Raw genomic sequence first — 72,089 nt, 5'->3', positions numbered from 1 at the left:
CTGACAATTTCCGATATCTTTTCGGATACCACACAGACCAAATCTGCATGAAAGTTTTAATTTGGACTGACCATGAAAATGGACTCAAAATGTATTTTTGGGATACAATAGGGGTCAATTTTGTAATTTACACTATTTTGAAAAATTAACACTATATCAATGAAAAATTACTTTGAATCTAAATAATATTGTTATAATTTGATAAAATTTTCATTATACAATGAAGTAGAATGGTATAATAAATAAAAGGATAAAGGAATTTATATTGTTTTTTTTATATATTTAACTTTTTTTGTTATTTAAAAATAAGAAATTCCAAAAAAAATTGTTTGAATTCAGATTTGTGAAGGGTCTTCCGTTTATGCAAGTGCAATAGCAAATAAGCTAATTGAGGTGGTGGATAGACACTATGCAAGTATCGCATCAACTACTGGTTATTAGGTAAGAAAATCCACAACGTACAACGAACAATGCACGACGTACAACCTTTAATACATAATGTACAATCGTAAAGTACTTCTCTTCTGAAGTATACAACAAGTTCTGGGGTACTATATACATAAGGTATCGTACAACTAACTAACTATGAAGGTACAACATGTTATGCATAATGTACGACCCACTAAAAAGTGTTTTAAGTTTCTTGAATTGGGCATACAAAGTATGCAAGTTTTTGTACCTGTGGATTTGTTTACTTTGTATATAATTGACACAATCTCAATTTTATTAAAGCTGCATATGAATATGTATTTGTTTGGGTATTTTTGCTTATAACCTGATATTATAAATATTTTGATTACATTTCTTGAATAAAATTTTAATAATAATAGTAGAAGTTTTACGATTATAATCTTAACTACTATAAAATTTATGAATATACAAGAATAGCACTAAATTGTTCAAGAGTAACTGAATAATAAGTGTACTTGTAATTTTCTTCATTAAGTTTTTTTTTTTTTTAAATTATGTATTAATAGGTTTTGTTAATATGACATTATTTTTATTGCAGTGACAAAAAATGATCTTGGCGTTGAGGAGGAGAGTTCTGGAATAGCATAAGTGGACGGAAGTTTTAGACGATTTGGGATTTTAGATTAATTAGTTAACACAACACATTACAAGCAGCTTTTTACTAATTAATTATTAGAAATATATAATTATTTGACGTTCAAAAAAAAAAAAAAAAAAAAATATATATATATATATATATATATATATATATATATATATATATATATATATATATATATTAGAAATAAAGGTAGGGGCAGTTTGGACAACAACCAAGTTTTTATTATTTGGATCATATTATGATATTTGCTTATTAATTTTAATAGGTAATGTCATGACAACAAAAGATATATAATTTAATATTTTGAATACCTATCTTTTAATTATTGTATTTAATAGGTAATTTATTTTTTTAACGTTTTTATAACACCTATAGTTTATTTCGATCGCGTAACTCTATCATATTGTATACTACTATGGAGGAAATGTCAAAGTCAAACAAACCGGAATGAATAAATTCAACTATATTGAATGGCCCAATGGAACACAGGTACAGTTTGATACCCGTTTATTAGTTAAAATCTACTATATTAAATACAATTATACGATAAGGAACTTAAAAAAGACAACTACTAAACAAGTTTTTTTTTTTTTAAACGGCAAACCAAACTATTTACCAAGGTTGTTAAGATCAGAATTTTATATATGATTGTTTTCGGGTTTGCACGATCGGAATACTAAGATCTCACCGAAATGTTGTAGGGAAATTTAGGGTTTGTGGTGGAGATCTGGATACCAACTTGGATCGTGATATCACTTTCCGAACTGATATTTCTATTATATGTCTGCGTTATAAGAAATTCAGCCTATGATAATCCAAGTGGACACTTACGATTCTAGACACAGAGATCGTAAGCCAATTTGCTAAAGGATTCTGTGAAAGTATGATGAAAAACGAGAGCTTAAAATCGTAACCATCTTCTGAAGAGGAAGAATTGTTTATATATTAAACGAGATTAGGGTTGGGCCGTCATTAGTTGCTTTGGAAGCAAGTCATGATAATCCAGATTTAATGAGGATTTTGGGTTACCAAAACTAACGAGTTTCGTTAGTTTTACCATAATCACCCTCAAGAAATTTAATTTTCCACTGTGTTCCTATATGTAAAATTCAGTGAAATTTGGATAAGAAGACAGGGTCAATCAGTAAATAGGTTAAAAAAATTGAAATATGGATTAAACTGTCAATTTTCTAAGAGTGGTAGGATTGGATCGGATCCCGATCCTACGATCCCATGTACGATCTTACATATAAAGCGATCCTATTATGATCTGTAGCGGTTTTCATAAGTAGGATCTTAAGATCTTACGATTATATGATCATGATCGGGATCTCGACAACCTTGATTCATATATATATATATATATATATATATATATATATATATATATATATATATATATATATCAGTGTTCTAAAAGGCGTGCTATGGGGCGCGCCAAAGGCGTGAGGCGTGGCTTCGCCGTTACGAAAAGCCTCATAACGTTGTTGTTAGACGTGACACGTGGCAAGACGTGATATGATGTGCCATGGCGCGTTATGGCGTGTTATGACGCGTGTTTTTCGTTTGATACACGTTTTTTTGCTCTTTGTTATGTCTCTTCTAATTGGGGATACAACTCTTGTGTTTTTGTTAAATTTTTGTTATTAGTTATTAATATAACACTTCTAAAAAGTAGTTATATTTATATAAATTTATATTTATATGTTAATATAATTATAAATAACAAAATCGTCGCCTTACATCATGTCTTGAAAAACGTCATGGTTCGTCATGGCTCGTTAAACTTGAGGTTTGACTTTGTCGTCACGACACGCCTTACGCCATTTAGAACATTGGATCATATATATATACAAAAAAAAACAACATAAAACATATATAAGTTGCATGTAAGAGTTTCATTTAAAGATTATATATATATTTTTATAGCATATAACATATGTGAACATACGCTATATGCGTTAGAAAAAAATGTATTTTGTGAAAAAATTTCAATGAATCTCTTAATCGTTAAGAAATGAGTGGAATGATGTGTTTTTGTTTTTGAAAAATGTTGTTTAGAAAAAAGTTATCATTTTAAATGGGTCCTTAGTATTTTTAAGTTTGCTCTCTCTTTCTCTCTCTCTCTATATATATATATATATATATATATATATATATATATATATATATATATATATATATATATATATACAAATTTTTAATGTACTAAAACGTTAAAAGTCTTAGAATTTTAGAAATATACAACCTCTTAAAGCATACATGAGAGGGGATCAACATGGTATTTACTAAGAAGATAAAATGTTCACAGCCATTAATATTCTTAATCCAATGGCTCCATCATGGTCATTAAAGAAAAACTTAAAAGAAAGATGTATGGCGTCATTATACCTTGTTTGAATTAATAAATTGAATTCCTCCCTCTCTTTATCTATCTCAAGAATCTCTATAAAAACCCTAACGACGGGCCACATTCGTATAACGCCCGTAGATCCGGGCTAGTCAATTTAGAGATAATAGGGGTCGAAAACGACTTTTCGATAAAAGATTATTTAGAATAAATAATCTTAACCAAGTTGTAGAATATGTCTCACGGGTTCCGTACATATAAAGAACGCCGAATTCCGAGTTATAACGAACAAGTTATGGTCTGTCGAAGTTTTTCGGCAAAACCGGCACGGCACAGGGAGACGTAAATAGTGAATTTACGATAGAGAACTTTTTAGCCCTACTGATCTAAACAAAAGTTGTAGTATATGTTAAACCGAGAACATCCATAAAAAGAACGCCCAAATCTGACTTCGTATGAGGAAGTTACGATTTTTCTAAGATTCGGCTTAGCAGTGCACGACCCGAAACTCGAATTTTAGTTCGAGCGGTTTTTGGCTTACGCGACCTAAATGAGAGTTGAAGATCTCATTAGTAGGAACTCAACAGTAAAAAGATAGACGAAAACGGAGTCTGTATGACGGAGTTACGAATTCTCCGCGGTCATTTAACAGTCTAATCTCCTCCTACTGTTAAATTTAAGATCGGTCAAGAATTAGCCGACGGAGTCAAAAGGAAAGTTGTAGATCTTGTTTTTACCTACGCGTGGATATAAAGAACGTCGAAAATGGAGCTCGTATGCGAAAGTTACGAGGTTTAGAAGTCGGCATGGTGCTGCTGCAAAAGGGGTGACGTGGCACAATGTAGGCCACCCACGTTCTGCCACCAGAATGGTGACACCTAGCCTGGACTCGACGAGTAGAAGTACCAAATCATCGAGTAGAGTTGTTTCACAGCCTATAAATAGAGGTGTCGGGTTCAACACTTCTCTCACACCTTCAACCTTCACTTTCTCTCTCTAAATTCTCTCTCTAACTCCCCAAAACACCCAAAGAAGCCTAGGCAACCTTTCTAGCTCTAGAAGGAAGCCTCGGAGAGCCTGGAGTCTCCGATAAAAAGAGTTTTTCGGTTCGAAACTCTGCCCGTGTAGAGCCCGGTTTTCAAGCAAACTTCCCGGTTTCGTCAAAGAAGATTATTTTTAGAAGCGAAGTGATGTCCGAATCACTCCGTATCAGGTGAGTGCATAGTCCCTTTCATCTTACACATAGATATAAAGTATTTTATATAAATTATGTGCTATGTGTATATATATGTCATCTGTTTACCTGAGATGTTTACTGGATGAAAGATCTATACTTCTTTCTTTTAGATCTGAAACTTTTTCCTTCAGATCTACACTTTCTCATCTCTGATCTAAACTGTATAATTTAAGATCTATGTTGGATGAAAGATCTGAACTTCTTTCCTTCAGATCTGAACTTTTTCTTCAGATCTAGACCGTATATATATTTTATGCTTCGAAAGTTATGCTGGATGAAAGATGTAAACATTATTTGTCAGATCTAGACTGTATAAATATTTTATGCTTTGAAAGTTATGTTGGATGAAGGATGTAAACATTGTTTTTCAGATATGGACTATATATGTATTTTATGCTTTAAAATTTATGTTGGATAAAAGATGTAAAACTTTATTTTACAGATCTGGACCATGTATGTATTTATATCTACATAATATGTTGGGGTAAAACATGGGTAGATGAAATATGAGTTGGATGACAAGTTGAGAGGTGATATAGACCATGAGGTAAGGCTGAGAGGTGGACGATGTGAGAAGCCTTGTTCCCAAATGTTGGCCCCGTCATCTAGCAGAGTATGGATGACAACCACGGACTATTCTAGTCAGTCCAGTGGAACACTAGCAGGCTCGCAACCTGTAGGTGTTGTGAACGATTTGTTCACCCGGTGTACTCTAAACCATGGCGATCATGCAGACTTGGTGCCAAAACCCTGGCGACTATGCAGACTTAGTGCCTGTTGTATAAAACCTTGGTGACTATGCGGACTTAGTGCCTGTTGTATAAATCCTAGCGACTATGCAGACTTAGTGCCTAAACCCCGGTGATGATAGACTTCGTGTTGATTCCTTAGGATGATCCTTAGGAATGAATGAACAAGAGATAGCTGATTCTTAGGGTAGATCCTTAAGAGTAAATAAGATAATGGGGATGGGTAGTTGGGTTAATTGTTTGATGATTAAACCTAATAATTATATTATTGTGGGTTGAAAACCCTATGTACTCACCAGGTTTCCCAACCTGGCCCACTCAGTTTGTTTGTATCACAGGTGTCGATATGAAGTTACTTTACACTGAGAGATTTAAAAGAGATGTAGATCACTAATGTAAATGAATGTAAGTTCTGTTTATACTTATCTTTCTATATTGACGATGACATCCCAAATGTTTTAAAATGAATAAAAATACATTTCTTCGGAAATGCTTTGATAACGTATTTATCATGTTTTTCTGGGAACAAATTCCGCAAGATTTTTATTAAAAGAAGTACTCTGATTTTTATAAAGCATAAACAAAATTGGTCTTTTCTGACCGTGAAAATGGGGATGTCACAATTCATCACTGTCGCCCCTATAGAAACCAAAATCTCAAATCAAAACCCACCACCACTATCAAGGTCTCTTTGTTTTTTCGATATATGAGTTTGTTAAGGCATAAAAGCTTGATTTGACATGCGGAAATAATAAGAACACAATCAAAACGATGATTTGGGTGCTACAAGATATTGTCACACCCCCGAACCAGACGGCGGAAACGTCCGAGGGCTCGTGTGACTTAAATTGAAATATCATCACAATGAATATACATGAAACATAACATAAACTTCACCATGCATTAATACATTACAACCGCCATTGTTCACATCAAGTACATTGTTTACATTACATAATCCCTAAACATAAATTGTTTATCGATTGACATAACACAAAAGACGTTTAGAAACACGCTTGATAATTCTTCATTCTAACGGTTGCCTGAGAACACAAGTTATTTTGAAAACGGTCAACTTATATAATGTTTGTGAGTTCATAAGCAGGTTTGATGTGAAAATGTTTTGTATTGTTTGTAAAACCCAGAAAATCCGATATTTTCTGTAACATAAATTGTTTACAAAAAAATGTGATGATCCATAAGTATACGTGTATATGATTTCAAAACATGTAAAAGTGAAATGCCTTTCATAATAGTTCCTTGTATCATAGTTGTTGTAAGTAGAAGTGAATAATGTTGTTCCCCGGAAAACCCGATGTTTTCCGATATAAAAGGTATGATAGTTCTGTATTATTGTATAATTTCTTTGCATCGTCACAGCGTATGAATATGATTTCCCATGATTACTTAGATGATAATGGATCTCTATGTGAGTCGTTATAACCATGCATAATAATGACTAATTTGCCTGTCTTGGCATTTTATCGAATGTCGGTCTTGAATTAAGATTTTGTCACCCTAGACTGGCCGAGTCTAACTGTAGCGAACAACTCAGGTGTGGGGGAGTCACCCCCGTATAGATCTATACACAAACTCTCGCTCTCCCTCCAGGAGACTCTGATTATAACTACAGACTACGACCGACACTTATTGGTGTCACCCGTTATTTCTCACTAAATCCAAATGAAATTGAATAACATTGTTTTACAACCCGATTTATGTATACTTTAATATAAGGTAAGCCTAACAGACAAAGAAAATAGGACAACGGAGGCCCACTAACTTGGTATGTTATTAAAGGCTGTCGAGTATGCTACGGACACGTTATAGCCCATTAAGCATATGATGAAAGTTTAGGACCATATTAGCAATGCAAATGGACCACTAAGGCCCAATAGCATATTAAAGATGATAAAGGCCCATTGGGTATGCAATTGGGTCACCGGAAGCCCAATAAACATGTGTGAATATATTGGGCCCAATAATCATGATATTGGGCCACAAGGACCCAATAGCACGAACAGAAGATTTTTGAGTCCAATCATTGAATCATTTATAATTTATCGATTTTAAGTTCGTAGTGTAGATATTTGTTGTAACTAAATGTTTATTCGAAGTGTTAAAATACTTTGACGTTTGATTTATAACGGAGCTTTGGTTACACACACACACACACACATATATATATATATATATATATATATATATATATATATATATATTTAAAAACCATGCGTTATAAACTTGATATTTTTAATCCAATAATTTAATATTTGCCTATTCGGCCCAAAAACATTTAGTTTGACCATTTCAACCCCTTTATCTATAAAAATGGCACTTTTAGTCCCTTTTTATGAAAATTGACATTTTTGGCCCTTAAATCATTTTTCTTTACATTTTCGACGCAAAATTTATTTAAATAATAATTCCAGCCCAAAACTTGTTGTATTTGCCATTTCCAGCCCTTATTTGTAAAAAGTTTACATTTTTGGCTCAAATTCCGTAAGTTTTACAATTTTGACCCCAAAATCAAAAACTTTGCATTTTTAGTCAAAATTTTGCATCAAAGTCATTTTCAGCCCCTAAAATAGTTTATTCACGTTTTAGACTCATATTTTGATAAGTTTACCACTTCAGCCCCCAAAACTCCCCTTTTTCGCAACTTTGGGGCCAAAAACCTGTGAGGCCCAAATGTAAGCCCAATAAACTATAATTTATGTTTTTGACCCCTAGAAAAGTGTTATTTTCATAAAAGTCATATTTTTATGTAAATAATACTATTTTATCCTTGTAAAACCGAAAATATCATATTTTACCCAAATCTTTGTTATTTTTGCAAAAATGACACTTTTAAGGATTTTTGACTTTGTTTTTACTTCTTAAGCCTAAAGACTCTTAGATCTTTGAAGTATGTTGTTTATTATGTTATTTGTTTATGTATCCTTCACACTTTAGCCATAGATTTCAAGATTTAGCAAATAAAATCATATTTCCACAACATAAACTAAAGAAATCACATATAACAAGCATACACACATAGATCAACACATAGTACTTGTATTCTCCCCCAAAAACAAGTAAAAACCGAAAGCAAGGGTGTATGAGTGAAGAACCTTCTTTGAATGCTTGTAATTCTCGAAATTTTGAGGGATGAATGAAGGTGTTCTTGAGAGAATTTGGAAGTGTTTGAAATGAATTATGTGTGTGGGTGTGTTGATGCTCTCGGACGAAGACAATAAGAAAAGAGAGAAGAAGAGATAGGTGTGAGTTGATAGGTGCATGGGGAAGTGTAAGTCTTGCATGGATACATGATGGACAATATGTAGGTGGCACCTCCTAAGTCCACCCTTATCACTATTCTCTTTTTCCTTTTTTTTTTATGTTGGGCCAAGTTAGGCCTAATAAAAGAAACATGGATTAATTTGGCCCACCTCTAGCCTTGGTTCGAAATCATGAGGTTCATAGAGGAGGTTTTCGGCCCATTGGGCTTCTTTGGATGGTTCACGGCCCATTTAGCATAATAGAATAGGTTTGTGGCCCATTAGGGCTAATTAGATTAGTCATGGCCCAATAAGGCTTATTGGAGTAGTTTATTCCATTTTAGGCCCAATATGGCCCAAAATGTTAAATCTCATGAAGGTGGGTTGAATTAGAGCCCAACTAAGAGTTCTAAGCCCAAAATAGTCAAATTGGAAGCTTATTGGCCCATTAGGCCCAATAAGAAAATCCTAGTCTATATTGGACTTAAACCGGGATTTTTAGTGTTTCCAATCTTTTGTTGACTATTTGAAGTGTTTGTATAGGGTGTTTGATGGAACTTTGGTGTTATTGAATGAAGATCATGCATGTTTTCAAATTTTTGGTTACAAATGTTATCATTATTATTGTTACAAAAGCATAGAATTCCTAGTTGTGACATCATCCCCCCGTTAGAGGGAATTTCGTCCCGAAATTCTCTTTGAAGCTAGGTTTGAGAATGCGAGAATAAGTGAGGGTACTTTTGCTTCATCTGGTCTTCGCGTTCCCATGTGAATTTCGGTCCGCGCTTTGCGTTCCATCGAACCTTCACAATCGGAATGCGACTTTGCTTAGTACGCTTCACTTCCCTGTCCATGATTTCAACTGGTTCCTCGATGAACAGGAGATTCTCGTTGATTTCGATTTCTTCCAATGGGATGACAATAGTTTCATCGGACAAGCACTTTTTTAGATTGGAAACATGGAACACGGGGTGTACGCTGCTGAGCTCAACAGGTAGCTGCAGCCTATAGGCCACTGGACCGATTCAGGCAAGAATCTCGAATGGCCCAATGTATCGTGGGTTTAACTTTCCCCGTTTCCCGAAACAAATCACCCCTTTCCAGGGAGAGACCTTTAACAAAACCCGATCCCCGACCTGAAATTCCAAGGGCTTTCGCCGTTTATCAGCATAGCTCTTCTGTCGGTCTCGTGATGCTTGAAGTCGAGCTCTTATTTGAACTATCTTCTCTGTCGTTTCACGTATGATTTTTGGCCCTGTTAAAGCATTGTTTGGTGTCTGTCCTCTTGCTAGCTGAGTGTCACCCACCTCAGCCTAACACAACAGTGATCTACATTTACGCCCATATAATGCTTCAAAAGGAGCAACTTTGATGCTTGTGTGATAACTGTTGTTGTACGAAAACTCAATTTAAGGCAAGTGGATATCCCACGACCTTCCAAAGTCTATCACACATGCTTGAAGCATATCTTCAAGCGTTTGAATGGTTTGCTCACTTTGACCATCCGTCTGTGGATGGTAAGCAGTGCTCATATCGAGTTGTGTTCCCATAGCCTTTTGAAGTGTTTGCCAAAAGCGTGAAGTGAATCTACTATCTCGATCTGAGATGATAGATATTGGTACTCCAGGGAGTCTCACAATTTCCTTGATGTAGATTCTCGTCAATCGTTCCATCTTGTATGATTCCTTTATTGGCAGAAAATGGACGGATTTTGTCAACCTATCGACTATCACCCATATAGCATTCAATCCTTCAGTTGACTTGGGTAATTTGGTCACAAAGTCCATGGTAAATTTTTCCCATTTCCACTCGGGTATTACCGGCTGTTGTAATAGTCCCGAGGGCTTTTGATATTCTACCTTCACTTTAGCGCAAGTGAGGCACTTGCTAACGTAAGTGGCAATTTCTGCTTTCATGTTAGGCCACCAATAATATTGCTTGATATCCAGGTACATTTTATCTGAACCCGGATGGATGGAGTATCGTGTCTTATGAGCCTCATTCATGACTACTTCTCTGAATCCCCCAAGTTGAGGGACCCAAATTCGGTTCATGAAATAATATGTTCCATCCTCCTTGACTTCGAAGTTCTTTTCCATTCCACGTAATGCTTCGCTTGTTCTGTTTTTTGTCTTCATGGCATCAAACTGAGCTTCTTTGATTTGTGAGAATAGATGGGATTGAATGGTTATTGAAAGAGTTTTCGCACGACGATTTGAGTATTCTTTCCGACTCAAGGCATCGGCTACCACGTTAGCGTTGCCTGGGTGGTACTTGATTTCGCACTCATAATCGTTTAGCAGCTCAACCCATCTTCGCTGCCTCACGTTTAACTCTTTTTGATTTAAAATGTGTTGGAGGCTCTTGTGGTCGGTGAAAATGGTGCACTTCGTACCATAAAGGTAGTGCCTCCAAATCTTCAAAGCAAAGACCACAGCTCCCAATTCGAGATCATGGATGGTATAATTCACCTCATGTGTTTTTAGTTGTCGGGATGCATAAGCTATCACCTTCCCACGCTGCATGAGTACACAACCTAAGCCCTGATTCGAAGCATCGCAGTAAACTACAAAGTCCTCAGTTCCCTCGGGTAATGATAGTACAGGTGCACTACAGAGAGCTCGTTTCAGAGTTCGGAAGGCAACCTCCTGCTTTTCTGTCCATTCAAATGGTACACCCTTTTGTGTAAGCATGGTAAGAGGCTTGGCTGTTCTGGAGAAGTTCTAGATGAATCTTCTATAATAGCCTGCGAGACCCAGAAATTGACGAATTTTTGTGGGTGTCGTTGGGACTGCCCATCCTTTAATAGCTTTGATCTTAGAAGGGTCCACATGTATCCCTTCTTGGCTGACAACATGACCCAAAAAGTTTACGCTACGGAGCCAGAACTCACACTTAGAGAGTTTTGCGTATAACTTTTCGGCTCGCAGGGTTTCCAAGATTTGTCGGAGATGTTAACCATGTTCCTCTTCGCTTCGGGAATAGACCAGGATATCGTCGATGAAAACGATGACAAAGTTGTCGAGGAATGGTCTGCAAACTCGATTCATCAGGTCCATACATGCGGCAGGGGCATTTGTTAGACCGAAGGGTATTATAACAAATTCATAATGTCCATAGCGAGTTCGGAAAGCGGTCTTGGGGATATCCTCCTCCCGGACCTTGAGTTGATGGTAGCCGGATCGCAGATCTATCTTAGAGAAGTAATTTGCTCCTTGAAGCTGGTCGAATAGATCGTCGATTATTGGAAATGGGTAGCGATTCTTGATAGTGAGCTTAATCAGCTCTCTATAATCGATGCACATCCTAAAGGATCCGTCCTTCTTCTTAACAAAAAGGACCGGAGCTCCCCAAGGTGAGAAGCTGGGTCGGATGAATCCTTTGTTCAAGAGTTCGCTGAGTTGGCTTGACAATTCTTGCATCTCCGCAGGAGCCAACCTATAGGGCGATTTGGCGATGGGAGTAGCTCCTGGCACAAGGTCGATTCGGAACTCGACTTGTCTTTCTGGGGGTATCCCCGGAAGATCTTCAAGAAAGATGTCAGGGAAATCGCAAGCCACTGGGATGTCTCGAATATTAATCTCTTCCTTGGATTTATCCACGATGTGAGCCAGAAACGCAAAGTCCTTCTTTTGTAGACACTTTTGTGCCTTAATACATGAGATAAGACGAAGGTTCGTACTGGGTTTGTCTCTGTATATGATTAGGGTTTCGTTGTTAGGGAGATGAAGGCGAACGGCCTTCTCGCGACACATAATTTCGGTATGATGGGGGCTCAACCAATCCATGCCGATAATCACATCAAAACTCCTAATAGTTACAGGCATCAAGTTTATTTGAAATGCGTGGTGATTTAAGGTTAGGGTACATCCTACGTATATTTCCCCAGTTGATTCTGTTTTCCCATTAACCATTTCCACCGTAATGGTTTCATTAAGCTTTTGGGGTTGTTGTTTTAGCAAATGTTTGAATTTATTACTCACAAAACTCCGCTCGGCCCCGGTATCAAACAGGATGCATGCATATGTGTTGTTAAGGAGAAACGTACCAGTGACAACAGTGGGATCCTGAATCGCTTCTCCTTGGACCATGGTCAGCACTCTCCCTGCTCCTCCATTCCCTTGGTTGTTGACATTGGGGCAGTTTCGACAGAAATGTCCAGTCCTTCCACATACATAACAAGTGTGGCTAGCCCCAGCGTTGTTGTCGTTGTTGTTGGTGGTGTTGTTGTGGTTGTTGTTGCGGTTGTTGTTGTTGTTTCCCTGTTGCTGGTTCTGGGGAGGATAGGTCCTACAGTATTTTGCCGTGTGACCCTTTCGTTTGCAACTGGTACAATGCATCTCCCTGCATTCACCATTGTGATGGAGATTGCACTTGTTGCACTTTGGGAGATTTCCGGAATACTGCTTAGGGGCACTTGGGGTGGATGAGGCTGGAGCATGTGGGGTGGAGAGAACTTGGGTGGTTGCAACATGAAATGTCACTGTTTGTTGTTTCTTTGACGACTCGGTGCCTTGTCGTCTCTTCCGCTTGTTATTCTTTCCCTTCTTTTTATCACTCTCCTTCTTGCTTTCAGTTTCCCCTGCTTTCTTGCCCTTCTTGTTGTTGTGGTCGTACAACTTTTTGGCCAACCTCTTGGCACTGTCAAAGGTTTCAAGAATTGCGGCTATCACGTTTCCTTGAATTGGGGAGGTTAATCCCCAGATGAATCGTTCGATTTTCTTCCCTTCCGAAGTAATCATGCCAGGGCACAACAGAGACAGTTCACTAAACCTTGATATGTAAGCATCGACGTCGGAGTTTCGGACGTTGAGATTCCATAACTCTTGCTCCATTTTCTGAACTTCGTCACGTGGGCAGTATTCAGCCATTAGCATTTCCTTCAATTCCGTCCATGGCATGGAATTAGCCACCGGAAGAGTCATAGCCTCCACATGTTCATTCCACCAGGTGAGAGCTTGATCAACAAATGTACATGCTGCAAACTTCACCTTGACTTCTTCAGGGCATCCGCATATCTCGAACACCGATTCCACCTTTTCAATCCATCTCTTCAGGGTTATCACTCCCCCTGTGCCATTAAAGGTTCGTGGTTTGGCGTTGGTGAAATCTTTGTAAGAGCATGTCTTGGTAGGTCCTTGGTTCATCCCGTTGTTTGAACTTTCGGCCCCCTGTCTGTTGCCTCCACCATTGTTCCCATTGTTGATCTGCGCCAGTGCTGCTGTGACTGCAGCAGATACAGCTGCTTGAAATGCAACTGAGTTGATTTCTGGTGGCGTCGGTGGTTGATTGTTTCCACGGTTTGGTCTTTGCGGCATCTTGCTGTTATGGAACAAAAAGATGTTGAGTACGTATTGTATTTAAGTTGGGAATTCCGTGAATCGAATGTGCATCTAAGTGATTTCATATATTTACACCAAACAATAAGAATATAAAACACATAGCAAATAACAATATCACGATAAAACCATAATATTTTCCACTAATAATATCCGTACTTTGATACATGAAAATTTTCCCGAAAGGGCATACATAAGGGTACAAAGTTCGACAGCATAACGACTCTATGAGTAGTGTAATCACTTAAACATGGAGTCGGTAGTACATAACATGGTAAGTATGAGAGAACATAGCACTAGTAGGGGGTCTATTGATTCTAAACACACCAGGAGGTGTCTAACGGTGGTAGGGAAGTCATATCCCAAAATGTTGTGCCAATAACTGATCCATCTCGGTCATTTCCCCGATGACCTCATCCCTTTCCTGCTCAACTTGTACGACTCGTGCCTCCATGGAAAATAGCTGTTGCCGAAGTGTGGCAGCCTCTGCTTCCGGAGAACGATCCTCACCCACGGGATTTCCTTGTGGGGCGGGGTGGTCCTGGTGTGTCTCGTAAGTAGGTGGTTTGACGGGGGCTTCGTCTGTGTCTCTTTCCTCCCCCATGTCGTCATCGGTCCCCTCAAACTCGTAGTCCGTATCTGTGTACTCGTCGGGCCCAATGCCGGGTGCTGCCCCTTGTCCTTCCTCGGGGTCGTCTTCAATCATTCCGTGGGCCACCAGGGCCTAGTGAAACTGAATGCTTTGATGCTCCTCCTCCATGGTGACTGTGATGAGGAACACGTAAGGAGGGTATATAAATAAACTATTATTATTCCTAAGATATTTTAGTTGTTATAAAAATTGGTTTGATGTTCTCCTCTTGGTTAACAAAGGCCCATTGGGTATGTAATTGGGTCACCGGAAGCCCAATAAACATGTGTGAATATATTGGCCCCAATAATCATGATATTGGGCCACAAGGACCCAATAGCACGAACAGAAGATTTTTGAGCCCAATCATTGAATCATTTATAGTTTATCGATTTTAAGTTCGTAGTGTAGGTATTTGTTGTAACTAAATGTTTATTCGAAGTGTTAAAATACTTTGACGTTTGATTTATAACGGAGCTTTGGTTATACACACACACACACACACACACACACATATATATATATATATATATATATATATATATATATATATATATATATATATATATATATATATAAAAATCATGCGTTATAAACTTAATATTTTTAACCCAATAATTTAATATTTGCCTATTCGGCCCAAAAACATTTAGTTTGACCATTTCAGCCCCTTTATCTATAAAAATGGCACTTTTAGTCCCTTTTTATGAAAATTGACATTTTTGGTCCTTAAATCATTTTTCATGACATTTTCGACCCAAACTTTATTTAAATAATAATTTCAGCCCAAAACTTATTGTATTTGCCATTTCCAGCCCTTATTTGTAAAAAGTTTACATTTTTGGCTCAAATTCCGTAAGTTTTACAATTTTGACCCCAAAATCAAAAACTTTGCATTTTTAGTCAAATTTTTGCATCAAAGTCATTTTCAGCCCCTAAAACAGTTTATTCACGTTTTAGACTCATATTTTGATAAGTTTACCACTTCAGCCCCCAAAACTCCCCTTTTTCGCAACTTTGGGCCCAAAAACCCGCGAGGCCCAAAATGTAAGCCCAATAAACTACAATTTACGTTTTTGACCCCTAGAAAAGTGTTATTTTCATAAAAGTCAGATTTTTATGTAAATAATACTATTTTATCCTTGTAAAACCGAAAATATCATATTTTACCCAAATCGTTGTTATTTTTGCAGAAATGACACTTTTAAGGATTTTTGACTTTGTTTTTACTTCTTAAGCCTAAAGACTCTTAGATCTTTGAAGTATGTTGTTTATTATGTTATTTGTTTATGTATCCTTCACACTTTAGCCATAGATTTTAAGATTTAGCAAATAAAATCATATTTTCACAACATAAACTAAAGAAATCACATATGACAAACATACACATATAGATCAACACATAGTACTTGTATTCTCCCCCAAAAACAAGTAAAAACCGAAAACAAGGGGGTATGAACTCACCTTCCTTAGTTGCTCACGGTTTTGAAGAAGAAATGGAAGAAATTGATCAGATTCTCGGCACTAGCAAACTTCTTGATAGGACTTTGGCTTAGATGGATTCTAAGGAGTAGATCACGAATTTTTGTATGAGTTAGGAAGGGATTTTTGATGAATTCAAGAAGCTAATTCATGGATCTAAACAACAACTTACCAAAGATTTATGATATGAGTGAAGAACCTTCTTGGAATGCTTGTAATTCTCGAAATTTTGAGGGATGAATGAAGGTGTTCTTGAGAGAATTTGGAAGTGTTTGAAATGAATTATGTGTGTGGGTGTGTTGATGCTCTCGGCCGAAGACAATAAGAAGAGAGGGAAGAAGAGAGAGGTGTGAGTTGATAGGTGCATGGGGAAGTGTAAGTCTTGCATGGATACATGATGGACAATATGGAGGTGGCACCTCCTAAGTCCACCCTTATCACCATTCCCTTTTTCCTTTTTTTTTATGTTGGGCCGAGTTGGGCCTAATAAAAGAAACATGGATTAATTTGGCCCACCTCTAGCCTTGGTTCGAAATCATGAGGTTCATAGAGGAGATTTTCGGCCTATTGGGCTTCTTTGGATGGTTCACGGCCCATTTAGCATAATAGAATAGGTTTGTGGCCCATTAGGGCTAATTAGATTAGTCATGGCCCAATAAGGCTTATTGCAGTAGTTTATTCCATTTTAGGCCCAATATGGCCTAAAATGTTAAATTTCATGAAGCTGGGTTGAATTAGAGCCCAATTAAGAGTTCTAAGCCCAAAATAGTCAAATTGGAAGCTTATTGGCCCATTAGGCCCAATAAGAAAATCCTAGTCCATATTGGACTTAAATCGGGATTTTTAGGGTTTCCAATCTTTTGTTGACTATTTGAAGTGTTTGTATAGGGTGTTTGATGGAACTTTGGTGTTATTGAATGAACATCATACATGTTTTCAAATTTATGGTTACAAATGTTATCATTGTTATTGTTACAAAAGCATAGAATTCCTAGTTGTGATAGATATATTCGATCATAGTGAGGAGTTACATAAAGGAACTAGATATAATCTAAATATTAACTCAAGTCACAACTCTCAATAAACTATATCTCTCAAGCACACTCTACAAATGATAAGACATTCACTATATATAGAGGTGAAAGTACAAGTCTCTTTCTTACTCAAGTCATAAGGCATAAAACCTACATGTTTAAATGGTCTTCCAAGTCTTTTCTTTGTCATCCTCTATGAAGAACTTTGCATCCAACATTCTTCCCTTAATGTTTGGAATGGATAACGAGATTCTAAATCTTGAAAAGCAACTAGCGAATAAGAAGTCCATTTGTGACATCATAATAAGAAGCAATCATGGAGAAATCCAAAAACACCAATCTTCCACGGTCGTTAAGCAACGATGGGCTCTAGGATATGTAACAATATAGAAAAATCTCCAAAAGAAATAATCAACCCGAGCTATCGAAAGTAATCCTAAAAATATGCCTTTGTAGTGAAAACCCTCAAAAATACCCACTTCGGATCAAGCATTTTGAATCACTCCTATGCTCCTCTAATAATTTTAAGAACTCCCCCTCAACATCACATCAGTCCTCAAAATAATCATGAAGAACATTCGTTAAAGGCATGAACATCTAAAAACGCCATGTAACAAATCAAGATCTAAATTTTCAATAAAACTTGATCAAGAAGAACCAAAATCGAATTAATAATGTGTGTAGTCAATCGCAAAAAATAAACTCCAATATGCTCATGGAGAAACCAAAAACACCCGACTTCAGTAATTATTTTTCAAGCTTCACTAAAAATCACCATGTTGAAAAGTTACAATCTTTTTTCGAATGTCCATAACAATTTCTCTCTCTCCTTTTACAATGAAAATATTATTGGATTAGGTGTCTAAGACCATAACTATATTTGGTATGTACTTGACCCGATTGTAGCATGGTCCTTTTGGGTTGCCTTCACCAAAGCAACTTGACTGGATGAATAATGGAGAAAGAGGTTTTTATGGTTTATTAATATATTATATGAATAATATATTAAAAGAGAGATCATATTGATTAATTAATATTGGTCAAGAATTAATTTAGAATTAATTTTATGGTCAAAAGAGATTAATTAAATCAAGGGGACTGATACTGTAATTATAAGATAGTTACAAAGTTGGTCTTAGGATCCATAAGGAAGCAATGGGCGAATTCTATATGGGTGTACACATAGAAATCGTCCAAGGGGCCTTCTGGAAGGATCCTTTGGGCTGCTTAAGGATTAAGCAACTAGATTAGGATTTTGAATGAAACCATAACTGCTCAACTATATAAAGGACCCCTTGGCACCACAATTTCGGCTACCACAACCCTAGAAGGATTCCTAGAGTCGAAAATAGCCTCTCCTTTCTCTCTCTATTATTCTCCAATTGTTTTGGTGTTTGTGATCTATTAGAGGCATCGCACTTGAGGTGTTAGGTTCTCAAAAGCGCAAGGTTATCAAGCTACAATCAAAGGTAACATTCTAACTTGTTTATTAGATATGTTTATCGATTTTTTGTATGCTAGGGTTAGGTTTTACAAGCTTTGGATGATTATTGCATGTACAAATAGAAAAACTAGATCCAAAGCTTTAGGGTTTGCATATGCACCATAGGATTGTTGTTTTGCTCATAACCCAACAGTGGTATCAAAGCCTAGGTTGTTTTTCTATTGTATTTGATGCATTGCTAATTTGTTCAAAGCTGAAAAGTTGAAAATTTGTGCCTCTGCATGATGAACTCGTCGAGTCACCTGATGAACTGGATGAGTCAGTGCTACTCAACGAGTCGAGTCAGTGACTCGGCAAGTCGGGTCGTCAGTTGGCAGATTTTTCGGGATTTTGACCAAAACTGAATTGGGATAATTACCAAAAACCTTTTTGAGTGATAAAATTCGATTGTTTCAATATGGTAGTGATTATCCTAATTCAATTGAAAGATAATTGTCAATAAATAAGATAATTACTTGTTTATAAGATAAAATTAATTATTTGTATTTTTGATTTGAATTATCTTGCCTTGATATAGATTAGGTCAAATTATGTGATAAAGATTAATAATATGATTATTTAATTAATTTTGAAATTTGATCTAAAAGATGTTTTGAAAAGTTTCAAAACTTTCCCTCCAGTTTTGGGATTTAAATTTTTAATTAAAAGGTTTAATTTGAAACATTTAAATTCTAAACCCTAGAATTTTACAACTTTAAAATTCAACCCTTATATTATTATAATATTATAAGAATAATTATATATATATATATATATATATATATATATTAATGTATAAGATGAGCTAGTCTTACCGTTAGCAGGCCTCATTCACGAAACCGATCTATAAGGGGGTATAAGGTTACTGCCTATAAAATGGTGGTTTAATGGGTGTCCACTCTCACCCACCGCTTCCTTGATTGGTGGAGGGTCGTTAGCCGAACAGGTAGGATAGGGCAACTAATTCCTCATTAATAAATATAATGATTTTAATAAAGTAACTAAATGTTTTTACAAATTCCCAATCTTAGTTACTTTAGGTAAAATGTGAAATGATGTTATTCCATGAAATTACACTTTGCACCTTGCCAAGTCGTTAGTAGAGCGTGTGTGGTTAACCGACACACTAATTTGGGACTAGCAAAGGTGGAAAAGGGTAGCTAGATGTTTATCATAGATCAATGGAGCGTGTGTGGCTAACCGACACATTGATTAGGTGGTAAATGACATCGATAGTACCAAGTACATTTGCATGGTTATTCACACATTGTTTATGATCCTTGGTATCCCAGTCACAAACTTGAAGGGCATATCGAGATTTAAATATGCCATTGAAAAGTTCAATGAATCTCAAAAGAAACTACGAATTTCAATTCATTTAAAACTTAATTTTCTTTTTCGTTTTTCATGGTGGACTTTGGTAAATCGTCATTTACCTACCTTAAAATTATTTGCAATTAGATTACGACATCCCTCTTCTGAATTGTAAATAATTGTGTTGGGTCCTAGCCCTAATTTCTCATTTGGGTGTTTAATTGGGGATTCTTATCTAATCAAAACTTTGTCTCTTTTCTATTCATATGTCTACTCTAAACAACAACGCTTCTGGCTCAACCCCTTCCGGCTCATTCTCACTCATGAACTTGTGTGGGAGGGTGATATTTGATGGGTCCAACTTTAATGATTGGATCCGCAACATCCGCATGGTCACCCGCTACGAGGACAAAGAGTATGTTCTCGACAGGGAGCTGAAGGAGATTGACACCAACACTGCTTACGAGACTCATGAGCGAGATGCTATGAAAGTTCATTGCATCATGCTCACAACAATGACTGCTGAACTCCAAAAGTCCTACGACGACTACTACCCATTCGAGATGCACCAAGATTTGATGGAAATGTACCATCAAAGTGCTAGGCAGGAGAGGTACGAGATCATTGCTGTGAGTTCTTCGTTATCGGGCAGTCCCTCTTGTAGTGCCCAGTCTCACCACAGCCATAGCATGCCTGTTTTATTTCTACTCCGGGGACTTGGGAGATCGGTTGTGCCAGGGCCCTGTAGAAATGGGCAGTGTGCCCCTTCCTGCGGCAATTCATGCATTGCATTTCTCGACATGCTCCAGTGTGGTGATAGTTATACTTTCCACACTTCGGGAGGGTTCCAGCATATCGACTGACAGGTGGTGGAGTGGCAGGTGTTGTGGCGGCGTGTACGATAACCACGTGTTGTTCCTGCGGGGGTTCCTGTTGTTATTCGCTCCTTCCTCTTTTCCCTGACTTTCGTTTATAGTCCCCTCCCTGTGATGGCTCGGGTACGGGGACCACCATGCCATGGCGGACTCCATGGTCAATGACTCTCTGGTCCAAGCATTTGGCGCTATCGAAGGTAGTTGGGTTAGAAGACAGTACATCCCCCTGAGTCGGGGTAGATAAACCCCAGATGTACTTTTCTATCTTCTTACTCTCCGGGGTAATCATCCCGGGGCATAATGCTTCCAGGTCGCTAAACCTGTCAGTGTAGGTCACTATGTCTAAGCCGACCATGGTATGTTCCCATAGCTCTTGCTACAGTTTTTGAACTTCGCCCCTAGGGCAGTATTCTTCCAACATCATCTCTTTCAGGTTCTCCCAACCCATCGAGTTAGCCACTGATAGGGTCAGTGACTTAACATGGCTATTCCACCATGTTAGGGCTCTGTCGGAGAAGGTGCAGGCAACAAACTTCACTTTGCTCCCTTCTTGGCACATACAGATTTTGAAAACTGAATCTGTTTTCTCGAACCATCACATTAGAGAAATGACTCCCCCATTTCCATTAAAGGATTTGGGTTTGCAGTTCATGAAGTCCTTGTACGAACACTCCTGTGGGTGTCCGTGAGTAACTCCGGGGTTAGTTAGGTGGGTACCGCTACCAGATCCACTGGTACCACTTGCGTGGATTTGATTCATAGCAGCTGATAATGTGGCTGTTATCGCTGCTTGGAGAGCAGCAGTGTCATATTGTGGTGGTGGATTCTCTGTGGTGCTATTGACTACGCGCCTGATAGGTCTACCGCGAGGCATCTTTTGCTATAATGAGTACAAGATGAAACTGTGATAAGTCTATAGCAGTGGTTTATAAGCCGAACGTTGAATGACTAAGTTATCCTTGTTCTGAGTGTATTTGGTTCTGACTTTCATAGGGTTCTGGAAAAGAATTCATAATGGGAGTTTGTATAAAATAAACTTTATGAATCAGAAGTGGCTATCCTCGAATGAATTTTTGTGATTTGAATGACTGTTACTGGCTGCATGAAAAGAAATAATCCTAACACATAACGTGAGTAGTGTATTCACTAGCTCACTAAGTCATTTAAGGTTATTATTTATTAGTGTGATGCATAAGACATTTTGGTTTCTTCGGTTGATTCCTCCTTTAAAAACTCCTCTTGAATCTCTTTTTGTTCCTCCTTGACTCCTCTGCTGACTGATGTGGTGGAGTGGTTACACTTATCTGGGTTTGTAATGCGAGAATGGAAGTGTCTAAGGAATCTATGAGATTTATTGAAACATTATGGGGTGATCCTTACCGCGTCCTCCTTTAATTGTGCAATAGATACAAGTTGTATATAATTTAAGATTAAATTGACCTTCAAATAAGTGATCCTACTCTAAAACCACAACCAAACAAGGAACAGGAAGTAGAGCATAGATCACAAATTCTAAGTCTATAAAATCTCAATTATATAAAACCTTGGAAGTATATGCTCCGGAATTATAGACCTACCAGAAGGGTCTTTTAAATTATCACATAAGTTATTTATATTGCCTAAAATACTCCTATAGTATTTTAATGTAATGAACTTGGTAAGTTTTAAGCGTGTTGTTATCTTATAGTATCATTAAATACTCCTATAGTATTTTAACTTTATGTTCTGATCTGGAAATCCCTTGTGTAAAGAGTTATGTAAGTTTTAAGACTGTTGCAACACCACATCACTCCCAAACACATGTCGGTCATATCTCAAATGAATATAGTTGATCAGGCTATATTGATCCCATATATGATTACATAACTGTCCAGGTTTGACGGCAGTGTCCAACCTTTAAATACTTCTGTTTTGTTCTTATTGTGATACTTGTTCTAGTAGGTATATATGTATAAGCAGGTATGTATATATTTTTACTAAATATTGTTATATTTTAAAAATATACTTTTAGTCAGAGCACTTCGGCCCCATTGTATTTATAGTTGTATATCTTTTATAGGTTGATATACTTAGTTCACTATAAACAATGCTCTGATACCAATCTCTCACACCCCCCAAACCGGAACGGCGGAAACGTTCGGGGTCGGAGGACGTCATGTTTAGTATCACAACACATGCATCATAGTAATCAAACTAACAAACAACCATTGCATTAATATTAAAGTGTTTACAAAGTATTTGATTCACAAAAGATTGACTCCAAAAGTAAATAACAAAACAAGACATGAAGCTACTATGCTCCATCTTCTGAATCCCTGGGCGCGTACCTGTCTACTAGTTTCCTGAGAATACAAGTTATTTTGAAAGAGTAGATCAGCATTTAAGCTGGTGAGTTCATAAGTATTTTAGTTATGAAAAGTATATTATAAGTTCTTTTAGAAAAGTTCGCCTGTTCCTCCAGAAAATCCTATATTTTCTGATGTGGTGAATGGTAAGTAAAAACGACTCTACAATTCCTTCTATGAGTACTAAATGGATACAAGTTATATACAGTTTAGAGTAAACAGACAATCGATTGTGTGAATCAGCCCTAAGCCCACAACCAAACAAGGAACAAGAAATGAGGCGGAAAGCACACATTCCATTGTTTGTTAGATCTTCATTGTATATAACCCTGGTGTAATCATTTGGTACTTACGGAAATAACTGTAATAGATCTTTTATATTTGAAGAAAACATTCTTTAAGAAAATCATATTTTTCCTTTAGTAAAACGGTAACCACAATAGTTCCTTCTATAATCACTTAGTTTATACAAGTTATATATAATTTAATATCAAACGGACAGTTAAATGTGTGAATCTGCCCTAAGCCCACAACCAAACAAGGAACATGAAGGAAGGCGGAAAACACACATCCAACTGTCTGTCGGATATTAATTATATATAACCCTCATGTATAAACTAAGGTATTATAGAATTAACCACTAAAGGTTCTTTAAGTTATACTGGTTTAATGAGAAGTATTAAACCCTTTTATAAGTAAGTTTCTAGTTTCACTAACTCAATTGTGAAACGTTGTTTTTGTTACAACGCTATTGTTCTCAGAAAGTATAATCAAAACTATTTACCTTTAAAAGAATGACGTTTACCATAGAAAATCCTATATTTTCTATAAAAAACGACTGGATGACCATGATGTTCTAAGTTTGAAAAGCACAAGTATACTCCCTATACTTACTACAATGATGTATGGTTTTGTTGATATGTTAAACTGAATAAAGACTTGGTTGTTCTGGATACCTGAAACGACGATACTACCCTCCTGTTATTACCTAATACATACGAGTTGCATATAACCGAGATCGAATAGACAGTTGAATGGGTGAATCTTCCTTAAGCCCACAACCAAACAAGGAACAGGAAATAAGGCGGAAAGCACACATTCCACTGTCTATCGGACTTCAGCTTTATGTAACCCTAAAGTACACATTGGGTAATCACATAGTTAGTATCCCTCGAGATTTGTTCATGAGAAGTGTATTACTACGTAAATATATCGGTGTTATCTATTTGTGAGTTTTACGACCATACTAATTGGACCGGTTAACCACGACGTATTGTAGACGTCGAAAAGAATATGACATTTGTCACCTGCAGACCTGCCGGCCCGGCTGTAGCTAACAGCGAGGTGCGGGATTGTCAATCTCGTATAGATCTATACACAAATTCACGCTCTCCCTCCAGGAGACTCTGGTCGCAAGGGTAGACTTTCGCTGGTACTTATATGAGTACTAGAAGACGTCTCTCACAAGATAGATTAACGACTTTACAAGTAATAATGTGGAAAACCCCTTTTTATAATTAACAGATAAGTTCATAAAAAGATCCTTTTGTTCCTTAAGTTAGGCTTATAAAAGTTTATAAGCTTGTTTCCATGTTCTATTCAAAGTTTCATGTTCTAATTACAGTTCATTGGTTCAAAGACTTAATAAGCTATAGTGACATTACCATATATATATATATATATATATATATATATATATATATATATATATATATATATATATATATATATATATATATATATGCTTAGGTTATTCTATTCAAACTAATTATTGTACATCTATCGTATGCTATGATAATTATTAAGAGAATAAGTTGTTTAGCAATGCGAATACGTTCAACCTTACAAGAATATCGTCATTTTCATGCATTCTCGTTAATTATTATTTTATTTTGTTCTCACACATCGTTTTTCACTCATTTTCATTATGACAGAATACGACACAATAAAACATTCTGACAACATTCTGACAGAAATGAGAATAATAATAATAAGTGTATAATAACCTTATAGACGATTTAATTAGTGAGAATGTGTGTTAATGACAATAGTTATGTAAGATTGAACGTATTTATATTATCAAACAACATATTTTCTTTATCATTCTCATAGCATACGATAGATGTACAATAATTAGTTAAAATACTTGAACCTAACTCTCTCTCTCTCTCTCTCTCTCTATATATATATATATATATATATATATATATATATATATATATATATATATATATATATATATAGAGAGAGAGAGAGAGACGGTTCACTTCACATTAAAAAAAAATAGAGATCTTGAGATTCAACCTCAGCCACAGATAATTATATGAAAGAAATATATATATATATATATATATATATATATATATATATATATATATATATATATATATATATAGGGTGAGGTTCAATAGCGAACCATAATTAACCAAGGAACCAATCTTTTTTTAAACTTTTACAACTTATTTTTTATCAAAAAAAAAAACTAAAAATACAGAAATTCATAACTTTTTATCCTTTTTCCAATGATATTAAATTCAAATTTTTTTTACGTCAAATTCACAATGTGAATCTTTGAAAATTCACAACGTGAATCCGGATTCACACGGTGAATCCGAAAAATACTTTTCACATTCACAATGTTAATATATGAATTTAGATATTTTTAGAATTTTTTTTCGATAAAGAATAAGCTCTAGAAATTGAAAAAAAGATTTGGTTCCTTGAAGAACCAAAAATTATGGTTCTCTATTGAACTTTTCCATATATATATATATATATATATTATATATATATATATATATATATATATATATATATAGGTAAGTTCAATTGAGAAAATAAAAAAGGTTGAGAATGGGGGAATCGTTCTCAGTCACTCATTTATTTTTGTCGCAAAAGCTTTTGTTGTACCAGCGGAAATGGATAAGGAATACACATGTGTTTCCAACTCCTTAAACTATGTTAATCATTACCTTAATATATACAAAAACATAGTTTTTTTTTTGTTTTTTAAATTTTTAAGAAGCTATTTATATCGAAAAATGATTTTAAATATACCAAAGTTTATGATTTTTTATTCTCTACAAATAGACATCCATATTGATATACTTTTAAGATAAAATAAAAAATTTATTTTTTTTATATTTTCAGCTATCGTTATTAATAAGTGAATAAAAATGCATCAGATTTTTGCTACAGTACATTCGTTATTCACTTATGAATAAAAATATATAATTAATTTTTTTTACAGTTTAAGTATCATTTATACTACTTATTCATATATGAATAACAAATTAATTGTAACAAAAATTTGATAAATGTTTTATTCATATATGAATATAAAATATGACGACAACTAATACACGTTTTATTCATATATAAATATAATATATGATGAAAGATGATGTAAAAAATATATTTTAAGTAAGAAAACTTTATTGTGTGTCATATTCATATATGAACGGTACTTAAACTATAAAAAAAGTTACGCATACGTTTTATTCATAAGTGAATAACGAATATACTGTAATAAAAATCTGATAGATTTTTTTATTCACTTATGAATAACGAGAGCTGAAACTCTAAAAAAAATAAATTTTTTATTTTATCTTAAAACTATATCAATATGGGTGTCTATTTATAGAGAATAAAAAATTATGAATTTTGATATATTTAAAATAATTTTTCGATAATAATGGCTTTCAAAAAATTAAAAAAAGCGAAAAAAAATATGTTTTTGTGTATATTAAGGTAATGATTAGCATAGTTTAAGGAAACATGTTTGATTAGAAAACACATGTTTATCCGTTATCAATTTCCGACGGTACGCCTAAGTGTTTTGCGGCAAAATAAATGTGTGGCTGAGAATGATTCCCCTATTCTCAACCTTTTTTTTCTCAATTGAACCCTCCTCTCTCTCTCTCTCTCTCTCTCTCTATATATATATATATATATATATATATATATATATATATATATATATATATATATATATATATATATATATATAGAGAGAGAGAGAGCTAGGTTCAAATGTTTTTAGCAACTATTGTGTGCATGAATGCACCAATAGGAATTTAGGAAATAATAAATCATTAAATAAATTTAAAAAGGGTATAATGGTAATTAGTATATATAATTATGGTAAAAAATATTTCATTTAATCTCTCCTTAATTAGTTAAACCCTACAAAACCAACATCACTAACCCTAAACCCCCCATTCCGAACTACCCATAAAATCTACCCACGACCAATTCATGAACCCTACAATTTGTTAACCCACCAAAGAGGACATAAAATCCTAATGAAGACCTCATGCTTCTTTCACCGTCGATTGTGCCTCCAACAGTGCACGACTGCTGCTTCTACGACTTCCTTCCCCAACTACGGTGCCCTGATATCCCTTGTTTCGACTGCTGCAATCCATTCCCTAAACTTATTGTTTTGACTGCTGTTCGTGCGTTTTTGAACCAACAAAGATCAATTTATGTTCATTGATCTATCATTCCATGAAATCGTTTATCGCTAATCGAGTCATCTGTCATCAAAATTGATTCTAATCTTATTAATTGATTTTTTGTTTGAACTAAATCAATCTGTTGAACAGAAATCGGGGTCAATTTCGGATCTTGAATCGTGTTTGGTATTGATTGAAATAGAAGGAATTAGTCGGATGTGGTTGTCTTGATTCGCATCGGGTGTGTGATTGCGAAAGGTCAAGGAATCGGGTTCGCACTCATGATCTATTGACTAGTTGTGAATCACTCACAATTGCTTTGAAGAACGACTCGGATTTGGAACTCAATCGGGATGATTTGAGCAGATATTCCTGCAAGTCAACCATAAAAGTCAAAATTGGTTTAAAAGTCAAACCTACGAACGTTCATTTACTTTGAAGGTGGGTAAAGTATTCACTGGATTTGGCAGGCTATAAATCTAGGTAATTGCTCTTCATCTATGTTTTTCAATAACACCATGAAATTTGGGGGAATTTTTAAACCTAAAGATGGGGAAAAACATGATACTAGTATGCTGTTTTTTTCAACTATACTGCATGTTTTGCCATTTTGAAATGTGGGATTGTTTTGTTATTGGATTTTGATTGCATTATATGTCCCTTAAAGATGTATTTATGTTCATTTGCTTACTCTATTCTTACTCATTCTATTACAATTTTGGATGCATTACTGGTTATGTTTGAATTTAACAGGTGCAATACCAGTATCAAATGAAGTAATGGGTGTTGCTAGAGGAGCAACAGTAATATAACTTGTTTGTTTTACCAAATGAATGTTACCCTGAAAATTCTTTCAGAATAAGGGCAATATTCTTTCAGAATAAGGGCAATATTCTTTTAGAATAAAGAGGGCTTTAGTTTGAAGAAGGCTACTATTCTTTTAGAATGAAGAAGAGAAATATTCTTCACTTGTAATATAGCAAATTGATCAGACCTAAACAACCAAAAAAGGCAGGGAAGCTTTAATTTTATTCTTTTACAATGATTGTTTTCTAAGAATGAACTCGAATTTTATTCTTTATTTTTTTTCATATCAGAATGCAACACACAAGTGTATCACTACAAATTACTTGGCAATGAATTTCTGATAGAAATGGCTTGAAGACCTGATGGGAAAGGCTTGAAGAATGAATTAAAGAATGATCACACTCATTGTTTAAGAATGTTGTTATTTTTTAAAAATTATACTTGTTATTCTTTCAGAATGTTTGTTATTATTCAATGAATCACAATCATACAATGTAATTATTTGGTATATTATTAGTTCAAGAATCGATTTTGTGTATTCTTTCAGAATGTATTAACTAGTTTATAGTTGACATTATGTCATTCTGACAGAATAAAATCGAAAAATATATTTACTAGTTTATGGTTAACATTCTATCATTCTGACAGAAAAAAATCAGATTTTTAATTTTAAATTAATGTAAAATATTCAGATTTTTAAAAATAAAGGAATTAATTATCCTTAAAAATTCAAAAATTTCCTTTTTTAATATAGTTTAATTGACTAAAATGCCCTTATGCTCAAATTTGTGTGATTATATAGTACATGTTATCCTATTCTACTATCATAGACCCTCAGATCATGACCTTTGATTATATTTCATCCAATGGTCAAGATCTGTGCATTCTGGCACACAATACTTACTAGAAACAAAATAACCTAACTATATATATATATATATATATATATATATATATATATATATATATATATATATATATATATATATATATATATATATATATATATATATGAGTACGAAACATTATTCACCATATCATATATTTTATATTCGTCCGTTCATCAATAAATGATTTTAATTACATAACCGTCTTTACATGGTATATATTACATTTTTGTTCACTAGCCTATTTCATCCCGATAGTCATTTTTATAATATAAAGTTTATTCGAATCATGAAGAACCTCTCCATCATAGTCCTCTTTCTTCTTGCTAATATATTGGCTTCTTCTTATGGTAAAATTTTATTTCGATTGATTAATTAAGAAAAGTCTATTTGTATTATTTATCTATTATACTTTAAAAATTAAAGCACTTTGTTTTCTAATTATAGGGAATGAGATGCCGAGTGAAGTAAATGAAATTTGTAAGAAAAGATTTGAAATGTTTTGCTTCCGTCGAGACTGTGTTGCTAAGTGTAAATATGATTGGGATAAGAATTCTACTGGAAGGTGCAAAAATCAATATGTTTGCGTCTGTACTAAACCATGTTAGCATTTTAGGGTTACTGTTGCAAATATAATGACAATATAAATCTCTTCTGAGTAAAATCAGTTATATAGTTATGGTTTAAAACCTACAGTTAGATTCCTTTGGGTCAATTTTGTTTTTCAATATAATTGGCTGTTGTAGTATAAATATGAAGTTTTGAAATTTTAAATTTCCTAAATAATTTTACATATTACACTTTTTTCTAACAAAAAACCTCTCGGCATATTTAATGGGTCTATCAGCAACCATTATAACTAAAGATGAGTGCCAATGTTGTTTTGGAAAAAACAAATTTATTAACATATGGTAAAAATATGAAGATACAAAAATTTAAATTACCAAGATAATTCTTTATTGTGGAAATATAGTAACGATTCGTTTATTTCAAGAGGTTCCAAGTAGTTGTTGAAAATTTGAAAGCAATGATGTTTATATGGTTTAAATGCACATGCAAGAGAAACATTTGTAGTTTGGTTGAATAGAATCATTTTTTTTTCTTTTTTGTAATTGACTATTTTATTTTGTTTTCTTTTCCGTTCTTAGTTTCTTGCTATGCGGGTTATTTTAATATATTGGTTGTTTCCAAAAAAAAAAAAATTAACTTGTTGTATGTCAAAGGCCTTGGCTTAATTGATGTGTCTACCAAGTACCAACAATCATAAAGTAGATATGAGTGTGTATGTAGTTTTGGAAAAACAAATTTATTAAGTTATGTCTAACAAATTTTTCTTTTTTAAACAAGTCAACATTTAATCAATGGACAAATAAATACATGATATAACATCGTATTTTTTATAATCGTTTTCTTCAAATTTATTTGAATAATAACAATTTGTGTAATAATCCTGAATGATGATATACGTTTTAGAATGATCATAAAACAATAATGTAATTTTAATTTGACCCAACATAAACTTGCTTTTATATTTAATCCAAAACAACAAATAGTTAATTAATTATATTTACATCACCAAAAAATAACAAAGATTTTTTTTAATCCAAAATAATCTATTGAAAAAATCTAATCGGGAAAAAGAGACTATTCCACACCGTGTATTGTGCATGTACCCCACTCGTATGTTATAAGTCACTTATTTTTTTTCCTTTTTTTCAAAACTTTGATCGTATTTTTTATTGAAAATTTTTTTAAAAAAAAAATTAAAGTTTGTTTTTGTATAAATAGAAATCCAAATTGATATATACTTTTTTTTAATGTTTTTTAACATGTATATTGGTGATATGCATATATGCACATTTATGTTGGTACACACATGTATGTATTTCGACATAAAATATGCACATTTGAGATTCATTTGAAAAAAAAATATTTTAAAATCCATTAGTCACCTTCTATACCAATGTCTTATCATTTTAATTTGTTTTTTCAAATATAGAAAACAACAAATAAGTCTTAGAATGATCAAAAACAGTAATTTTATTTTAATTTTAACCAACATAAGCATATATTTATTTTTAATCTAATACAACAAATTCTTAATTATTTATATTTAACCAAAAACAATAATTTATTATTCTTCTTAACAGAAAACTACTATATATAATTGTTTTTAACCCAAAAAAAAAATTAACTAAAAACTGCAACATATGCTTTTTTACCCATAAATAACATAGAATAATTTATACTTAAAATAACATATTAAAAAAATCAAATCGTTGTCAAAACTATTCAGTGATAAATATTATTACACACCGTACTACTCAGATACCTCACTTGTGTGTGTACATACACACACACACATATATATATATATATATATATATATATATATATATATATATATATATATATTCAAATGATTAAGATAATTATTGTGTAAATGTGAATGAATATGGATCAATCATTTTTATTTTTCAGAATTAATTCAATAATTAAAGTTATTACCTTGGAAAGACACATTTATCCCTATGGTTTTTTCCCTCTAACGTGCCCCACTAACGACTATTAGTTAGATGGACCAAAAACAATAATACAATCCAATTTTGGATCATTTATGAACCACGGAATTGTTTTGGACAAAAACACATAATTTTGGCAAACACATAAACTATTTTTATAATTTTGTCTAATCATTACTCCTTTTCTTTGTTTACTTTGATCTTTTTCCATTTTACAATATTGATGTCATATATGTATTTGATGCATATTTGTGGAAGTTTGTTTATTAAAACATAGATAATAATAACAAAGAATTGTTATGCTACTGTACTTGAGAATTAGACTATAAACTTCAATTGAATTACCAAAGGGATGGATGTTAAACCCATTACTTTGTTTTTTGAACAACAATATGATTTTTATGATTTTCCTAATATTCCTAATAATATGTATCATCTAAATTTTGATTATTATATTTTTGGACTTTGTTTTTTGGATAGTTAATAATGGTTAGCTTGGTCCATTAAGTACAGATTCACCAAGAATAATAACAAAATAACAAGAATATATGAACTATTTTGGAACTAATCTTTATTAAATAAGACTAGTTTCATAAAACTAAGAGGTAATCAGAGAAGAGACTTTGATTACTTACATACTCTTGATCGATGCCCATTTACACAAGAGGATATTGATATATCTAATAAAAGGCTAAACAGCATATCATAACATACAAGATAGGTACAAAAGGAAATATAATCGCACATAAAGTGAGAGTCTTCTGTTATATGGAAACCTATTCTTCATTATGATTCTTATTTGAATAAGTAAAGTATATCTTCAGTTGTAGAGCTCCATCCAATGTCAGATCTTCATTAAGGTTCCTGATGACATATAACACCCCCTTTTCACATTCCGATAAAATTCGCATTAGATATATATTAATTTTTAGCCAAAGTAATCATTATAAATACGTAGAAAACATATATACGATTTCCGTAGATATATAAAACGCTTGAATCTGACTTCGTATGAAAAGTTATGATTCTTCAACGTTTTGCATTTAACCCTATAAGACAAAACATGTCGTAAAATATGAATCGGAAATAATTGCTTATTAGACAAAGTAATCTAGACAAAATTCATAGTTTTCTTAAAAGCGAGAGAGTGCGTATAGAGAATGTTCAAATTTGACTTTGTATGAAAAAATTATGATTTATATACGGACTTTAACATTCTAATTCTGTTAAAAAATATAACTTTAAAATTAAAGTGAAAATTAGTCGACGGAGTCTAAATGAAAGTTTAATATTATGTCCATAACTAACTATTGATCAACTATCAATAAATTGTCAAACAACCCCTGCACTTTTAATTAAATCCTTTAATCCCAAAATTAATTCCAAATTAATTTATGATTAAAGATTAATTAAATAATATGATTTCTAATTATTATATTATTTTCATAATACATTAATAAATTATTTATTTCAATTTATTAATCAAATAATAAATTCAACCTCTCTCCAAAAGTCATCCTATCCAGTTGCTAGTTTTGAGGGCAACCCAAAAGGATTGTGCTACTATTAATTTAAGTATATACCAATTATAATTATGTGCTTATACACCTAATCCAACAGTCTCCCACTTGGATAACTCTAATAACTATAGTTGCCAATATAACTTCAAAAATTGACTAGCAAATTGTAGCTCTCAAAGCCGTTGTCGAACTCTAACCCAATCAGTTACGTGTCCTTAGATTAGTGATCAAATATTCCTCTATTCTACAAGATATCGTATAGACATGAGACATGGATTATAATCAATCTAATTGTCGAAGTTTTGTTTCCCAGTTTCTGATTTACGACGTCTGAAATCAGACTACCAATTGAACACATCAATTTAGTCATGGCTTGACCAAGCGCATAAGATGTCATCATCAAATCATCGAGGGGCCCACAAATATCGCTTTTCCCGTTAAGGAAAAAGGAATAGATAAACTTCGACTTATATGCTTTCACTATTCGCTTATCAAATCACGCACAATAATACATTTTATAACATCAAGTTACCAATGTGTTTACGTATTATCAATGAAAAAGTGACTTGTAAAGAACAACTCATATATCTCCATTTCAATAATATAAATATTATCATCTTAAAATTACTCGTGATATAATCCATGAATTAATTCTCTGAGCGTGGGTTTATCCAATACTCAAAATCCTCATTTCCAAGTACTCATGAACATTGCAACAAAACTATTGCTATGTTTAAATCCCTAGACAATCTACAATTCAATTCATGACAGTCTTAATTCGCTACTTACTTCCAAAAGTCGATCGACTGTGGACGTTTGAATAATCCAATTATTCGGGAAGTAAAACATGAGAAGTGAAACACAATGATAACCTAATTAACTATGGTCTTAAAACTATTGAATATAAATAAAACTCTTATTATTTAATCACCATATTAATTTGATTTTATTCATTGTATAATGTTTCGAGTAATCAACTAAACAGTTGAATTAAAACATCAATCATGTTATGTTATAAACATGCACACTATGTCTCTCTATGGTCCTTCCTTTGTGAACAGATCTATTCAACATTATTCCAATGATGTTCATTTCACAATTTGTTACTACTAAATGTGATAAAGTTCAACCTTACATGCAATGATCTTTTGTAATATCGAGGCTTCAAAGTCACTAAGACATAGCCAACAATATCACAAAATGTTCCATTGGAACTTTGTTACTTAAAACAATTCCATGGTAACGAAGTTTCAAATTCAAGGCACACTCCTTGAACACCTTCCTTGCATCAAAGTTCATAACTCACATGTAGATCAACTCCTATTATGGAACCCTTTCCATATTCCCATATGACCATCAATTTTGATCAAGAATCATCCTAATCTAAAACATGTCAATATGGTTATTCCAAACCAAATCATACTTCCAACTGTCCACAAGAAACCGATCCTTTGGTAAAACCTCAAAATGTTCTTGACAGTTGTTTCAACAACTTTAGTCACATCCTGTTTTAGTCATTTTCCCTCTCAATGCCCTAGGAATTTGGAAAAATGAGAACAAGTGAATATTATAGCATATGAGATCGATCCTATATCCAAAGCATATGGGCCTCAATTCATAATGCCTTACATAAAGACTTGATATCTGATCAGTCTCCTGCTATAATATTTCCATATATTGAATTTCCTATGTTGAATCATTTCAACATGATATTCATATATGTACAAGACTAAGTTTTTATTAAAGCTTCAATCTAAACATTTAGATTTGAAATGAAGTATGAGTGCCCTCTCCCCTAATTTTTTTTGTAGCGAAACAATTCCAAAACTTTGCAATTTGCAAATTTGAAATCTTTGTTTCCTATAATTAGTATTGCCAACTTGCAACATTTAGCATAACAACTACGCTCCCAATAACACAACAATAATGCTCCCACTAGCTTTTACATGTATCCAGGAATCAACTGAACTTCTTGAAATCAATACTCTTTGACTTTCTTACTAAAGTATAGATTTCTGGTATGTGATGCTTCGATAAGTCTTCATCTAGACTTCTCAAGCTTATACACCTTCATTAGATAGCATATGTGTGTTTATACCCTTTCAGAACTTATAGCTATAAGTCCTGAACATTCAAACAGTTCCTTGCCATTTCTCATAATTCGAACTATGAAAAGGAATGTTGTAATCATATTGTGAATTTGAGAATGCAATCATCACAATCACTAATCATGATGATAGTTATCAGATCTTTAAAATCTATTAGCGAAAGTGTCTCCTTATAATCATTTTCATGAATTAGAGCGAAACCTTTTGCCACCTTGATTTTATGGTGTATGTGTTTCTATCCATGTGAATCTATCACTTTCCACCTACAATCATAAGATAAGGTTTATGAAAAATTCAAATTTAACTTTCATGGATTGAACTTTACTTATTCATATTTTTCCTGCCATCTCGCAGCACAAGGGCCTACCCGTGCTTCCATGTTGTTTAAGTAGTTCACCCATATTGATCAATGTACATTCATTGACCAACGTGCTTTGCCTTTTGCAGTCAAATGAGAACCATAGACCTCATAAGCATTGCCAAATCAACTGGAAGATTCACAAAAACAAGAATGCGTCAACTTAACACGATAGGTTATCAACCTCAAGTCGTGTGCTAGTGATTACTAAAAGGTTTATTCTTGACTGGCTCTTGAAACTCTTCAAGCTCATTAAATCTCCCACTGACTTCTTGACATATAAAAATTTTCTTTTAAGGACCATTCCTCTACAAGAAAAACCAAATATTCAAAAGTTAGCGTGGATTCTCAACAAGACAAACACTTCACAAAATTGGTCTTAGTTTATCCTTTGTTTTAACCAAAACATCACAACTACCAATTCCAAATGTGCTAGAGTAAGAAAACATTATTACTCCACATTTCATGAGGTGTTATAAACCTAATTCTTATGAAACAAGCTTCAAGATACGATTGGAAGTAACTAGAGTATAACTCTAAAACTTGATTGGCAACAAAGTATGACACATCTCTCCATTGAACTATTTCAACAATATTTGATTCCTCTTCTTAGTCAAATAATTGCACTAAGATGTTCTTCGAGGATCAATTATGATATAGTTTCATAACCATTAAGATGATCATAAAACAAGATACTAAAGTAATCTCTTCTCCTTTTAGATTGGAGAAACTTTTATCTTTCCGCGTAATGGTTTATTCGTTCTGTCACTCTTAAAACTTATCAAATATCAGAATTATGCTTAATCTTATAAACACAACCATATTTACTGAAAGCATCAGTAAATCATGACAAATAAAGTTATCATCATTTGTGGTGGATCTGAATAGTCTACATCAATGTGTACTAGATCCTTTAGTCTTTCACTTGACTCACATAAACAAGTGATCAACGAATTAGTCATAATCTTCCAACAATCAAGATTCGCATACATTACACTATTCAAATTGCATGACTCCAAGTTTCTATCTAATTGAAACTTGGGTGATGAGAATTCCTTTTCACTTGGTCAATTATGACATTACTACAAATGATATAACAAGAATCAAATCCACAATTAATATTGCTATTAATAGAAATTTAACCAATACTCTCATAAATGTCATTGCAAGGAAATAGAAAGTAAACTTGATAATTCAATAATTCACTTCTATTCGATAATAAGCAGAAAAATTTATCCTTACAATGAAAAATATGAAAACAATGTATCTAGACATTTCTTACGCAATCTATTAATCTATCATAACTCCTAAGCAGTAGCTCAAAAATCTGACCATCGAACCATGCGATAGAAATCCATCTCTCACGATCAGATTCAGCTTAACTCTTCTTAAGCTTCCTTCTTTCTCTTAGATCCTACAAAACATCAAAATGTCATTATCACATCATGTATTAAGAATCTATGAATAGGAACTTATTAAAATAATGGAGTTTGATAATGGATATACCTGAAGTGGAGTCATAAGACTTGAAATTAGTATCTCTAAGATCTTTCACGTAGTCAGGACAGCTTCGCAACCAATGCCCCCCAATTGGCAATATAAAAATATAGACCTTTTTGGATTAGCACATGGAACTATCTCAAAACTTGCCTTTCTCTTTACCGTATGGTCAAATGATTTGACCTTGGTCGATACCTTTCCATTGGGAAGAGAAATCTGTTTTGGACTACCATTATTGCCATCGTCAATGTCCATGGAAATTTGGGAGATAGATCCTTCAAACACTTTTGCTTGACTTGTGCTTTAAGCATTTCTGCTTCAGCAACAATCAACATATGTGTTAGATCAATTAGGGCCACGCAGTGGTCTCTTATATAGTAGTCTTTAATGAACTGACTATATGATTCAGGAAGTGAAAGTAGAACAAAGCCAATGGCTAGCTCCCTTGGGAAAACGACACCTAACATCCCTAATCTATCAATGTATAATTTCATTTTCAGAGCATGTGCACATACAAATTTTTCGTCTTGATGTTTACATGCCAACAAGGCTTGACTAACTTCATACTTTTCAGCTTGAAGAAAGCATGACTTAGGGAGAGTCATTGGAGGAGGTGGAGGAAGAGTTTGAGAAGCATGATCTCGATTTCCACCATTGCTTGAAGAAGGGAATATTCTTTCACCTTGATCAACATGTGGAAGATCATCTTCAGAAGGAAGAGGAAAACCATTTCCCAAAGAATGAGGAAAAGCATTGTTGTCTAAACTTGACATCTGTAATAGGAGAAAAGAAAATTAAAGTTAGTTGATTTTAATCCTTAATTATTAACCCATAAATTTAAATTAAGGCTAAGATCCATATTTTCGATTCGAACTTTGAAGAGGGATGTCGTAATCAAATTCGAATCTATTTTAGGTAGGTAAGGCTTTTACCAATATCAATCTCTTGAAACTCCAAGATCTTTGAGATTCGTTAAACTATTCAATGACATGTTTAATCTCGATTATGTTCTCACCTTGTGACTGGGATGCTGAGGATCACAAACGAGATGTGAATAACCATACAAATTAGCTTGGTACTCTGGATGTCATTTATCATCTAATCAATGTGTCGGTTAACCACACACGCTCCATTAACAAATGATAATTTACAAGACACCCATTGCCACCTATTGTTAGTCCATATTAATGTGCTAGTTAACCATACACGCTCTACTAACGACTTATATAAAGTGCAATGTGCAATTTCATGGATTAGCATCAAATTCACATTTTTCCTAAAGTAACTAAGATTGAGAATTTTATAAAAAACATTTAGTTACTTTATTAATTTCATTATACTTATTAATGAAAATTATTTGTCCAATCAAACCCGTTTGGCTAACGATCCTCCACCATACAAGAGAGCGGTGAGTAAGAATGGATACCCAATGACAGTCATTTTATAGGCCGCTTCCTTAAACTTCCCTTATAGTATGGCTTTGTGAATGAGGCGTATTAGCGGTTTGACTAACTTTTTATATACATATAATATATATTAAACCTTTTAATTATATACATAGTATAAGGTGTATTTTAAAACATTTAAAGTACTAGGTTTAATTACTAAATTTCAAAAATTAAAACAATTTTAATTTAAATTTAAAATTAAACCAAATGATTTAATAATTATTTATTAATTAAAAATTTAATTAATTGATTAAATCAATTTTAGGATTATACATTAATTTAATCAACATAATTTAACCTAATCCACTCCCCTAATAATTTTCGAAAATATGGGAGTGATCCACAAAATCTTGCAATTATCTAGTTAAAGAAGTAAAAAGATAATTACCAAAAATAAAAAATCTCTATCATATCTAGCAATTTTCAAAAATATGGAAGGGATCAAACAAATTTTGCAATTATCTAGTTAATCAAATAAAGAGATAATTGCCGAAATTAAGAAATCCCTACCAAAACCTTAATTTCCAAAATTTAGCAAATCTTGGGGAAGAAGGCAAGGATTTCAAATCCTTGACATAAATTTCAAAAATTCATAGGGTTAGGAAATCCTAAAATCAAAATCTTGTAGGCCAAAGGAAAGGGTTACAACCCTTTTCCAAATTTTCGAAATCCAGGGTTAGGAAACCCTAAATTGCGAAAACCATAAGTCCAAAGGGTTTAATTGCCGTAAACCCTAATAGATCAAATTCAACCAATTGCATCAAATTCAATAGAAAACAAATCTAGGCTCTGATACATTTGATGAGTTTTGAGCAAAACAAATAATCGTATGTGTGCATGCAACCCTAATATACTTGGGTATATGTTTTATCTAATTGAACATACAAGTATTAAACATCAAAAGGAAAACCCTAGGAGGTATCTACTATTTTCGAAAATCATAATAAAAGATAGTAAACATACCTTTAATTGTTATGTAGTAATAAAAATTGGAATCCTTAGTGTTGTTGAAGCTTCGAGAGCAAGCACCACAAATGTCGTGCCTCTAATGGTTCACACCCAACACTAGCAAGAGGATGATAGAGGAGATAGGAGGAGAAGACGTGAGAATTTTGGCTATCTTTCTTAGGGTTAGAGTGGCCGAAATCATGACAGGGTACAGCTCCTTATATAGTTGAGGTATTTTAGACCCAAAGCTAGGGTTTGCTGGAGGAAACCCTAATTCCTTAGCTTAAGGCCTAAGCAACTGATAGACTCCATCCAAGAGGCCCTCAGATGAAATTTCTAGGGTATTCCTAGAAGATTTCGTACAACCCATCTAGGAGGTCCAAGAGCCCAATTCCTCAACTATCAATAAATTGCCAAACAGCCCCTGCACTTTTAATTAATTCCTTTAATCCCAAAATTAATTCCAAATTAATTTCTGATTAAATATTAATTAAATAATATGATTTCTAATTAACATATTATTTTCAAAATACATTAATAAATCATTTATTTCAGATTATTAATCAAATAATAAATTCAACCTCTTTCCAAAAGTCATCATGTCTAGTTACTAGTTTTGAGGGCAACCCAAAAAGGTTGTGCTACTATCAATTTAAGTATATACCAATTATAGTTATGGCCTTAGACACCTAATCCAATAAATTTATGGTGGTTTTGGTCCCATGCATGTATTAAGTTAAGTATTAAGCTCCTTTGAGCTCTAAAGTCTCATTTAGCCATGCATGCACATAAAGTTGGCAACTTTATGTGATTAACCACCTTGGGGAAGTCAGATCTGAGTTTGGATCAAAGTCTTAATGGATTAAGAGTTGATTTTGGAAATTTGGCCATGATTGGTGAGTACGTTGGGCATACAAGTTTGTACGCTGCACCTACAAGCCTTTCATGCAGGACGCTGAGCGTACAGGTTGAGTACCCCCCGCGTACTCAACAAGTTTGGACTTTTTCGTTTTGGGCTTGGTTGTCTTGGGCCATGTTGGGCTATTTGGATTTTATGGTTAGGCTTTTGTGAATATATTGGATTTCCTTGGGTGAAGGCCCATGGAAGGAATTGGGCCCAATTTGGAAAATTGGGCCATATTTGAGCCTTAGATGCTTAATTTGGATTTTGGGCTTTTGTTCTAGTTGGGCCTTGGCATTGGGCCAAGTTTGGGGAAGGGTAAAAAGGTCTTTTACCCTAATTTGGACTCATGATGTGAGTCAGGAGCTAGTTATTAATGGGTTGTCAATTGGTGTTTGATAGCAGGTGGATTTTAGAGGATCTGCAGACAGAGATTTATTCGTAGGTTCAGCTGTTGAGGTGATTCTTCCTTACTGTACTTTTGGATCGAAGGCACCATGGCCAACCCATTAGATTGTATCCTGGTATATCGCTTGATGGTTTTCTACAGTGGTCTGTTAGATTTGTATCCTGGTAAATAGGATGATGTTATGCTTAGTGATCTGCAAGATCTGCCTGATTGTCTGATGACTAGTTATATGTTTAGTTGCGTATATGTCATTATGGTGTGGGTGGGTTGAGATTGTACTCCTCTGTGTTTTCAGTCAACAAACCCGATAATGTTTATATCGATATGTCACTATGGTTTACTGGGTTTATATGTGTTTTGGATATGTATGTGTGGATATGTTGTGTGTAGTTGGGTTGAGGCGGTCCTGCTGTGTGCGGAAGGCAAGCAGACCCAGGGCGTCCCAGATAGACTGAAGGCCAGTGGGGTCGTACCAGTCAGGCCGAAGGCCTGGAGAACGTTCCAGATAGGCTGAAGGCCCAGTGAGGCGTACCAGTCATGTTGAAGGTTCTATGAGTGTAACATATAGATTGTAGGCCGGTGGGGTGTTCCAGTTAGACTGAAGGCTCTGTGGCGTACCAGATGGTCTGTAGGCCGGTGGGGCGTTCCAGTCATGCTGAAGGCCTTATATGCATGTTGTTATTTGTATATGTTATATGTTCGTGTGTTGGTACTTTGGGGCAACTCACTAAGCTTTGTGCTTACAGTTTTGGTTTATTGTTTCAGGTACTTCAGATGATCATGACAAGGCGAAGACGTGACCGTGCACGTCTTGATTTTAGGTCATTGATCTTGGGAGACACTTATTTTTAAATAATGTTTTGGAAACACTAATTTTTAAATAATATTTTGGAAACACTAATTTTGTAAACATTTTTATTAGTAAAAGGGTTATTTTGAACGGTTTAAAATTGTTGAAATAGTTGGGATGTTACACAAAAGGTTCCCATACGTTTGTCCCTCCACCATTAATAAACAAACAAATGGCTCTCATACTTTGTTCATTCCACCATTAATAAGTGTGTTTTGACTTAAGGCCTACTTGTCATTTCGTCGTCAACACTCGGGTCTATAGGCTCCCGACCCAACCGTCGTTCCGCCAACAACCCCTACACTACTATTAATATAATAACACATATACACATAGATACACACAAAATACATGAAGACATAATGGAATACATAATATAATGAGATAACTCACTCGTTTTGCAGAACAACAACACGAACTATTGAAAATAACTTATCGGGTAAAATCGTCTACCGACTTCTTGAGAGTTAGCTTCTAGCTAATTATGACTAAAACATGACTTAAACTACTAGAATATCGAGAGAGTATTGAGATGATTGGTGTAGGAAATGAGTGACTTAAGCCTCGTATTTATACTAGTAAGATTTACTATTTATATATACATCTTTAATAATAAGTGCTAAAATGTTGACATTCTCCATTAACTAGTATGACGTATTCAAGATGTAATCATGACAAATGTTTTTAGAAGATGGTTAATAGTAATTGGGTAATAATAGTAATTTGTAAAAAGTACATATTAAATAGTAAATACAAAAAATCAACTTATTCATACGAGCTCCGTTTTCGTCGTTCTTTATATGTACGCGTAGGTATTAACGTGTACGACAACTTTCATTTAGAATACTTTTGTTAAAAACGATTATATTTTTAATTCCAATTTTGTAAATAAATTAATAAATATAAAATCATAATTTTTATAAAATCGTTTGCTATTGAAATAAATTGAGGATTTCATTGGTCTCTTCGATTATATTTCCAAATAATATAATATTTAACGGTTGTTACAATCAAAAGGTACTATACACATTTTATATATCTAATACATATATGATATTATAATAATTTATGTTTCTTTTATCTTGAATTCAAATTTTTTTCTTAAATTTATGTTTCTTTTTTATTGAATTTAGATTTGTTTTATATGAAGAAATAAGAATTTTAAAATTAGAAGGAAATCAGACTTGTAGAAGCAAAATTTGTCAATCCAAAAATTTCTATTGAATTTATGATCCTATTTCTTTGAATTCGGAAGAAAAATATTTCAATCCATATTCTAGTGTTCAAAGTTTCTAATTCTGAGTTGTTTGAAGTGCCGAAAATTACAAGATATTTTTTTTTTCTATCTTTTATTAGAAGAAAATTAGACATAGGACTATTTTTGTAATTTACTTTCTACACATGGGCCAAATCTCACAAAATAGAAAAATGTTAAACACAAGGACTATTTTGTGAAAAAAAAACTTATAGAGACCTTTTTGTAAATTACAAAGTTACAACGCCTATATCTGCAAATATCTAAAAAGTTTGTGGCAAAACTCCAAAATTAAAAAGACTATCGGCAAAAGTCCACAAGTCCAAAACTCCCAAGGATATTGTTTATTGAAACTTTCTAATTATTATTATATATATATATATATATATATATATATATATATATATATATATATATATATATTAAAACTGTGGAAGAAAAAAATAGTAAACTCTTTAATTAATTAATTTATGTCCTTTTGTTTGTGTTCCATTCAACTTCTTATTTTTTTGGCAGAATTGGTCCCTGTATTATTGTTGGAAGTTAGGAATACTAAATTTGGATGTTTTTTGGCAACTTTGGTTATTATTCTTTAACCATTTTGACACTTTTGGTCCTTGCAATCAATATTTTTACACTTTTTTGGAACCTGTTAATATTTAAAGTTTGGCCACAAAACTTTAACGGTTTGACAACTTTTATCACTTTTCTAAAAAGTTGTTAATTCCTACCCCTTTAATTCTTTAGCCATTTTCACACTTCTGGTCCTTGCAGTCAAAACTTTTACATTTTTTGTCCGGGGCAAAGCCCGGACTTTTCATCCTTGCACTTTCTATGTCTGTCATATTTATCAATTCGGAAACAACATTGAAAGCTTCTGGCCCCCGCGTAGCGGGGGTAACCTTTCTAGTTAGTATATATATATATATATATATATATATATATATATATATATATATATATATATATATATATATATAATGTAATATAGCATTTTAATTTCTAAACCATTTAGGTTGTGATGACTTGGTAAGGTACGTGAAAGATATGATGAATAATCTATTAACTAATGTTCAAATTATGTTACTACTCAGCCTTTGTGGTCATGGAGGTTTATCTGCAATGACTTCAGGGCATGATGCACAACCTTATGTTTGTAGCCGAGAATTAGTCGGTGTGCGGAAACTGGCCGGAACCTTCGTTATGGAAAATCATTTTATTTTCTGATCTTTTTCTTTATGATTCATCTTTGATTTTTTTTTATAATTTTCTAAAGGACAATGGTATTAAAACTTTACTAATTGAATATTAGAAGGATGTTATAAAAGAAATTATTTCAACGAATGTTAGAAGGATGGTTGTTTTCAAGTAGAAGAAAAGATTTTTGTATTATTTTGAATGAAATTTTAATTTATGTATTTTGCAGTAGAATATGAAAAATTGTAAATGTTTTGCTTAAATTTTTATGTATTTCAAATTTTAGGGCTTATTATTATTATTATTATTATTATTATTATTATTGTTCTTTTAGATGCACAGTCCCTCTGAAATCTCGCGGTAGCCCCTAATAACATTATTGTTTATAGTAAGAAACTTATGTTATTTTATTACAATGATGCTAAACTTTAGTGTCGACTTATACAACAACAACGATGATTATCCATCAATTCAAATCTACACACGCCTTCAGCGAATCCTGCTCCTTTGCACTCGGTTAAGCATATTGAATCATTATGGCATCGTAAGGCTGTACAAATAAAATATACTTTTTCCGAGGACACTGCCAAGTTATAATAAAAATATATAAGCATAAGCATGTTGGCATTTCTAAAAAATTGTTCCCAAAATGTTTTAAACTATTTCAAATGATGTAATTTTTAAAACATTGTGTAAGTTGTATTGTATCATAACTAAGATGCATAATATTTTACTTAGTCTTGAATTCATTACTACGTTTAATTATAAAAAAGACGAAAAAAAGAATGATAATAACCACCATTTTAATATTACATATATGTTTTATAACATGAATTCATATCTTAAACCACCATTTCAATTAGTAAACTCAAGTGTTAGCAAATAAGGAAAGGAAAATATGTTTCACCAAAAGCTTTGTTATGCATGATGTGTATTGCAGCAAGAAGACCCAAAACAAACATGAATTTTGCAGCATCCATATCTTTGTATTTTAAATATTTTGTTGAAGAACTGTGTTTCACCTACCTAGACTACGAGACCCTTTATATAGAACTAGGTGGGGAACCCCTGCGTTGCGGGGGTCGGATGCGATGAAACACACAACCCCATGAGAAAAGTTAGGAGTGACGAACTAAATATATTCTTAACAATTGAGTGAGAATCGTACACAACACCAAGAAAAATAGAAATCCATAAACATTTACGCTTCTTGAATGGAACCTGATTTGAAAGAAAAAATGAATCTAGAAATCATAGATGTTGTTTCAATCAGACGGCTGACACCGAATCAGGATTTTGATATAATGAAAGTATCAATCGATACCAACCTAGTCAAGTAAGAGGCCAACAAAATTTATAAATAAAAAAAAAAACTCATAGAGATCTTGTGGAGAGGTACTTGGGAACTGTTTGCTGAAAATTGTTAATGTCTTCAACATGAAGTACCTGAAATAGAGGATTAAATAATTGGGGTATATAAGAAGGGCAGATTTGTAACCTTGTAACAATAAGAATTGAAAAGGTTATTTCCACAGGCAGACAACAAAACCCAAGTAATTTCAGAATTTATACTTAGGGTTTACAACTTACCTCTCAAAAGTTTTTCCAGCAGAACGAAAGACTTGAAGAAATTAGGGCTGAACAGTATCAACGCAGCGACAAAGGGCTAGCTCTTTCTGTATCGGTGGCTGACTTCCCCTTTTTCGTTTCTGTTAACACACAGAGTAACTTAGCCTTGACAAAGTGTCCTTCAAATCTCAACTGATTTCTATCTCATTAATCCAATTGGACCAAATATCAGAGTACCGATTTAGGGTTTGATTGCTTGGGTGAAGGAGTAGCACATATAAAAAAATACATATTAAAAGAAAATTATTTTTTTATAAAAACTCACCTGATCATCAGCAACAGGACATAAACTTGCAATAATACATGGTAAACAGCAGCAAACAGCAATGCCAACAACACATGCCACAGCAACACAGATAACCAGAAAAAACACATCAAATGCCAAAAACGTTATACAAAGCCTGAAAAAACAAAAACAAAAACAATACATATACAGAGATTAGTTAAACAGAAGAAACGTAAAAATTGGGAATTTTTTAAAGGGAAAAAAGGTAAAAACGAACCAGTATAACTGAGGTGACTCAGAACTCAGATTTTGACCACCTGCTGACAACCAACAGAATCCGATAATCCATCAAATAAATGAAAACATTGTATTAGCAGACTCCAGATGCTTTGCAACACTGCCACAGATAAACATAAATGTTTGTTATTAATTATATGTTTTCTGTTACTAATTATTTGTTCAGATTAAAGGATTAAGTTTAAATTGTTATCGATATTGTGATTCAATATTCAAGAAATGAAAAGTAAAAATGTGTCGTTCATTTGAAGTAAGAATAAGAATTAGCACAAGCTGATTAACAACTTTACCTAGTCTCATCATCATTCTGTAACCTACTCGAAGCAAAATCAACATTCTCGTGACCTTCATTTCCAGAAGTTGCAGAACTGGAATTGCCATTAATAGCTTCAAACGATCGTTGTTGGTACCGATGTTTATACTCAACATACGCACAGACCATATGGAGCAGACACTGCAACGCATACCCAACAATCCAAACCCTCAATGGCATCACCGGAGACTCCTTCAAACTCATAACCAAAACCGCAACTGAAACAGTAACAAACGCAAGGTTCCAAATTAGGTCTAAGATAACAATTGGGCGAGAATTCGGCCAATGACTCTGCCATTCCTCAGTACGAATCTGTCATTGGGTTATAGAGGCGGTGAAGAAATTGAAGGAACAGAGGCGTACAGCAATACCCCCCAAAAAATTAAGGAAACACACCTGTGGTCGTAGTGGTAAAAGCTCCCATTCCCGTCGTCAGAACCGGAATCGGAACCCACTCGATGGTCATCTGCATCGTCCTGTCTGTAGATTGGATAAGAAAAACAAAAGCAACGATCAACAGAAATTTTTAGCTGATGATCATCTGATAAATATAGAGAAAACGATAAAAAACTTTAATGATCATCTGATACATATACAGAAAAACGATAAAAAAAAAAAGAACAAATGCTACCGCGTATGGTGCTTCATCTGTTGAAAATAAGCAACAATGGCCTTAGAAGGTGAAGAGGTCGACTCCGATTCTGATGGACGGCGGCACCCAATCCCTAATCGAACATAGAAATACACAGAAAAGGAAACAGAAAATTGAGGATTCGAAGAGCAAGTTGTAATCGAACAGAAAAGAAAGCAGCGAACCTGGTGGTAGACGCGAAGAAGAATAGGATGCTCGAGGCCTCGGAACTTGCGCCACCGGAGATGAAGATTTATCAGCGGTGATAGACCATATGCGACAGCTCTGTATATCATGTAAACCATTTCACCGCCTTTAATCGCCCCCATTTTCGAATCCGTTTTGAGTTCAAGCGGCTCTTCACTGAAGTCAGTGGAGTGGATCTATAAAGCTTATCGGAAGCTCTGCTTGAGGCTGCAGCCGGAGAGGTGGTGGGCGGCGGACAAAACGGGGTCGGGGCTCTGTGGAAGGAGGAAGGGGACGTTGTCGTTTGAGAGAAAGCAAACAAAATCGAGAATATCCAGGATGAAGAGAGGGATGGAAGGATCGGGAAACGTAACCGACAAAGGTTGTGGAAGGATCTGGAAAATAAATATGTAAATATGAAATACATAAACGAGGACACAAAATGTCGGTATTGACAAAAAAAATTGCCACATTTGAAGTAAGAATCCAGAAGTTAAAACATTAGTGGCAAAATTAGAAGCTGAAAACTTTACTTTACTTTCCTTCGTAACTTTAATATATGTATAATAATTAAAATTTGTCTTCTTTCGTTAAATGATCATTTAATATTATCTATTGGGCCATTATATCTTTATGGTAATTGTATTGTTTTTTGGCCTCATATAAATAATTTGTATTAATTTCAATTTACTTCCTTGATTTATTTATGTTTTTCAAAATGTTTCGGTTGAAATGGGTTGCTATCTATTTTTTTTTGGAAGAATTTCATATATATATATATATATATATATATATATATATATATATATATATATATATATATATATATATATATATATATATATATATATGTCATTTTTAAATCACAAAAAATCATATTTATCCATCTTAATTTTTTAATATCATATTTACCTTTATAAACATTCAAAATATCATATTTGTCCAAAAAGAAAAAATTATAATGTTTTGAATCCATTTGATAAGCCTTATGAACTAATACTTTATGGACTCTCACATAAACTTAGCCCATCAGTACTAATCAATCATGGATCATTGGCCCAAACTATATGTATAACTGATTTACTTAATCAGTCTCCGTTAATTTAATCAGTCTCTTTTGATCACTAACTTAATTCAACATTAATTCTTGATCAATACTAATTAAATAATATGATTTCTCAATTTAATATATTATACTTATAATATATTAATAAATCACAAATAACCTCTTTCTCAAATATCCATCTTATCAAAATGTTCTGGTGAATGTAACCCAAAATGGAACATGCTACTCTCGGGTCAAGTACATACCAATTATAGTTATGGGCTTAGACACCTAATCCAACAGTCTCCCACTTGGATAAGTTTAATAACTATAACTGTAAGTACGGCTTGAAAAACCGACCAGCAATCGTAGTTCTCAAAAGCCGTTGTCGAACTCTGACCTAGTCAATGACGCGTCCATTAGATAAGGGATCATATATTTCTCCATTCTACAAGATATCGTATGAACTAAGACATGGATTATAATCATTCTCTCTATTCATGTGTTGTTTCCCGATTTCCGATTTATGACGACCGACTAATTGAACAAATCAAATCGGTCTAGGCTTAGCCAAACACTTAGGTTTATCATCACTAAATCATCGAGGGGCCCACTGTAACAACGTAAATTTCCAAAACAATTTTTCATTTTTAAATCATACTTTCAGTCACACAATAACATCAAAACATAATGTATCCAATGTTGTCATAACAAAACATATCCCAGAATCTCAAAACATAACTCCATAAGTGTGTACGAATCATGTCGGCGCTTTCCTGCGATCCTCGCTAGTACCTGAAACACATAACATAACAACTGTAAGCATAAATGCTTAGTGAGTTCCCCAAAATACCACATACGCACATACGCCACTCAAGGCTATAAGACCTTCTGGTCACTGTGTCTCAGAGGACTTCCGTCCCACAACCCCAGTTGTCACACCCCAAAACCAAAATGGCGGAAACGTTCTGGGGTGAATGACGTCATGTAAAGCATCACAACCAATGTATAACAACAATCATAGCAACACAACCATTACAATGAATACTTAATAAAAACGTTTACATCAATTTGGAAATTGTCTGAAACTTGTTTGAATTACATCATGTAGTTTGTATAAATATTAAACTCTTATTGCTTCAACTTCTCAAAAACCCAGCAGGTACCTGTCTACTGATTTCCTGAGAATACAAGCAGTTTGAAAATATCAGCATAAAGCTGGTGAGTTCATAAGCAGCAATTTGTAATGAAAACTTGTTGATGAGTTAGCAGAAATGTTTGTATAGTTTCGAGAAAATCTGATATTTTCTTTAGTGAAAATGTAGTATTATGAGTCTTGTAATGAACCATGAATGTCTGTATGTTTCCAAGAAAATCCGATATTTTCTTTAATGAAAATGTAGTGTTATTAGTCTTGTAATGAACCATGAATGTCTGTATGTTTCCAAGAAAATCCGATATTTTCTTTAGTGAAAATGTAGTGTTATCGATTCCCGTATAAAACCATGAATGCTCGTTACTGAAAACCGTAGTGACATGCGAAAATTCTACCTCATGTGACTAGCTAAAGCTAATCATGAAGTATAGGTATTTTGTATGTGAAACCATCGCATAATTGGTTCTGTTTGAAAACCCTGGCTTTAGCCAGTATACATAGTGTGTATTAGTTTTATTTGGTATAAATAAAACCGTTGAAGAATGTCAGGTTGTAAACTAAAGGTGATTTATACATAATGTGAGTCGTATAACCATGCTTGATGTGACTAGTGACCTTTCCAACGTTCTTCAGGCGTTGAGTTAAATGACATTTGTCACCCTAGGCATGCCTGCCTAACTGTAGCTAGCAGTTCGGGTGTGGGATTGTCAGTCCCGAATAGATCTATTCACAAATCTCACGCTCTTCCCTCCAGGAGACTCTGGTTATACTATGATAGGATTTATCCCTGTACACCTAAGGGTACAATAGTGAAGTAGCGCCTCACAGTATCGTACAATCTAGTTTACATGTAGTGTCATAGCGTTTTATCGTAGTGAAAATCCGTATGTAGTGAATGTTACAGTTATGAATACCATGATGATGCAGTGATGTAATCTGTAAACCATTTCTGTATTAGTGCATACGTTTAGTAGTGAAAGTTTCTGTACTTGTTATGTTTTAGAAAAATCCCAAACTATACCGATTATAGTTTGCATGTATAGTGTAGTGAATATAGTGTCATGGAAAAACTATGCAATTTTAGTGAAAACGTCCCTTATGCTCAGCACAATACAAAAGGGTTAATGTATGAGAATTGCATGAGTTTTATACTTGTTAAAAGCTCTTTGTATTAACAAAAGCATTTATGGTTTAGCTTGTATTCCCTCGCTGAAAACGTTTGAAAACCAGAAAATGTAGGGGTATGAACTCACAGTTTGTCGTAAGACTTGAGTGTAAGATCGGTGTGGATACTGAGTGTTAACTGATGTTTCGTATGCAAGTGGATCCTATTACATATGATAACACACATATGTATTAGATGAGGACATAACATTATCTGTTATGGAAGGAAAACACCTTAGGGACTAGGAATCACTTGAAACTAGGTGTTAGAATCGCACGTGATTTGAAGATAGGGAGTTTGCGGCCCAACAGGGTTTACGTCCCAACAGGGTTTACGGCCCAACAGTGTTTAAAGACTAGTATATATATATATATATATATATATATATATATATATATATATATATATATATATATATATATATATATATATATATCATTGCAAACATTAATAATTACGTATATATCTTTCTTAACCTATTAAACTCTCATTTATATAAAATCTTATAATTTAACAAGATATAAATCAATTTAATAAAAAAATATATATTTAAAAATCAAAAATACATATAAAGTTACCAAAAGACCCTTTAAAAATAAAAGATAAAATTTAAATCATTGTTAATTATGATTAATCTTAGCAATGTGATTCTCTTTATCATGTGATTCTCCTTATCATGCCCCGGCATCCTGATTACTCTTGATCATACGTCGACCTGCAGTTTGGGTCTTCCTCATCGAGTCTGCTACCTTATGCGAATGGCTAGGTAATCGTCATCTGGAGCAGATATGATTGAAAAGGGATGCATAAACATGATATATACAGATTAGTAGCATATATATATATATATATATATATATATATATATATATATATATATATGTGTGTGTGTGTGTGTGTGAAATGAATCGTTTTGGAAATCATTAATTATAAAACTACCATTCAACTGGAGATACAGTCGAGCATTGGACAAACATGCACTGTCCACTGTTGTGACGAAACTCTGGAGGTTTGGATATTTGCAACGTGAGAAAGCTTCTTGGATAAATTGCAGCCTTTAAAAGGCGTACACTGTAAGAGCCTGATTTGAAAAATCTTAGGGTTTTTTCCCCTGTGTAAAGCAATACATGAAATGCAAGATACATCAGTTATGTAAACCATGTAATTTCATTGTTATGATATGAAATTGTTGAATTGAGAAGAAGTGAAAGATAGAATTTAGGTAGTATTCAATTTTTTTTTACCATATTTTGAATGAATAAAGGAACCATCCATGGACTAAGATCAAAATGTAGACACAACAAACATGTGATGTTTGTTTGTAGTTTACATGTAATTTCAAAAACCCGAAAGTGAATAAAATTAGGGCTACAATACAAGTAAGGATAACGAAATTAAATCTTGTTGAAGTTCATATTATATTCAAAAGGTATGAACTCGAGGGCTGATGCAGAAATCGTGCACCCTTGGCTTACCGGTGTTAGCTTGAGTGGTTTGTTCGGACTCGAGGGATTCTACCATTAAATGTCCTACTTTTTGGTCCGCATATTTTTTTGTCAGCGTTGTGGCTTACCGGTGCGCTAAGAGGGAAGGAGGAGGAGGGAGACCAGAAAAAGCAAGGGAGAGATTGCACTTGGTTTTGTCGGGTGGTAGTCGATGAATAGTGTTGACGATGGATTGAAGGAGTTAATTAATATATATATATATATATATATATATATATATATATATATATATATATATATTAAAAATGACCACCTTTTTGCAATAGTGAACCTGGGTCCTTTTTGGCAAAAATGGTCCCCTCATTATCGTTTAGTTGTTGTTTTCGTTTTGTTTTTGTATATGGGCATTTTATGGAAATATTTACATTCTTTTATACAGGTGTTGATCATCGTTTGGATTTATCCCTGGATCCTTCCCACCGCCTCCTTATCCAATATCTTCCGATTCCAGCTCCATCCCCTATCCCCTTTCATTTCTTCGAAATTTCACTTCTGACCTCCACCGCCTCCTCTCACTTCCGCTGTGGTGCTTTGGAGTTTCGGTGGGTAATTAACTATATGCTTCTCGCTTCTTCTTCACCACCGATTTAGACTGACCCGTTTTCTACTTGCTACAGGTGATGGCGAGGCCGACGATGATGATTCACTTTGAATCGGTGTCGATTTTCCATCTTCCCTTCATATTCAGTTTCTTGATTTTGTGTTTTCCCCGGTCCCTTCGTCGATGCGGCGTCTAACTCCTCAATTCATGTCGTCGGCGTCAGGTCTCCGATTTTCGTTGGTCCTCTGAGCATACAGTACATGTTCGCTTCAGTGTATCTAACGTCTGGGGTTGGAGAGGGGAGAAAAACAGATAACCGGCGACGACGTCTCATCCCACCTATATCAGCCACAGGTTGATCGAATTACGGCTTATTGGTGTGCCGATTCCGACAATCCCGCCTTGAGCAGCAGTCAGAACTAGAAGGTAATTTCCTTGCTCTTTCACGTTTAAACTTTCTCCCATTATTCAGTCTCGATTTTCAGTTTATTGATGATACAACTTTTTTGATTAACAGGAGTGAATTGAATTTCCAGATGGAGGCATAACATTCGATGATGTGGTAGTCATTGATTTTTTCTCAACAATGGCGGAAGCATACAGTAAATGAGATAAAGGTAAGAAATTGGAGATACTACTAATTTACAGGAAGTCAGGAACAATTATAGTCTAGAACAACTAAAGGATTTAGAATTAGTTAAGTATAATCTAATAGGAAAATTAGATGTAACCAATGCATTTGGGAGGGGTAACCAATACATTTTTTTTTTCTGTTTTTTTCTGTTTTTTTTTTTCACTTTCTTTAATTTCTTTACCAAAGAACCAAAATACATTGCCATTTGGTTCATTTTCCATTTTTGGTTATAAATACAATAAATAGCATTGCACTTTCAATTTACAGTTTTTTTCCTTTTTAAAAAAAATTTGTTTTGGGTTACTTCATATATTTTTTAATATAAAACAATTAATGTGATTTCAATGGTGGATGTGATATGGTTTTCATTCCGGGGCAAAATTGAACCAACTAACTGAACCAAAAAACAAGGCAGGGGCAAAATTGTCCGACTTATAGGTATGTTGCTCAAAATCTCAATGAATTATGACCCAAGAAAGAAAGACTTAATGGATGGTTTTAAGATTAAAGGATTTTTTCTGTTATTAACCTTTACACTTATTAGTTAACTATTACAATTTGATCAATCTTTACAGCAAATTAAATTATTTTATGGCTTAATTTGACTCTTCTATTTTGCAAAGTTTTTGCAGCCTGGTTTAATTCTTTGGATTTGGAGAATAAACTCGAAACAAAATTGTCGCATCCGACCCTTCTACTTTTCGTTTATTCATATTATATATTATGAAGCAAAAAATTGGAAGTATGATGCAGGTCAAATGGAAGGCTTGCAATCTTGGGTCTCAAACCACAAGCTCACCAGCATTGGTTAGTTTAATTTATAAACTTTAACTTTTATTCAATATAATCACACTGTTGTTACAATTTATAGTAAATAATCACAATGCAGCAATCTCTTTTGTCTGGTAGGCAACCACCCACTCAGTAAAATGTTTATCCTTTTTTTCTAATAGGTCAACTCAACCGTTGATTTTCACTTCACCATGTAATTGATATTCATGGTTTGATATCAATTTTCTGTTTGTATATTCAGGGAAATAGGTCAAACCAGTATAGCAAACTAAATCTTAATAAATATTATTATATTTATAATAATTTTGTTTTTTGGTGTAGCAGGTGGGCCTGACAACATGAGGTTGGATATATGCTTATGAACATCTTTTGGGGGCTTGGAACCGGTGGTTTCACAATGCCAAACAATTCAAATGGTAACTAACTTATTTACCTATTATTTAATCTGTCAAAATCATCACTCATATCTCACAAATAAACAAACTCATATATTTTTCATTTTTTATAAATAAAATAAAAAAACAGTGCATCCGGAAGAATTGTATGCTACACAGCTGGCACAGCTACAAGAAATGGGATTCTTTGACACACGTGAGAATCGTCAAGCAATGACAGCCACCGCAGGTAATGTTCATGCCGCATCTGAGAGTCTATTTGGAATTCTCGGTTAATGTCAGATATGGAATACTGATTAAGTAATTGATGTCTTTTAGTTTATCATTTAAATGTAATGTCACATTTTAGTGTATGATTTATATGGATGTTTTTTCCTAGAGGAAGAAGAGCAATGTATTTGCAAACTTACAGGTAAGGCATTACATGCAATTGTTCTTCCTTTCATTGTCTGCAATTTTGCCCATTTGTATCTTTCTACATTTGTTTTTTGGGTGGAACATCTGTTTTCCATGTGTATTCGTAATACTTTGATTACACATATTTCCCTTTTTGCTTATCGTAATTGTTGAGGTTGGTGATGCAGTTTTTAAGGTGGAGATACACATCTTGGTGGTGAATAGTAATGGAAAAAATTGTCGCATCCGACCCCTGCAACGCGGGGGTCCCCACCTAGGTTTTATTAACAATTCCTAGCGAAAAGAAAAATAGAATTATACTTTGGATATAATTTACAAAGGGTATTTTGGTTACTTTATATGTATTTTTGATTTTTAAATATATTTTTTGATATTAAATTGATTTATATTTTATTAAATTATAAGACTAGATATAAATGAGAGTTTAATAGGTTAAGGAGGACATATAAGTAATTATAAACTTTGAAAGAATATATACGCAATTCTTAATGTTTGCAAAGATATATATGAAATTTTCTCAAAAAAATTGTTATTATACATTAAAAGACGGTAAACAATAAAAAATCTCATATATAAAACGGAAATTATGCATGATATTGGCCATAAAAACATCAAAAATTTAAATAAAATGAGTGTTTGGATGACGTGTCAAAAAAGAAAATGAATGAAGGGATGATTTCTATATAATTTAGATGATTTGTGAATAACAAAAAAGAATATATAGGCCATTTTTGTAATTTTAGATTCCATATCAATAAACTCGGTACATTTATGATTAAAAAAAAGTTTATAAGAAAGCGGCCCGTGCAATTTGTAAAATAGGTAATAAAAGAAAACAACACGTAACACTAGCGCCTACAATAGACGTAACCAACTCAACTAATCACACATTTGTAAATATTTTAACAAAACTTATATATATATATATATATATATATATATATATATATATATATATATATATATATATATATATATATATACCAACAAGAAGTAATTTTGGCGCCCAAACCTTATCGAGGCCCGGGGTCGTCACTCAACTTACCCCTCTACTCCGGCCTACCAACCCTACTTACTTTAAAAATGATGGTAATTGGCACATATGCATGATTAATCATGTTATCAATAACATTACAGTTTGTTAATGGTTCCCTATTCAGCAACTGGATAACATGTTAGATGAGTTGAATGGTGCTTATGTCTTTAGTAAATTAGATTTGAACAGTAGATACCACCAAATCCGTATTCGCATGATGAATGGAAAGCTGCCTTTAAACCACTTGAATGCTTATATGACTTCTTGGTAATGTTGTTTGGTGTCTGTAATGCCCCTAGCATATTTATGTGTGTCATGAATCGGACATTACGACCTGCAAATTCAGCGGCGAAATCAGGATTTTGTTTTAGGGTAGGCCAAATAATATACAAAATATGAAAACGGTAATAAAATGTAATTATATATGCATTCTAAACTATATTGTTTATTTAAGTTGAACGCGATGTTGTCTTAAAACAATGTATCCCCTTCTACTAATTTTAAGTTTTGAATGGAATAAGGCCATATCACAACCCTAAATGCTTTTATTTAACAAAAATATATATTGTACATACCATATATATGTAACCTTAATTTTGTATGGGTGAGCCAAAACCCACTCTTGCCCTATATTGGCTACACCCCTCGGCAAATTTGTCATCTTTTATTTTGATGATATTTTAATCAATAGTACACTACAGTACACAAAAAGTGCCACTAAAAACCCCAAAAAAATGCCACTAAAAGCTTCTCAAAGAATGAGCGGCACACATAATAAATGCCACTAGAAACGCTCGTACTAAACCTTTTACTGACACTTTTTGTTTTTGCCGCTGCAACTTTTCAGGCTTTTAGTGGCAGTTTTTTATTTGTCACAATAAAAGAAAAGTTTTTTTGTGGCACATATTTTATGTCATTGAATGCTCATTTAATTCAAAAATTCATGCTATTTTTAGTTACATATTTTAAGATTTTAGTGGCACTTTTTATTTGCCACAATAAAAAAAATAAAAAATAAAATAAAATAAAATAAAATCATGAAACATTTTGCATGGGTATATACTCATAAGATTCTATATTTAACAATACAATAAATAATCAAATATAAAACTTTCATACATGAGACAAAATAAACAACATTTTCTTTTTCATCCAATGGAATGAAACATTACATTCCTTACAAGATTAATCATAACAAACAAACACTACCTAGGAAAAATTAAATGTTTTTATCCAATGGAATGAAACATTACATTCCTTACAAGATTAATCATAACAAACAAACACTAGCTAGGAAAAATTAAATGTTTTTCTAACCTTTGCAAAGATATTCAGTAATCTTTTGTTTGATTTTGACTAAGCTATAAGTGGTTCACTATCAAGCATATCTTCTACAACTATAAGTCCAATTCAACTTCTTAAATTGTTGTCTCTTCTTGTCTACCATGGCATATCATCAAGAAGCTCAAGGTAAACACATGAGTTGCTATATCTTGAGCATGCATATTTTTCAATCTCCTGATAAAAAAACATTTAAAACAAAAGTTTGAAAAATTATATCTAAAAAACTAAGATACATTTATTTTTCAGTTAAAAAGTTCATCCCTAATACTCATGGACCAAAAATGTAATTTAAGTGTTAATAAAAACACACCTTAATTCCTTATGTGCACGTTTCCAAATATTTTTAGGCATTCCAACATCTTGCATCTTTCTTTCAAAGGCAGCCAGGTCATCATCTTCATCATTATCTCCAAGTTCTTCTCTAATAGCCCTCATCTAGTTTATATTCAAGAAAATTTATATAAAAAGGAAACAAAATTTAAAACATACATGCCGGCATAAAAGAGACTCCTTCTACCTTTTGTGTAATCCTTTTTGCCACCTGAATAGACTTGCACAATTAATAATTTAATCAAAATTACTATAAATTGCAAAGTTTCTAAAACAAAAAACAATAAAAAAAAATTATACGTTTTACATGTAATGTCTATTAACTAATTATGTGGCTTTTGAAAAGATAATGGCATAATAAAACATATTATGCAAACGAGAAATTGTGGGGTGTTGGTGATTTTAGTGTCACCATGTCATTTTAAGTAACTGGAACTAACATGTGAGCTAAGGGGCTTCATGATTTGTACTCTAATATATGTACGGGGTTGTGCGGAGTGCACACATGTATAAGATCGAATCATAAGCCGGTTCGACGACTAGTCGGAGGTTCGGGGGCAGTGCCCCCGGGTCCGGGGTTTCCAAAGGGGCAGCGCCCCTTTGGCGGGGTCTAGGGGCAGCGCCCCTAGGGGGTCCAAGGGGCAGAGCCCCTGGCTGGTAAAACTAATCCGGATTAATATTACTTGCTTCTAAAGCAACTAATGACGACCCATCCCTAATGAAACCCTAATCGTGTTTATTATATAAACGACTCTTCCTTTCCAGAAGGGGTTACGTTCTTTAGCTCTCGTTTTTCATCACACATTCACATAATACTTTAGCATATTGGCTTATGTTTTCTGTGCCTAGAAACGTAAGTGTCCACTTGGATTATCCTAGGCTGAATTTCTTGTAACCCAGACATAGGGTAGAAATATCAGTTCGGAAAGTGATATCACGATCCAAGTTGGTATCCAGATCTCCACCACAAACCCTAATATTCCCAACATGGGGCACAAGAGAGTTTTGCTAAAACTTGGTCAGATATTTTTTATGCACGTATTACATGGCACTATTTTCGATTTTGTGAGTTTTCTTCCAATTGTGAAAATGGGTGATCAATATCTATTAATCAAAAAATCAAAATCAAGTCTAAGTCAAAGCACTTGCTACGAAAAAAAAAGAGTAAGCATATGTTTTAGTTTGACTTACAATTCCTTTATTTCTTCCATAATTTAAGAGCTCCCGCAAAAGATAACTTGCATCACACTTGCTAGAAAAATTAACAAATACCCATTTATGGATTTGAATGGGAGTGAAAAGCTTCTACAAGAGAAAAGAATTAAAACATACATAAGACAAAAAAAACAGATACTAGCAATTTACAAAAATACCCTGTCACACAAACCTTGTTATTAAACTAAAAAAATGAATAAGAAAAATATTACACAAACCTTTGGTGCCTCGAGGACATGACAATCAACTTGAGCAAGTTGTTTTGCAATAGTAATTCCACATGAAGCGAGTGAAGGGTCATCATCATAAATATAGCTTTTCATAGCCTAGTAGGTTAAATAAATATTAAATTTATGATAAAGGACACAAAGATAAGTAGTCTCAAAAGGCTATTATGGTAATATAACTCTACATCAGTTATAACTCACATTTTTCAGGAGGCTCGTATCTTGATTTTTCAACTAAAGATGTTCTTTGTAGCGCAAATAATGCACTCTTACAAGTAGTAAGTCATGGTCGTTGGGAGGTTTCCATTAGGCGGGACCAAGCACATGCACAAACAGAAGCAGGGGTAGATAGGTCAATTTGAACATCTTAGGTGGCTTCATCTCAATACACCAAATCTTGCATGCTGAGTTGGTGGTACTCAATTAATTCTCTCAAATGCGTGCGAATACTGAATTGTCATGTGCCAAACACCCTTTTTCTTATAATAACATCTCTAGCTGGATCTGTATCTACAAAAATAATCCAATTAACTTCTTTGAATAATTGTTACTGATTAAACTAAAACTTAAAAGACATACATACTAGGGTAAAGAGGTAATTGCATAAACTCGCAAACTTTATTATTGAAGAAAACTATCTCAAAAAACTCCAATATTTGATTACAGGATCCTATCTCATTATATACTATACAAAACATAATAGAATATAACTAGGATTCTGTTATAGGAACATTTATACTTTCCTAAAATATGTTTCCTTATGACTCAAGGACTCTAGAACTTGGACAACACTCCAAGTAACTGTGATCTGGACCAAACACGCATAACTCGCCACATTGGACTCAGATATTCACCAACAATCACCCCCTGAATTTCTGAGTCGAGGGTAATTCTTGCACGCCAAGCAACGCTCTCATCTCTGCGAACCTTATTCGAGCTAAGGCCTTTGTAAGAGGATCTGCTCGTTGCTTATCTCCCGAAACATGTTCAACAATCACTTGCTCGTTTTCCATACGCTCTCGAATGAAGTGGAATCGAGTGTGAATGTGTTTGCTTCTTCCATGAAAGACATGATTCTTTGACAATGCAATTGCTGATTTGTTGTCTATGCGAATCATCACCTTCTGTTTCTTCATTCCTGTCAACTCAGCTAACAACTCCCTTAACCAAACTGCCTGACACGCAGCTGCTGTAGCTGCCATGAACTCAGCTTCACATGAGGACAAAGCTACTGTATCTTGCTTCTGGGAGCACCAAGTGATAGGAGAGTCACCAAGGTAGAAAACATGCCCCGTTGTACTTCTACCATCATCAATATCAACATTGTGACTGCTATCACTATATCCTATCAAGCTCATATTATTACTTCGTTTATATACTATCCCAAAAGATGGTGTACCACGCAAGTAACGAAGAATTTGCTTAATAGCGCGTGCATGAGATTCTCTTGGACTTTGCATATAACGGCTAACGACTCCAACCGAATATGCTAAATCCGGACGAGTGTGTAAGAGATACCGTAAGCAACCTACTATTTTTCGATAATAGGTAGCTTCAACTTCTGGTTCATCTTCAGCTTTTGACAACTTTAGTCCTGGCTCCATCGGACATTGAGTTGCATTACACTCTTGCATGCCTGCCTCTTTTAGAATCTTCATAGCATAACTTTCTTGCTTCACCTTTACACAACCATTTTCTTGCAATACTTCAATACCCAAGTAGCAAGTTAGTTCACCAAGGTCCGACATTTCAAACTGTAATGCCATTAGTCTCTTGAATTGGTTTATAAACTCTAAACTTGTTCCCGTCACGAACAAATCATCTACATAAACCGCAACTATTATGTATTCTCCATTTGCAACCTTTCTATAAACCGCATTTTCTTGCATGCACCGTTTAAAACCCATATTTTTCAACGTGTTATTAAGCTTCAAATTCCATGCTCTCAGAGATTGTCGGAGACCGTATAAAGCTTTTGCCAATTTTTAGACTTTTGTTTCTTCACCTTGCTTCATGAAACCTTCCGGTTGGCACATGTACACTTCTTCCTTTAAATCTCCATATAAAAATGCAGTTTTTACGTCTAAGTGATGAATCTTCCATCCGTTCCTGGCCGTGAGAGCAATCAATAATCTTATTGTCTCGAGTCGAGCTACTGGCGCAAATACTTCATCAAAATCAATGCCTTGCTCTTGTACATAGCCTTTTGCTACTAGACGTGCTTTGTACCTTGTAATCGATACATTCATATTTCTTTTAATTTTATACAACCATCTTAACCCAATAGGTTTAGCATCTTTAGGCGGAGGAACTAATTTCCAAGTATTATTCTTCTCGATGGAGTCAATTTCGGCCTTCATTGCATCGAGCCAATTCTTGTTCACTTTGGCTTCCTTAAAGTTCTTTGGTTCTTCATCGAATGGTGTAGCACCTATCAATGCTCGAGTAGGTGTACGATTTATGATAAACGTTGCATGTCGTACCGCTTCGCCCCAAAAGTGGTTTGGAATATCTTTTGCTTTCATTAGGCACCGTGTCATCTCGAGTAACGTCCGATTTCTCCGTTCAACTATACCGTTTTGTTGAGGTGCATAAGGAGCCGTCAACATACGTGAAATCCCTTCTTCATCACAAAAACGATTCAACTCATTCGATGTGAATTATCCACCTCTATCTGTATGGAAAGTCTTGATCTCTTTACCGGTTCGTTTTTCAATTGATATCTTGAATCTTTTAATAATTCCGGATGCATCACTTTTGTGCTTCAAAAGAAAAGACCACATATATCTAGAATAATCATCAATAAGAACTAGAATATAAATATTATCTGCTTGGGTGGGGGGATCAACCGGTCCATAAATATCTCCATGCACCATCTCGAGAATATCTGTAGCTCTATAATTAGCTTTCTTTGCAAACGACTGCTTTGTTTGTTTTCCAAACATGCAAGATTCACAAAGTTGGTCTTGATGTTGGATTGCCGGTACCCCTTTAGCTAGCTTGTGCATCAAGTTTATCGCGCCAAAATTAATGTGGCCAAGTCGCACGTGCCATAACCAAGCTTCATCATTAAACTTGGCTTGTAAGCAATGTGGTTTTCCAACTTTTAACTTTATTTTGTAGAGTCGGTTTGCACTTCTCGGGACTTTCATAAGTAATCTTCCGTCTCCATCTCGCATGGTTAGGAAATCACCTCGCATCTGAATATCACAACCGGCTATTGTAGATTGCTCGAGGCTAATAACATTGCTACGAAGTGATGGGATATAATAACTATCTTTCATTAATTTTTGCTCACCGCTTTTCCCTTCGAACAAAATTGACCCTTTTCCTTTAATGCTAACACACGATCCATCTCCAAATCTCACTTTACCCGTTATGTTTTTATTTAATTCAGAAAAATAAGAGTAGTTTCCGGTCATGTGGTTACTCGCACCATTATCTAAGTACCAAATTCCGTCTTCATCGGCATTTGCTTCGACTTTTGGAGGGATGTATTTATCTTCATTCAAGAACAATGTTTCTTGAATTGTATTCATCATAAAGAACGTCCCTTCTTCATGATTTATATCTCCTTCGTGTGTCTGATTAAGGTTAGCCTCATGATTTTTTATTCGGTCCGGGCATCTTGAAGCAAAGTGCCCATATTTATCACACCGGTAACATTGGATGTTTGAGAGATCTCTTTGCTCGCGTTGTTTTCCTTTTTGCTTTTGATCTTCACGATTTTTAGAGGATTCCGAGTGACCGTGATTTAGGGTGTTACCCCGACCACGTCCACCGCCACGTCCACCACCACGTCCTCTTCCTCGGTTATTTGAACCCCTGCCTCTACCTCTTGATGAATCAGTATTTCTATTGGACGATTCGGTTTTGGAATAAAATAATTTACTTTGAGTCTCGATTACTTTCTCTTCTCCCTTGATTCTTTCTTCATAAGCTTTTAAGCGACCAACCACGTCTTCAAAGCCAATCGTTTTAAGGTCCAAAACTTGTTCAAGGGCTGCAACAATGTGGACAAATCGTCGAGGGAGGCTCGTAAGAAACTTCTTCGCAAGCTTCTGTTCAGTCATAACTTCTCCTAGTGAGGCGGATTTCGAAGCAATTTCGGATAATTTCGCAGCGAACTCATCTATCGTACTAGTATCACTCATCTTTAGATTTTCAAATTCCGTGATTAGGGTTTGGAGTCGGGCTTCCTTCACACGATCAGCTCCTAAGTTACGAGTTTTAATCGCTTCCCACATCTCTCTTCCGGTTTTTAAATTACCGATTTGAAGGATTAAATCCTCCGGAATCGATTGAAACAACAATCCTTTCACGATGTTGTTTTTCTTCACGTCATCTAGTCCGGGATCGATCACATCCCAAACGCCATGAATCCCGAGTAGCACCTCCATGCGCATCCTCCAAATTGTGTAGTTCGTCGATGTCAAAGTCGGACATTGGAATGTGAACGACACGTGTTCCTTAGCCGGTGGTTGGGACGATTCTCCTCCCGACATCTCGGTTCAATTTCTGATTGCTCCACACAAATAAAAAAAAATTGATTTGTTTTTTTTTTTAATAAAATGATTTTTTTTTTCTCCGAAAAATAAATTCTCACGTGAATTGAATTAAAGTAATTGTTCCTTTAATTCAAAGTTGGACAAATTTGGGCCAATTAGAATAAGCCAAACACGAATGAGAACAAGGCCCAAAGTCAAACAAAAAAAAACACGTTTGTATTTTTTTCTTTAGGGCAAAAGACGCCTTCTTCACCGATCTGTTGCAGGTTCACGATCTCTACAAGCAGGACCACACGAGGCAGACGCACGTAGACGATTTCACAGCAAGAACACCGAGTAGCGGTCGATTACTCTTGCTCCTGACACGATCAAGTTCAGATTTCAGGTTGGCACGAACAGGAATGATCAACAATTCACTGTTCCGAACAGGTTTTCTGCTTGATGTTTCCACACGGGATCTCTCTCTACCGCAGGTATACCATAGAAGAACCACAGAGTTCTGAATGTTCTGCACACGAACTCCTTCTCTGAAATCAGATTGTTACCTAGTCTGTCACAGGCTTACGAAAACAGCAAGGCTGTTACACTCGTAACTCTCCACACGAACAGAACTGCTTCAAACTCAAGCAGAAAAATCCGTAGATGGTGTTCACCACAGCAGAAATTCTCAACACAGGTTCCTTCTATCCCTTTTCTCTGATACCAATTAAAGAGATAATTGCATAAACTCGCAAACTTTATTATTGAAGAAAACTATCTCAAAAAACTCCAATATTTGATTACAGGATCCTATCTCATTATATACTATACAAAACATAATAGAATATAACTAGGATTCTGTTATAGGAACATCTAGAACTTGGACAGCACTCCAAGTAACTGTGATCTGGACCAAACACGCATAACTCGCCACATTAGACTCAGATATTCACCAACATAGGGTGTGCATCAAACCGCATAAACCGCGCACACCGCATAATGCGGTTTTGAACATTCGCGGTGCGGTTTGCTGTTTGTAATATATAAAAACCGCACACCGCATCAAACCGCACGTGTGTGTGTGTGTATATATATATATATATATATATATATATATATATAATTAACTGACTTCGTGTTAATTCAACTTAACCATCATAAAATGTAATGTCATTGTTTGCAGTTTCATTACAATACTGCTTGCAAGCAGGGCAGGTCCAAAGATATAGTGGGCTCAGGGCGAAAAGAAAAAATGAGCCCCTAAAATCAAAAATAGACAAACTGTTACAAAATTAACTATTAATATTAAAAAGCAAAAATATGACCACAACATTATAAAAACAACTAATTTAAAGAAAAATATTTTTCGTACCATTTTTAAATAAATTGATTTTTTTTCTCTCTCTATATATATATACCATATATTCTAAGAATTTTAGGCCCCTTAGAGACATGGGCCTTGGGCGACCGCCCGGGTTGCCCACCGTCTGGACCGGGCCTGCTTGCAAGTTAATATATTAAACTATCATAAACGATAAACACTTTTACTACTAATCTGTCAATTAAACACGTAACTAACTTCATGCATTCTTAAGTTAAATAATAGAAATGCTAATGAAAAAACTATTTTTTTACGATTATAAAGTGCATTTGTACTTATTTGTATTAGTTAATTTTACAATACATAAGCAATTAAATTATAAATTTTAACTAATTTAAAACTATATATACACCATTGTCCCAAAAAAATAATTACACCATAAGAATTATAAAATGGGAGAACCCGTACCGCATAATGTTGAACAACTAATCAAACCGCACAAACCGCATCTAAACCGGCCGCACCAAACCGCACCGTATAGTGCGCTTTATAGCTTCCGCGGTGCGGTTTGTGGTTTTTTAATAGTCCAAACCGTATATGCGGTGCGGTTTGCGGTTTTAACTCTAAACCGCACTTGGAACACCCCTAATACATACCATGTGATGACATCACCATCAGGTGGAGGGTGGTCGCCCTTTTCCTTTTCATTAACCTCTCGGGGAATTTTATTTTCTTCTTCCTGCTCACAACATAGTTTTTCCTTTTATTTTTATTTATTTATTATTATTATTATTATTTTTGCAGAATCCAAATCCTCCTTCATTATTTTTCAGCTCCCGAAAAGAACTTTTGCTTTGGCAGCTGTTGCAATTGCCACATGTCACCCAACCCAACAAACAAATACCATCATACATCAGTCAATACATACATACACACATATATCTCATAGATATGATCATGACATGTCCATCATGCATCCATTTTCCACCTTACATTGTGAGAAATCTTCATTTGAGTTTATGGATCCATCCACTCTTTCTCTTCTTCATTACCCTTTGTCCTGCTTCTTCTGTTCTGCATGATCATATCTTCACTTTTCATGTCTCTCATGGTTTTTCCTTCCTGAATGTACGAACACAAAGTTACTTTGATATCTAAAAAGACAAACCATAATTACTTATATATTAAAAATAAAGATTTGCAACTTCAATCCCTAAATAAATTATAATGCAGTTAGGTTGATCTCAAGCAAGTTCAGTTCAATGGAATTATTTGATCTTTAAGGGGATTTTCTTTAATTTCACATGTCAAAACTCAGAAATATGAATTTTTTTTTAATATTGTATGTTTTTAGTTCATGTGGACTAATTCTCAACTTGAAATTGGCCAAAGATTATTACTTGTTAATACTTTCTTTAAACTTTGATAACTTTATTAAACTTAATTCTCAATACCACCAGAAACCTGGATTTGATTGTATAGCATATAACTGCAACAAATAGTAATGTACATTTCTTTAAAAAAAAAAAAACTTTTACTAAAGCCACTATACATTTCAAATAATATTCTTGGAAAATCTTAACTGAATAACTGTAATATGATTTTGTGCCCGAATGAGTTTCAAAAATTTGAATTGTTTATATAATATTTTTCAAAAGTTGGATGGTTTTTAGTTACCATTTTTAAGTCTAGTTATCAAGTTAGAATAGAAACAAACATGCACTGTTATTCATTGCAATTTTAGTGTGAGCATAAATAAATAAAAAATTATTCTATATCTGTTGGTATGTGTGGGTGAAAGCAATTTGAAATCCACTAAGAAAAAAATGATATGTCGAACTATTCAAAAGGGAAAGTGGATCACAAATGCCATAAAATTCTTCAACATTTGAGAAAAATAAATGAAAAAATATATATTTAGAAACTAGTAAGTGAAAATCGGAAGTTTTTGGGGGTTTAAACTAGGGTTAGGGTTACAAATTGAATTACCATGAGTTAAAGCACAAACTATCCCGCCATGACGACCACTATAATCTTTAACGATCTCTTCTACTGTATGAGGACTCGAAGAAATTGAAGCCATTTCTGTATGAAATAGAATAAAAGCAAGGATATATCAATATAGTAATTTCAATTTAAAGTGCAGAATATTGATCATACACTCTGTGTTTTTGTGTAGGGATTGAGTAAGGCAATATTCCCTATTTTTGGCAGTCGACGAGATAAAAAGACAAAACACACAAGCAGGAATGACGGAATTACCATAGGGATTGGGGAAAAAACCACAACGAAGTCGAAGACCTGTTTTTTAATTATATAAATATAAATATATACAAATACAAATCAGAGGGGTACAAAAATTAAGTGACATAAAAAATGTGTGCCATATTTGTAGTGGTACCAACTCTACCGTACACCTTAACACTTTTGATTGAGAGAGATCTTATTGGTCCTTCATAACAAATTCTATGTTAATGCTAAATGTTTTGTTTAATTGTTAAGTTCATTTTTGAGAAAATTCGGACAATAACCAAAAAATGAGATTGGTTTGAAGAAAATAACCAAGGAAAAATCAAATTTTGGAAAATGACCACAGGATCCGCAGAGCACCCTCTGCGGAACCATTAAATGCTCTGCGGATCCTCTACAGCTCTGCGGAATTGCTGTTTTTTGATTTTAAATTTTTTTTTCGTTTATTTTTGTTTATCAATATTAATTTTTTTTAAATACACTAATACCTTATGTGATTATGTAAATAATTTGACAAAAAAAGTTAAAAATAATGAACTTATGTTTGATATCAGTCCACAGAACTCTTTGGGAATCCACCTTTTGCGGATCCATTAAAGCCTCTGCGGATCCAGCTACAGCTTTGCGGAATGTTGGTTTTTTAATTTTTTTAATTTTTTTTTCGTTTTTTTGCTTTCATTTTCGTTTATTAATATTATTTTATTTTAAATACACTTATACCTTATGTGATTATTATGTAAAAAATTTGACAAAAAAAGGTTAAAAATAATGAAATGTTTTATGTAATACGTTTGCTACTTATGTATCTTTTCATGTATTTGTACTTATAAATAACGTAATACAAATTGGTGCATATAAATAACCTAATTAAAATTATATAAATATTCCATGTTTTTTATAGGTTACAAAACATACCTTAGAAAACATAAACATACAACCTTCATAATAAACATACTTTGAAATAAACTTCATTCATTCGAATCGAACCACGGAAACTTTGATCTGTTTTCATATTCCGTCAATGGGTTATCTGTTGCTTGTGTCCCTAGGTTTACTGTCTCTTGCGTCCATTGGTTATCTGGCTCTTGCTGCCATTGGTACTCGGTGCAACCCTGCCATTGGTTCTGTGGCTCTTCCTGCGGTTGGTATTCGGTCTCTTGTTTTGAAATACCAATTATCTTTTTAGAGGATGTTAGGGTATATTGATCAGTAACATATGAAAGAACAACTATGAGAGTAATCATAAGATATTGTGAGCTCATTGTATATGCTGATTATTCACATGTGAATTCTAATATGGGAATTTGTCATGTTAAATATTCACATTTGATAGATCAACAACAATATCAAATATGTCCTTACAAATACTGAATATAAAATCAATGCATATAATATAGTTCCACTGTTAAGTGTAAGTTATGGTTAATTATTACAATTACAGACACATTGGTGGTAGTTATAAATTAATTTTTGACACAATCTTGTCCTTCTTTTACAGGTGGAGGGTATGTGATCTTTCATGTAAATAAATAAACAAAAATCTCCAGGTTAATGCATCATAATTCATGTGCTGGGGGAGACTTGTTGGTTTCTTCTTTACATAACTCTGTTTTTTTTTATAGACAAAATTGTGTAGACTATACTGATGTCAAACTATGTATAGGAAAAATGGAGCCTTGTCATATGATGATATGGCGGGTCAAATAACACTTGAAAAGAATGGGAATGCAAAAAGAAGGTGGTGCAGGTCCACCACCTCCACCATTAGCTTCAAAAGGAGGCGGTGTAACTGCTGTGAAAAGTCAACCAGGAAAAAAGCTTAAGCCTTTACATTGGTCAAAAATAAATGGAGTAGGAAAAGGAAGCTTGTGGGCTGAAGCAGGAAAAATCTGGTGAAGCTGCAAAGTGGGTCTTTTTTTTTTTTGACATATTGACATTGAGCCGAGAGATTGATATGTCAGAACTTGAAACACTCTTCTCAGCATCAAATCCAAATTCTGACAAGACATTAAAAACAAAATGCAAAGCAGCCAATGGACCCGAAAAAGTACAACTGGTAATAATTTATTTTCCTTGTTTATTGCATACAGAATATTTAAATGTACTTATATTTGACCTCACACATCTTTGTATGGAAGATTTGTTCATATTTCACTCTTGTTGCAGATTGAGCATAGGCGAGCATATTACTCTGAAGTAATGCTTTCAAAGGTGAAGACACCATTGCCTGAATTGATGGTAAGCTGCAAACATTATGCATTTAATCACAAATTAGGTTTTCTGATAATTGTTTTTAATTCTTGAGTTGTGAAACTTAACAGGAACATGTCCTTAATTTGGATGAATTAGCAATGAATATTGAGCAGGTGGATAGCCTTATATTGAGCAGGTGTATTTACATTTTACATTAGAGTACAATAGTACCATTTTTCTGTAACTTACTATTTATATGCTTAGGCTTATCAAGGAGAACCTGAAATGTTGGGAAAATGTGAACAAGTACACATATTTTTCTGGATTTATATCATTATTATGTCAATAAATTCGGGGATTAAAACACAAAATTTTTAATATCTGATTTATTGTAACAGTTCTTCTTAGAGCTAATGAAAGTTCCACGTTCAGAAGCAAAGCTTGTAGTTTTTTCATATAAGATACAGTTTAGTGCACATGTCAGGAGATATTATTCTTGGAATTTCCTGCTTTTGTTGTACTTACATTATTCTAACTTTACTGTTCTTTTGCAAATTTAGTTTACAGAACTTAGGGAAAAGTTAAGCATTGTATATCTATCAGTAGAACAGGCAAGTTATTAGTTATCTGTCACTTTAATTATGCAGTTATTCAGTGACAATAAGATTGGATTACATTTTACTTTTTTTTATATATGTTGATGGTGGTTATATCAGCTTGTTAGTTCTGTAAAGTTGAGGAGAGTCATGCAGACAATTCTTTCTCTTGGAAATGCTTTGAACCAGGGAACTACAAGAGGTGAGTTACTGCTACTAGTTTTATTTTATTTGTCACATGTGGATACTATTTATTTCAAAAATACTATAAAATGACAAGTATAACTATTATTTGTCAGCATTTGATTTCCACAGCTCTTGGGTGGTACCAACAACTGTATTGATAAGGTTAGTTCTGTAATTTTCTATCCTAATTAAAAATTGTGCATCCATTTTTATAAATGCTTAATGTGCTATTAGTTTTGGTGTGTAGTGGATGGTCTATAATGGTCAATACAAATGTTCAAAGATCAAATCCCAAAAGAGAAATTTCTGAAGACCAATATGCAAACATAGTATTTTCTTTCACCAACATGTGTTTTCATATAATTTTTGGTCGGAATTGGAATTCAATTCCATTCTAGTCCTGCATTTAGTTTAGCTTCAAATGAGTCGACAATAATGTCCATCATCAACAGAAAAGCATGCTTCCAACAAATACAATGTCTCCTTACATTGCAGGAAAAAGTAAGTAGAACTTGGTTCGCCTAATTCCATGGGAATCGGAATCCAATTCCATTATGGTCATTTTTTCGGATGCAAGATATGAAGCAATGGAGAATATGTATGTTGAAATGCAAAATATGAGACGGAATTGAGATTATGGTACTTTGATGATTTTGATCGTTTGGTAAACATTGATATTTGATGTTTTGATTTGATAGTTGATTTTGGTATTTTAATATTAGTGTTTGGTTTGGATTGTATAATTATTTGATTCCTTTGGTATTAATTTGTTATTGTTTAGTTTGGGATTGTATAATTATTTGATGTTTTTAGTATTTTTTGTTTTAGATTTGTAATAAAAAAAATTAGTATTATATATTTGCGAGGGATCAGCTATGGAAACAAAAAAAAATCAAATCTAAAATTTGCTAGTGATCAGCGACGGAATATAAAAAGACAGATATAGAGGTTTGCAAGGGATTAGCGACGGAATATTTTTGTTGTTGATGTCCTAAATAACGGTATTAAGGGACCAATTTGCGACGGATATTCCGTTGCTAAAGTCATCGCAAGGAAAAACAAGTCCATCGCTAAATCTCTCTCTAAGTCATTAGCCACGTTTTATTTGGCTATGGAGTAAGTCTGCCACAGATCCGTCGCAAAAGAGCTTTAGTGACGGAATAGCGACGGATTTATACGTCGCAAAAACCCATGTTTCTAGTAGTGATAGGAACAAATTCTATGTTAATGCTAAATGTTTTGTTTAATTGTTAAGTTCATTTTTGAGAAAATTCGGACAATAACCAAAAAATGAGATTGGTTTGAAGAAAATAACCAAGGAAAAATCAAATTTTGGAAAATGACCACAGGATCCGCAGAGCACCCTCTGCGGAACCATTAAATGCTCTGCGGATCCTCTACAGCTCTGCGGAATTGCTGTTTTTTGATTTTAAATTTTTTTTTCGTTTATTTTTGTTTATCAATATTAATTTTTTTTAAATACACTAATACCTTATGTGATTATGTAAATAATTTGACAAAAAAAGTTAAAAATAATGAACTTATGTTTGATATCAGTCCACAGAACTCTTTGGGAATCCACCTTTTGCGGATCCATTAAAGCCTCTGCGGATCCAGCTACAGCTTTGCGGAAT

General features: G+C 33.9%; 3 protein-coding genes and 1 long non-coding RNA gene across 18 annotated transcripts in view; 3 read left to right on the top strand and 1 right to left on the bottom strand.

The window, feature by feature from the left end:
• The window catches only part of LOC145161161 (transcription factor bHLH10-like), a 3,226-nt gene extending 2,047 nt beyond the window's left edge, over positions 1-1,179 (top strand). Inside the window, exons 3-4 of the mRNA XM_079080634.1 lie at positions 340-441; positions 1,010-1,179. Of these exons, the coding sequence (XP_078936760.1) occupies positions 340-441 (102 nt within the window). The 3' untranslated portion in view covers positions 1,010-1,179. The remainder of the gene's footprint in view (positions 1-339; positions 442-1,009) is intronic.
• Positions 1,180-45,463: 44,284 nt separating this feature from the next.
• On the bottom strand, positions 45,464-48,031 carry LOC145161157 (E3 ubiquitin-protein ligase At1g12760-like). The gene is made up of 8 exons (XM_079080621.1): positions 47,620-48,031; positions 47,435-47,528; positions 47,200-47,283; positions 46,781-47,021; positions 46,471-46,590; positions 46,233-46,368; positions 45,929-46,047; positions 45,464-45,784 (listed from the first exon to the last, which is right to left on the bottom strand). Exons 3-5 carry the CDS (start codon positions 47,273-47,275, stop codon positions 46,542-46,544), a joined length of 366 nt encoding a protein of 121 aa, XP_078936747.1. The 5' UTR covers positions 47,276-47,283; positions 47,435-47,528; positions 47,620-48,031; the 3' UTR covers positions 45,464-45,784; positions 45,929-46,047; positions 46,233-46,368; positions 46,471-46,541.
• A 4,857-nt stretch (positions 48,032-52,888) lies between these two features.
• On the top strand, positions 52,889-55,370 carry LOC145161149 (uncharacterized). Of its 4 annotated transcripts, none has more exons than XR_013738403.1 (6): positions 52,889-53,033; positions 53,109-53,458; positions 53,550-53,649; positions 54,299-54,473; positions 54,780-54,874; positions 54,984-55,370. It is a non-coding gene; the product is annotated as an uncharacterized LOC145161149 (long non-coding RNA). The 4 variants fall into 4 exon arrangements; XR_013738404.1 differs by having other exon boundaries at positions 54,290-54,473; positions 54,783-54,874; XR_013738400.1 differs by having other exon boundaries at positions 54,290-54,473.
• Positions 55,371-64,150: 8,780 nt separating this feature from the next.
• On the top strand, positions 64,151-71,238 carry LOC145161107 (formin-like protein 17). Of its 12 annotated transcripts, none has more exons than XR_013738381.1 (12): positions 64,151-64,403; positions 64,490-64,606; positions 67,410-68,111; positions 68,530-68,621; positions 68,979-69,063; positions 69,144-69,536; positions 69,647-69,718; positions 69,802-69,869; positions 70,234-70,284; positions 70,390-70,471; positions 70,569-70,617; positions 70,703-71,238. XR_013738381.1 is itself a non-coding variant. In XM_079080567.1 (9 exons), the coding sequence occupies exons 5-9, from the start codon at positions 69,435-69,437 to the stop codon at positions 70,079-70,081; spliced, it is 294 nt and encodes a 97-aa protein (XP_078936693.1). In that variant the 5' UTR covers positions 64,151-64,606; positions 67,410-68,111; positions 68,530-68,621; positions 68,979-69,063; positions 69,144-69,434; the 3' UTR covers positions 70,082-70,215. The 12 variants fall into 12 exon arrangements, 4 of the variants coding, with proteins under 4 accessions (XP_078936693.1, XP_078936674.1, XP_078936687.1 ...); XR_013738375.1 differs by having other exon boundaries at positions 64,480-64,606; XR_013738388.1 differs by having other exon boundaries at positions 64,151-64,606; positions 69,144-69,385; positions 69,463-69,536.
• The last annotated feature ends 851 nt before the right edge of the window (positions 71,239-72,089 follow it).

This window comes from Lactuca virosa, chromosome 1, assembly GCF_052849685.1.
Source record: "Lactuca virosa cultivar CGN04683 chromosome 1, Lactuca_virosa_CGN04683_v6, whole genome shotgun sequence".
Classification (NCBI taxonomy): Eukaryota; Viridiplantae; Streptophyta; class Magnoliopsida; order Asterales; family Asteraceae; genus Lactuca; species Lactuca virosa.
The sequence above is the reverse complement of the archived record's forward strand: the minus strand, read 5'-3'. Positions and strand labels throughout refer to the sequence as shown.

What these genes read in the sequence shown, in the direction of transcription:
- LOC145161107 (XM_079080561.1), top strand. Translation starts at nt 69,435, where the DNA reads ATGTCAGAACTTGAAACACTCTTCTCAGCATCAAATCCAAATTCTGAC. An exon ending in CACCATTGCCTGAATTGATG is followed by an intron (nt 69,719 to 69,801) that starts GTAAGCTGCAAA and finishes GAAACTTAACAG; the next exon opens with GAACATGTCCTTAATTTGGA. An exon ending in GATAGCCTTATATTGAGCAG is followed by an intron (nt 69,870 to 69,937) that starts GTGTATTTACAT and finishes TTATATGCTTAG; the next exon opens with GCTTATCAAGGAGAACCTGA.
- LOC145161157 (XM_079080621.1), bottom strand. Translation starts at nt 47,275, where the DNA reads ATGCAGATGACCATCGAGTGGGTTCCGATTCCGGTTCTGACGACGGGA. An exon ending in TTTTACCACTACGACCACAG is followed by an intron (nt 47,022 to 47,199) that starts GTGTGTTTCCTT and finishes TTACTGTTTCAG; the next exon opens with TTGCGGTTTTGGTTATGAGT. An exon ending in CAGAATGATGATGAGACTAG is followed by an intron (nt 46,591 to 46,780) that starts GTAAAGTTGTTA and finishes TATCTGTGGCAG; the next exon opens with TGTTGCAAAGCATCTGGAGT.